Source organism: Agelaius phoeniceus, chromosome 6 (assembly GCF_051311805.1).
Source record: "Agelaius phoeniceus isolate bAgePho1 chromosome 6, bAgePho1.hap1, whole genome shotgun sequence".
In the NCBI taxonomy this organism is placed as follows: Eukaryota; Metazoa; Chordata; class Aves; order Passeriformes; family Icteridae; genus Agelaius; species Agelaius phoeniceus.
The window spans coordinates 17288236-17357846 of NC_135270.1; the positions used below are offsets into that span (position 1 = coordinate 17288236).

Genomic DNA, 69611 nt, shown 5'->3' on the forward strand with positions numbered 1-69611 from the left:
CCACTGCAACCATCGCAAAATCCCAGGGAAATCACCTCGCTCAAGGATCCTTGGAATGGTTCCATTTCTAAAGTAAATCCTAGCTCCAGCTACACTTCTGTCAATGTGAAATACATTTTTTCTCCTAACCTGCTTATATACAGACACTTTTATATATATATATATAAAATGCAGCATCAGGGAAAGTGTCTTGAGCTGGCAAGGAGTTACCAACAGACCAGCCTCAGAGCCTTGTTCAGCAGCATATCAGCTGCCACCTCAGTATTTATAGCCACCCTGCTCTTTGAGCTTGTTTATTTTCCTTCCCAAAGGTGGTGGTGGCAGGAGGCAAAGCTCTGATATTCAGGCTCAGGTGTCCCTGAGGCTGACCTTTCCTTCAAAGAGCAGAAGCTGCAGACACATTTCAAGGAACAAAGTCATTTGGAAACTCTAGACTCTTGTGTCCATTACCACCCAGTGCAGAGCTGCAAACAAGGGCTGAGCAGAGATCTGTTAATTAGTATGCATAAATATACATTAGGATCGATGCAAAAATGAGCCTCTAAAAATGAGTAATTATTTTATACCTGGAAAGAGAATCAGATGAAGTCCAGCCCCCGTCTTGAGGCAGAACAAGTGCTACATAAAGACATAACACTCAAAACAGACCTGAGTTTTCCATCATTTAAGTGTCCCCCAAGTTTAAATAATGCTGTTTTATAGCATTACAGTAGTCATGGACCACCTTTTTCAATCCCATCTTGCATGCATTCACGTAGAATTCATCTGTTAGACCCTGTTGGGGAAAAAAGCAGCCCCTGAAGCCTGCCACAGAAAGACAAGCAGCACATTTCAGTAGCACTGGAGCCTCCACAGATTTATTTCAGAGCCAATGCTGCCAAAATGATGTTCTTCTTCTGCATAATCTAGACAAGATGGGTAAAGAAGAAATTGTAGTGAAGCAACACCTCAAGGTATGCCACCAGTTCAGAGCACTGAGAGCCCACACAGGGGTTCCCAGTCCCTCTTTTTGGGCACTGCCAACCTGTCAAGGGGATGGTAATTTGGGGAAGCATGGCAGGACAGGGGATGCAGGCAGCACAGGGATACAGGGACCAGGAAAGCATCACTCTTCTCCACCAGGCTTTGAGGGTACGACTAATCCTGCAGGACTCACTCAGTGTGACAGTTTGTCCTTGTTATGCTCAAAATGCAGCAGTCTCAGGACAAGACAGAGCTAAGGTCTCACAGCAAAAGCCTCTGAGATGCCAGTGCTGCAGAAACCACATTGCTGTGAAAAATGAACAGAGGAAAGATAGGAAGCAGCCAGCTACTGACTAGCCCCAGACCAGTGACTGCTGCAGAGTGCCACCAGCCTGGCTCTCCTTCACTCACAAAATCAGCCACAGCTCCCTACAGGTTCCTGCTGAGGGAACAGATGAGCCTCCATGCCCTCATCCCCTCCTAGCACTGCCCAAAATGCACATCCAGCATTTCTGGGCTGCAGCATCCTTTTTCTTCATTTTGGGGAGGTAGGGGAAGCTTTCAGCATTCTGGTAAGCCCACCGCCAGTCCCACCACCCTGTACACACCATGTTAATTTGGGAGGAGAAACAGCACATCATCAAGTTAATTTAGCTGTGGAAACATTCCCCTGGCAGATTTAAGCACCTCATAAAGAGCTGCACAGATTTACTCTGAGCCAGTTCCCTCCCTGGTTCCTGACCACCACTAGAGAGCTCTGGTCTCCCATAACCTGCTCACTTTTCTGCTGTCACCACAACCTGAATTACAGCAGTTGTTTATTGAAACCACATCTAGGTCCCTGCGGGCTTTAAGTGGAGAAAATACACTCTGCAAATTAACCCTCCTTAGAGAAGGAATCTCACACAAACAGCCTTTGGGGCCTGCTCTGCCCTCTCCAAACTGGCAGGGCACAGGAATAGTAACTGGAGAAGTTTTCAGCCATCATTTCCACCAGCCAGCTACAGAACGTGTTGAGAAATCAGTGCAACCAGTTTGCACACATGCAAACCAGTGTTATTTTCACTCTAGCCAGAACACATCTCTGTGCACCTCACTGCCACTGCTCCAGCCCCACTTGAAAATCCCAGCACAGCAGAGGAAGGGGTGAAGGGAGGAAAATGGGGCCATCCTGCTCAGTGCTTTGAGGACTCCTTGAATTCCTACCTCCTGGAACTGAGGCAGAGGATGGGGAGAACAAGGGTACCAATCAGCAGAAAGATAAGAGCAAGAAGTTATATTTGGAATTCTCCTTCTTCACCTACACTTTTCTAAAGTGTTAGGATAGCAGAAACTCTTCATTGTCTCTACACCATAAAAGTGTTATTACTTGGAAGGTCACCCCCATAAAAAGGTTTTTCCATAAAAAGGGAGATGGTTCCAAATAGAGCCATCAGCCCATTAGTGTGCTGGGTTCCAGTACAGAACAGCTATACTGACCTTATCAAAGCTGGATGAGCAGGATACAGAGGAATTTAATTTTTTTTATAGCTGATATCACCAGTGATTTTGGTTGAAGCCTGTGATGTTGCTCAGGTCTGTTACCTGGGGAGCTCAGCTCTGTGCTTCTCCTGCTGCTCACGCTCCCCAGGGAGTCTCTGCAGGCTGCTCCATTGCTCACCCAAGCATTACTCCTTCCCCTTTTAGAGGGGAATTACAATTACTCCCAAGGAAAAGTACAGCAGAATAACATGGATGTAAATGGGGCAGGCACACAGAAAACCCCTTTCCTGCATATGTCAAGCTCCTTTTCTTCTTGCCACTCAGAGATTGAGCCTTTTTCTCCTCCACCTCACATTCAAGCAGAGAGTTTCAAGGAAAACAGCTTTGCTGCAGACTTCTACATGAACAAAATTCTCAGAGCTGCCATCATTACAACATCATCTTCAAATTTTATTAAATGCTTACAAAAAACAAAAAGAAAATCCAGGGGGCAAAAAGTTTTAAGCAGAAAGCACAATGATGCAGGAAGAAAAACAAGGTGCCCTCCCTCCTTCAGGAGGGTAGAAACAAGTTGCAAAATTGTGTTGCCATGGGAAGAAGGTAGGAATGAGACTAAAGAGGGGATGGGGGACATGTTAACACCATGAAGTTTGAAGACATAGGAGAGTTCAGAAACAACCCCCAGGCCCAAGGGCAGAAATGCCACTCTTGAGGGACTGAGCTTCCTCAAGTTCACAGCAAGCCTTGGTCTCCCCAGACAGTTCACTAGGATGCCATTTCACCAAGCCAGCCTCCAGCAGTAGCCATTTTCCAGATATCCTGCTCAGCTTCAGGAACACAGCTTGCAAGGTATCAAGGTGCCACCACATCTGACTTTTAGAAGTGTTTCTGTCACTGGCACTGCAGCCCACAGGTCAGAGAATAAGCAAATCCCTGTCCCAGAGAAGGAAGGTAACACCAGGGGCCAGCACTCCTCACCTGGGAAAGGAGATCTCCAATCCATCATAGGCAGGAGAGGAAGGCAGCAGCTATTTGAAACAAAGCTGCTATTGCCCTGCTGAGACAGAAAAGCAGCAGGAACATTTTGGCATGGGTACATAACTGTGATTAAAGAATGATCTGGGAACTAAAAGAAACCAAGACTAAATTGAATGCAATTTGATGTACACAGAGCAGCGACAGAAGTCCCTCCAAGCAGATGACATAGGGGGATGGAGGATGCATCATAAACAGGGCAAGACTTTACCCACAGCTGGCACCAACAGTGACAAGTGGTCCTTGCACTCTCATCACACTCTCCCTGCAGCCTTTTTACACTCAGGACCTGCCCACTGCCCTCATTTCAAACATCAATTCTTCACCAGATATCTGTTGAGCTCCTTTCTCTGCCACCAACCATCCACCAAGGGCCACAAAAAGAGAAATTCCTAATCACATAACAAAAGCCTTGCCTGCTCAGCTGGGCAGCAGATCCCTCTCTTCCAACACTTAAGGTGAGGGAACAGAGCCTCTCATCTCCATAGCAGAAACAGATTAAAAAAAAAAAAAGGAAAAAGAGGAAAACAAAAGCCAAAGAGTCACATAGAAAGTTAAAACAGGGATGAGTTTTGTCAGCTGATCTAGTTCCTTTCATCCATCTGGAGGCAGTCTGGGGTACTGCTCAAACCCCAAGGGGAGTCAGGCTGTACCAAAGCAGACTGACAGCAGTCAGGAGAAGAGAATCATCCTTCAATTATCTTCTGTGGAGCAGAGGAAATAGTGGCACGGAGGGTTGCATTGAGTCAGGATCAAGCTCAGCTGCAAGACAAGAAAACACAATGTTATGGAGAGCATTTGGCCTCTCATGAGCAACACCCTGGGCTACACAGAAACTGTATCTGCTCTAGCAATTACAGCTGGGTTTCTCCCACCCATTTTCACAAAGCCCTGTGAATCAGCCCACCCCTAAGGCTTTGGCACAAGTGAACTGTGCTGGAAATGTCCATGCCCATGGCAGAGGAGATGCTGAGGGCTGCATGCCCCACAGAGTCATGGCTGCACTCCCACCCCAAAAAGGAGATCTGCAGGCCTCCTCCCAAGCCCAAGCAAGCCACTAAAGCAGAGAGTGTCCCCACAGCCCTGCCTGGGACCATCTGCAGCAGTGCTGGGTTCCTGCAGCTCTCCATCTGCTCCATGCATGACAGCTGGTGCAGCCAAGGGGCTCCAGCACACAAATGACTTTTCCATCACTTGATAAATGACTCCTGCATGCTGACACTCTCCCCACTATTCCTGATTTGGGACTGATGGCAAATGGAGCCAAGTCAGGAGAACAGTTGGGGCCCAAGAGTGGATGAGCATCCATCCACCCATGGGAGCTCAACCAGCAGCAGACAAATTTAACCCTTTGAAAGCCTCTTGACTTCTAGATTCACTTCCTTCTAGCTTATCACAAACCCACACAAGTTTCTCAGGCAGTGCTCCCCCTATTGTCCCCAGGCTTTCAGCTCCAGCCTTTGCACTGGCAATAAAGCAAATTTGTCTGCCCCTTTATTTTTGCTTCATTAGGCGGCAGGGGGAAGACAAATCTTCCTTGTGGAGAATTTCTCCTGAGCACACAAAGCCCTGAAGGAGACTCAAAACAAAGCCAGGCATGACAGGGAAGACAAATAAATTAACAGCTGATTTCCTTTTGCTGTCTCTCAGCATCTCACTGCTCTATTAGTCAAGCACACGGATTCCAGTACAGTCACATGCCATGGAAGTCACCACCCATAAGGACTCCAAGACCCACAGCACAGCAGGTTTCAAGTCAGATGGGATGCTGAGATAGCAGCAAGAGCAATTTTGAAAGTACAGACTATTTGTAAGAGACAACAAATCTTGAGGTTATACAGCATGAAGCAGCCTCTGACTTTGGGAGCAGAGGGATTTTCCTGGTGTGTGCACACTAAACTCTGAGAGCCCCCATGCCCTCCTCAGTTGCATCTGGCAGTTTACAGCAAATCCCAGGCAAGATCCCTCTCTGACTCATGTGGGGAGCTGCATTTTTCTGGAGTGCAGCAGTCCATAGGACAAGGAAAACACTCAGAGAGCTGATCAGTAGCTGGGAAGTTCACTGCCCTGCCTCTTTAGTATTCCCTGCACAAGCCTGAAACAGGTCAACCTTATAAATCTGGTTTACCAGTGCTGCTGGACCATAGCTCATCTTGTAGTACAGGCTGTCCATGGGACCACATTAAACAGGAGCAGATGAAGTCATTCCACAATAAATCCTACCATGAAGTACAGGTACTGCTCACCCTTCAGCAGATTTTAAAAAGGCACAAAAACCCACAAGCAATTACCAATTCCTACACAAACAGAGCCAAAGCAGTGTCACACAAAAGTACCTACATGTCCTTCCAACTGAGACATTTTGGCTTTCTGACCCAGAAAGAATCTAAAATACCCATGAGGCTGGGGAGGAAATCAGGTATATGACAAAGGAATGGGCTCTCAGCCTTTTTTTGGAACAGTGCAGACTTGTCTCTAAGAGTAGCCCCTGGAACAAAGCAAATCCTAATGACAGCCTTGTGCCTAAGGAATGAAGCTGGTAAGACACTGGGAATGTCCAACAGTTGTCAGCCCCAGCTGACACAAATCCCCTCCAAGCCCCCTCACAGAAAACAGCAGGTCTCTCATGCCTACATGAGAGACTTGCTAAAGCAAGTCATAGAATGATAGAATAGCTTGAATGGGACCTTTGGTTGAAAGAGACCTTTAAAGGTCATCTAATCCAACACCCATGCAATAAACAGGGACATGTGCAACTAAATCAGGCTGCCCAGACCCCCATCCAGCCAGACCTGGAATGTTTCCAGGGATAGGGCATGCACCACCTCTCTGAGAAACCTGTTCCAGTGTTTCACCACCCTCATCATAAAAAAAAAGATCCAAACACAAACTTCTTCCTTACATCCAGTGTGAATCTACCCTCTTAGTTTAAAAGCTTTACCCTTTGTCCTATTGCAACATGCCCTACTAAAATGCCTGTGCCCCATCTCTCTTATGAGCCACCTTTACATATTTAAAGGCCACAATAAAATCTCCCCAGAGCCTTCTCTTCTCCAGGATGAGCAACCCTAATCTCTCAAGCCTGTCCTCATAGAAGTGTTCCATCCCTCTGATCATTTCTGTGCTCCTCCTCAGGAGTTGCTGCAACAGATCCCTGTCTCTCTGGTACTGAATGCACAGGCTAGACACTGCCTGTACCCTGCCCACCACAGCCTCTGCTCTGGAGGCCAGCTCATCCACCACACTGAGGGCTTGACCTTGAAGCTTTTGAGCTCAACATGCCACCTCTTCAGTGCTTTTATTTGCTGCTGCCTTTATTAATAATTAAAAAAAAAAATTAACAAAAAAAAATCATCCTTCTCCCCCCATGCCCAACCAGTTTTAGCAGACACACCACCTCCTTGCTGGGTATGGATCACCTTCCCAGCCCAGGGCTGACAGCAGCACTGCAAGCCCAAAGGCAGCCCTGGGCACTCAAGCACAAATAGCTGTTCTGCACTTCCCAGAGTTCTATTCAGGATAGCTTTCCCGCACAGTAGGTATCACATTACACACCCACACTAACCAGAGCAGGCTGGGAGCCACCGGGAGCAGAACACTGCACACAAAATAAACAGCCCCCCGGGCAAGCCTCACATCACCCTGCCCTCCTCTTCCTTGTTTCAGGATGCTCAGTTACATCCAGCACCAGGGATTAAGGGGCTCAGTGATTTATGCCTCATTTCATAGCAAAACTCAGCAACTTTGTGCTGAGCAAGAGCCAGGATCGAGTCAGATTTCCTTCCTGGGGCTGCCAAAGAGTCATTGCAGGTCAGAGGCTGTTTGGTGCTCCCCAGTTTGCTCAGGAACAAAAGAGGGAACTGAGATGAGTTTTATCTTTGTATCCCCAACACAAACCCTTGACTCCACTGTGCCCACCTGACCAGTGGTCACTGAGCTCCACTGACCAGCACTCCCCAAAAAGGAGGCAGTGATGAGTTAGCAATAAAGAGCAGGAAAAGCAGCCATGCATCCCTGCAGGAGCAGCCCAGCATTGGCCAAAGGGCTGCAATTACCATTGGAGATCAGACCTGACAGAGAGTACAAGCCATTTCTGCTTCATTCAAGAATGAGTGATAAAGGCAAAATGGGGCAAAGCCTCCCAAGGGAAAGAGAAAACTTGGTTTTATCTTGGAGGAAAATGTTGTCCCTGTGCTTCATGCAGTGAGAGAACACCAGGCAGAATCAGTGCTGTGACAAAGCACTTCCTCACTGATAAACAGAGCTCCTGAGAAGCCCTGTATTTCACAGGGGTGCCTTCATGCCAGCTGAAATGAATCAAGGCCAGCGCTGACTTTGATTCAAATGACACATGTAGTTTATGGCTGTTCTGTTGTATGTAACATTGTATCAGAGTATTAATAACCAAAATTTGGAAAGCCATGAAACACTCCTGCTTTTTGCCTCTGGAGAGGTTTCAAAGCTTCAAAATTTCAAACCCACTTTGTTTCCCTTGACATTTCCTTCCAAATCCCATTAGGACTTGCCAAGACACGAACATCTGGGGTCCCCAGGAGCTCTCACTGTGCTAATGCCAGCAGCAGAAGGGCTCTAGGTTTGGCAATACAGCTTCCCCCCAGGACATCTCTTGCCCTGCCACACCCACCCTCAAGACTGGCTGAGGTTACCTCAGGAGAGCAACAATACAAACACTGATGCTCTTCTCCCACAATACTGACTCCATACTCATAGCTTTTAAAGAGAGGAAGAGGAGGACTCGTACATAAATATTTCAGAATCCAGCCCAAGGCTAAGCCCACACCAACTGTAAACTTGGTCTTTTCTTGCAGGAAATGACAATGCTGATAACAGTATCATCTGCCACCCAGCCTGTTTCCAAACACCACCCCCTTTCCCCCCCTCCCACCCTACCCAAGCCCGGGAAGGACAACCTGAGGCTGCAGCGGCTGCTGAAGAAGGCAGCCAGGAAGAACGCCATCCTCACCTCGGAGCAGGGCAAGTCCTTCCGCTCCAGCCTGTCGCCCGTGAACGAAGCCAGCCCCGACCAGGAGTGTGCAGAGAGTGCTGCCCCAGCAGCAGAGGCCCCTGAGGCCCCAGCAGCCCCCCTGCCCACGCAGCTCTCCATCAGGCCCGTGGGCCACCGCGCCCCCTCCCCGTTCCGGAAGGGGAAGCCCTTCACGCTGAAGGTCACGGAGCAGCGGCGCATCGCCGAGCATGTCAAGCTCACGGCCTCCTCAGCCATGCCCCTGCTACAGAGGCCAGAAGCTCCTGAGACGCCACAGCAGCCTGAGGGCATGGGCTCCCACCTTCCCCCTCCACCTGACCCTTCAGTATCTGTTTTCCCCAAGCCTCCTCCCAGTACACCCAGCAAAGAAAGGGCACCAGAGGTTACCTATGTCACCAAGGTGAACACTTATTTCCACAGTGTCAAGCCACCCAGGGCTAAGACTCCCACACCAACCCTGACCCAAGGTACTGTCAGCCAGGAAGACAAACGGCCTACTTCCCCAGCACCTCAAACAAGCAGCTCTGAACCACCTCCTGAGCAGACACCCACCTCACTTAAAGACAACAAGGCAGCTCCCCCCTTGCCAAAACCTCCCCTCGTTCCTGCTGCAGAGACAGAGCCTCCTGATCAGGCTCCCAAGCCTGTTCCTACTGAGAAGCCCAGCACCTCTGATGCCCACACCAATAAGCCTACAACCCATGGAAGTGACACTGAATGCAAGGCAGCTCCTGAATTACCAGAGCAAGACAGAGACATCCCAGAACCATCAACATCCAGCGCTCCTTGGAGGCATGCACACCCAGCAACAGCAACTCCAGCACAAACTGATGGTACCGGGTCCACCCCCACAGACACCAAGGCAGAACATGTCACTGAACCCCCAATGACTCCCAGTTTACCCAACACCAGCTGTCCCCCCAGGGCTGAGCCAGCACCATCATCAGGAGAAGCACCAAGACCTCCTGGAACCAGTGCCAGTGGCTGGCATCGCCTCAAGAAGCACTTGTTAGTGCAGCCAGAAGCAACCAACTTCCCAGAGTCCAAGCCAGAGAAGCTGGGACAGGAGGAAGGGAATAAAGTGGACGCTGCTCAAGCAGTCATCAAGCAAGACTGCATGGTGGTTAAATCGAAAGCCATGAGAATGTGGGATGCCATTTTATACCAGGTGGCACTTGGCAAGGAGAGGAAGCAGCAAGCAGAAGAGAAGAAGCCTCAGAAGGAAGAAAGCGTCTTTCTTCCCCGCCGCCTACCCATCCTCCTGCACAAGCCACGCTTTGACGCCCGGAAGCTGAAGGAGCTGGCGGCCAAGCCCATGACAAAGATCAGCACCATGTTTGAGGTGGGCCGCTTCCGGCCCAAAGGGGCCGAGGAGCACACCAAGAGCTTCAACAGAACGGCATCGGGATGGTCTGTGCACTGACACCAGGCTGCTCCACACCTCTGGGAGTGCACCAGCCTCTGACCAAGCCCAGTGGAGCCAAGTGTAAGGAAAAAAGAAATTAAATAAAACCCCTCCAAGCCAGCAGCACCATGCTGCAGGTTTAAGGGTTACTCTCCATCCATTTGAAAGCTCAAATGTAACTACCACATCCACAGGTAACAGGAAAACAAACATGTTTGTTTTAAGAAGAGTCAACAACAATCACTGGAGGCAGTAACAGAGTAAAGGCACACAGTGAAGAGGACAAGCTGCCTATAGAAAAAAAGACCAGTTTAGAGTAGGATAATGGAATCTGAATTTTTTTGTTGCATTTATCTAAGAGATTGATCCTAGGAACAACAGCAGTTGCATCTGAAATGAAGGAATCTGGGTTGCTCCATGTCTCTAGGGAGTGTCTTAGAAACCAAACTCAAAGAGGATACATATAGCCTCTAACTCCTCCACTGAAAGCATACCCCATGCCCATTCGCTGAGAACAAAATGGAAACTCATCCTTTCATCCAAGGCACAGACAAGAGACAAAGTTATCCTGCTCTCACCAAGCAGCTCATCTGCCTATCAAAATGGGCATCATCTGACAGCCTCCTAGGCTAGTCCACTAAATAACGATGCACAGAAGAATAATTTTGTTTCAATAATCAAGTTCTGTTATGTATTTTACCATGTTTTCTCCACAATAGTTGTTTGTTACAGTGGAAACATTAACCATCAAGACCCTGCTTTAGCATGTGGGTATCCAATTCTGTACATAACAAGGTGCTGGTTTCTGAGGGGTTCTGCTAAGCACATGTAGTCTCATTTTCAGGGTGAACATCATGACAGTTGCACACCTGCTTGTCCCTGATGTCCTGAAAAAAGGGCATTTAAAGGAAAATTCCCCAGCTCTGCCCACCCACAAGGACAACTGGGTTTTCCAGCATTGCCCTTTGAAGCTCCACTGCCAGCAGGCTTGTGAGCATGAAAGCTGGGAGATTGGTTATTTCTGTTTCACAAGGGACTTGGTCATGTGCTGGGGTGTTCCTACACAGCTAATATAGGATTGCTATGTTTAGTCCAAGTAGAATATAAAGAGCTGTGTACAGAGTTTCCTTTTACATGTGCAGAGGGTATGGAACTGACCAACAGTTGCTCAGGCCAAGCAGCAAACAGACTTAGAAACAAAGAGTCCCTTTTGCCTTTTTTGAAGTCTTCCTATTTTGCAGTGATGCTGTGAGAGCAGTTCATTTAGCAAATCTTCAGTTTTCACTTTACCAGTCTTATGTCTATTCTGTAACCCATTCCCTACTCAAAGGGCAAAAAGCAAGTAGGAAGAATAACCCAATTATCTAAGGTGGGGATTTCTTCAAACCCCCAGTTTTCAAAGAAAAAGGTAACAAGAGGTTGGAAATGTGCAGTAATCACATGTGAATCCTAGGCAAGCCTCTGCAGGATAATTTAACATTGCTGCAAGAGAAGGCTACAGAAAACACCCATGCAGCAGCACAACCATAAAAATTTAAAGAGTGCAGCATAAAACACATAAAGCAGATGAAGGCAGCCTTACCAGAGAGTGATAAATGGCACCTCACTGCAGCACAGCCAGATGGATGCCTCTGCACAAAGGTCTGGATGCACAAGAGCCACAGTACTGGCATGAAGCAGAGCAGCCAACATCAATTACATTTGGGAGACTAACTGAAGGTGGTTTAAGAAGCACTTGTGCTTTAAAACAGCTTTTGTCCTGCACCAAGGACAACCACCCAGAACAATCCAGCAACTCACCCAAGGCTTAGGTTTTGCATCTGCTGGGCTTCCAGTCAGGCTGCATTCACACCCCAGCCCCACTGCACATGGATGAAGGATGGGGAAATGCCACTGGGGAGAGAATTCCCACAAGCAGGAGAGAGGAAGGTAGGTTTGGGTGCATGGTTCAGCCCTTTTACCCCATAAAGGGCAGAGGCACACAGCAAGTATGGCAAGTCCTGCAGAGACAGACCCTGGCACGAGAGCAGCACAGACAGGAGGACATATCCCTGGAGGCAACACACTTTATCAATGGCTGCTCACTGGAAGTCATTGTGGTGTGATCCAGCCTGAGCTGCTGTGCTGAGGAAGAGGAATGCTACTGGGCACAGAATTTGCCTATTTCTCAATGCCAAATGGCATCAGGCAGTTGCTAAATGCCCAAACTGATACCTACCAAAAAAAATCCTTGTTCCATAGCCTGCAGTGAGGTCCTGCAGCCCAGGAAGAGAGGGAAGGAGAAAAGCCACACCTGTGTTTAAGCAACTAGAAAGCTGCTAAGGTGGTGTAAAGCAAGTGACAGGGGTGAGCCAGAAGGGTTTGGGAGCAAGAAGGTCATGTCAGTGATCCAGTAGGAGGGAAAAAGGATGAACATAGTTCAAGGGGGTGCAGAGCAGCTGGGAAGCAGCTCCCCAGGGAGCTCAGAGCATACAAAACAGATAGCTAAGAACCAAAGTACAGAAACAAGCCAAGCTCCTTCAGCTATCACAGCCATTTTGCTATTCACAGTAGAAAAAACCCCAATACTTCCATATGAACAAACCCAGAGAGCAACAGTGTAGTGCCATGGCTGTTTGGAGTGCTGGGTGGATCCTGGGGGACATCCTGTGACAGTGCTTGCCTTTCAAGAAAGGCTGCTGGACAAAGACCTGAGCCAAAGGCACTTTCATTTGAGCTGCTCAGAGAAACCCATGTAGGGCAAACAAAACCTGCTGACAACCTAGCAAAACCTGTTTGCTGCAGAGAACTGAAGCTCAGGAGGTTCCACCTGCTGCACTGAAACAGACTTCAGGAGAAGGAGGAGACCTATAATAAGTTTCTCAAAGTCACAGGCAGAGAAGCAAGTTGAGGATGGAAGTTCTGTGGACTAAAAACAGAGCTTCAGGCAGTCTTGGGCTTGTACTGCTGCCCATCTCAAAGTAGCATTCAAAAGGGCATATCCTCTAAATGGGCACTACAAAAGGAAAAATAAAAACAAGCCTAAACAAACAAAACAACATGCAACACTCAGAAGCCAGCTCCTTAAGGGTGGGAGGGAGGGGAAAGAAGGAACACAAACCCCAGAAGAATTCAGAAACAAAAGGTGTTTTGTAGCAGGCAGAGCTATTTTAACCTTGGCAATGAAATAAAGCTTCTTTTTTATAGTAGGAAAAAAGAGAATGAGCTTGTTTTCACCCTCAGCTTCCTCTCCACTCATCGTGCCAGATGCTGCCCCGTTGGATCCAACCACTTATCACCTCCCTCTACACCATTCCTCCTTATTGCCACAGCCCTCCACTATCACCCACTCAAGATAACACCAGGATATCTATGAGCCTAAACACAATAGGAACATGAGATCCAAAGGCCATTTCAAGAGAGCAGAGAGACAGCAACTCAGCTCTGCCCTACCCTCGCTGCACACCAGAGAACAGTCCTTTCTGCTCTGTTGTTCTACCCCGTACAGCAGATGTTCACATCCTTCCTGCTACAGCCTTATTATAGACTGGTTCCAAGAGGTTACTGAAGTCATTAAAAGTTTTCTCCCTGATTAATTCAGTAAGTCTGGGAATTAAACTCCAGAAACATTTCAATTTCAGAAGTGCACCAGCCCCCGTGCTCAGCCAGAATGATCTCCAGCTATCTCTCTCTACTCCTTGCAACTTAAGAGAGCATAAGGAAAGACAGCAGATAGAGACCATTCCTTTGAACTAGCAAAGGCAAACACATCTTCACCCACACAGCAGTAGCTAAGGGACCTGCCCTGCAGATTAAACTAACAGAGGTATCCAGCAGCATCAGAAAGGCAGAGACCAAAACAAACCCCTGCTGTGTACCCACTCTGTTCCAGCCCAGTCAGGCCCAGAAGCCAGGCTCCAGCTGTTCCCACAGAGCACCTTCCAGCTCACCCGAAGTGCTGCTGGCAGAAACAAGCCCAGCATGCTGCCAGAACAGCCCAGGAGGCTGTTACACAGAGCAGAGCCATATCCCACCTACCTGGTTAATGAGTTCTCCAGACATGCTATTGCTCTGCAGCATCGTCTATCAACACCTTCTTGTACTGGCCGTGGCCTGTGGCAACAAATTTGTACTTCTTGCCAGAAGGAATGGACTGAACAGGAGAGAAAGGGAGAGCCAAAGTCAGCATTTTTCTCTGTTAAATAGGCAGTCAAAAATCAAGTAACTGAAGCCAGAGGAGCACAGGATACAGTTGCCTTTAATCCCAGAGGGCTCGGAGACAGCCCATTCTGCACTGCCTTCCTGCCCCCTTCACACAAACTCTCTGCACAGATCCATCACCACCTTCTGTAAGCATGAGGCAACACAAGAACAGGATATGCAATAGGAAAGCAAATGCAATGCAGGCATTGTGAGGGAGGGCTCATCTAAGAGCCCAGACCCCCAAGCCAGGGTTGTTTTATCCATTGACAAGAGACTGTGGGATTTACCAGGTACTGGCAACTTCAGCACAGGAACTGACAAGATACTTTGATCTTTCTCTCCCAGCCTAGACAGTTTGAGCAGTAGCTACTTGCTGCATTTTAGAAGACATTTCCACAAACATTCCCACAAACCCCCAGATCCATCTGCAAGCGATACTGCATTAGGTTCAGTTCCACTTAGTTTTGCACGTTTTGTTTACTCTCAGTGCCAAAAAGCATAACAAGAGCAAAATTGCTCAAATTTTCAGTTCCATTTGAGCCTAGAAGGCTGTGACTCCCAGCTCAGGGGCTGAGAACAACATGCTATTCAAAAGACCTTTCAGAATTACTGGATATAAAAGTATTTTTGCCCCCATTTTCACTAGAGCTGAACCAATAGCAATTCACTGCTAGGAAGAGCTCTTAAGCATGCAATTGCATTGACAGATACAGGTAGCCCTTGTCCCTACAGAACATCATCTTCTCAGTAATGCCAGCCCAGCCACCAGCTCTGCTCTTCTTCAGCAGAGCAAGTGCTCTCACACTCACAGACACCAACTCACCTTGATACTGCTCTCAGGTTTGGGATTCCCCTTCTGTTCCCAAAGGCTTCTTTTACTCACGATGTCTCCAGCCACAATATCCTGAGAAAAATGATGCTTTCATTACCCTTCGCTGTTAATGCTGCTGAACATGTCTTTGTTCACATCCATTTCCAACCCACACATCTGACCTCCTTTTTTTATTTATAATATCACATCTGACCTAAAACAGCTGCTGCTAAAACCCATGACTGTGAAAATGTCTTGCTGTTCCCAGTGTACCCTATGTTTTCCTATCACTTTTCCACAAGAGTCTGAATTAGCTCCAAGATGTTTATTTTCTTAAGTTTGTTAACTATTTAGGACATGTAAACATCAAGGCTTCTCTACCAAAAGGAATTCTGCTCTCATAAACAGACTTGCCACCACCATATTACAGAACCAGCCTCACCCACAACAGCCAGAAAGTGAAATCACTGAGAGCAATATGTAATGCTCTCTGCATTTTCCAAGTTTACAAGATTTATCACCTTGGTACTAGATGCAAGGTCGTGCTTGACAGCTGGAGCTCAGCCCCAGCCCCGGTAGGAGACACATGCATTCTCCCCAGCAGCTGATTTTATTCCCATTTCAAATCAGAGCTTCAACCAGCAACACAGAGGTTTCCCTGCATGGACCACCAAGGAACAACTGGGGACCCTGTCAGAAAAATGGAACCTCCAAGGTGCAAAGCCTTAGAACACAATGGGTGACCTCTAACATTGATGCCTTTGGAGTCTGGGAGCCCCACAAACAAGATGCACCAACAGGATACACAAGGACAGTGCACCTTGTGCCCAGGGACCAGTCCCTGCCCCTGGCACAAGCAAGGCAAGTCCTCCAAGGGCTGTACCTTACAACCTGAGGGCTTCACAGCAGATTGGGCTGTGACCTCCCCAGTCTCCCAGAGGCTTTTTGTGCTGGCTACCATCATGCTCGTGGTGGGAAGGTCCAGAGAGGGCTGCCGCACAGGTTTTGGAGCCTTTGAGGAGGTCTGGAAAATAAATGGAGAGAGTTTTGCCATCAGAGTGTGCCTCTTGATTATTTTTATCCTTGCAGATAAGGGGGTGTAAAAGGAGACTTGTAGAGTCCTACTAGTTCCTGTCAGATACTCCCACTCTTTAAGCAGAGAACACAAAAAAACGAGCATGGGACAGCTTGCCAAAGAAACCTACTTGATGCTGCGGAGGGACACACAGACAGGAGCAAGGAGTGCTCCCACCTAAGGGAACTCCCACAATTCAGTTGTCATCTCACAGATGGCAAGGCTGAGAGGCACGGTGGGGGAGCAGCACCAGCAAAGAGGGCTCTGGGAGCGTGGGGGCAGAGACAACACAGCAACCCACCTCAATAGCCTGTGTGTACTGCTCCAGCCTGTCATCAATCTTGGACACAGGGAGAGGAGGCTGACTCTTCTTTATGCTGTTGCTGCAGAACAGAGAGGAGGATTAAGGTGTTCCCCCAGTGCCTCAGGCAGAAGGGAGGACTTGGTGAGGCACAGGCAGCCTGTCACTGCTGCCCTTCCCCACAGCAGGGCCTGCTGACCATCTCCCTCTGCAGCAAGTGACCTGCCTTGCCCTGAGGCCAGCCCAGCATTACCTTTTCTGTATCGAGCGGTTCAGCGACTCAGTTCTGTCCGTGAGCTAAAGGGGACAAAGAAGACAAAGATACAACTTTTGTCCAGGGTCCTCAGATGGATGCAGGTCACCTTTGCTGACCATTTCTTGGCCCTCATCTCTCACCCATATTTTGGTTAGAAATGACTCACTCAACCCCCCATGTTCCCCTACAGCTCAGAGAGACAGTGAGCATTCCCTTTCTTCCTTCTTTCCAAGCAGGGGAAGAAAATCCCAAGCAATTGCAGGGGCAAACCAACCATGTGTAAAATGAATGACAGCTGGAACACCAACCAAGACCATTTTTTCTACTCCCTCTGGTGAAGGAGAAGGTCTCTCTCAGACCTTTGGTTTCCTAGCTAGACACAAAAAGGGAAATGGCAAGTACAGAAAGACAAGGGGAAAAACTAGAGACCACATCTGCAGAAGGGAAGCCAAGCATGGGAGCAGCACAGGCATGGGTTAGGTCAACTTGTCCACACCAGAGAAGCACATAGACAGGGCAGATCAGCACATGGAGACACCTGTGAGGCAGCTCTTCATGTCAAGCCATCAGGAAAAAGTTTTGCACCAGAGTCTCCTGTGCAATAACTCTTTGGCCAAGACAGGAAGGCAAGCAAACACTTCACAACCACTGCAGGGAAGGAAAGCTGAAATGTTGCTAAACCTTGTGACTCTTTCATGCCCCAGAAAACAAGCAGACAGAGAGAAAAATCACCTTGCAGCCAAAAGGGGGGCTTTCTTAACACCAGCTCCCACAGAGTCAAGGAGCAGCAACCAAGTAAAAAGGAGCCTTCTCCCCTGTAAAACTGCTGCCTGTGCCACAGGAATCACCTACCAAGTTAGCAGATAAAAAACAACACTAAATGATCCTTTAAGATGCTTTCAGGACGCCAGTGCTAAATTTCAGCTAAACAGAAGACAGGACTGTGTCACACAGAGGACACATTTACCAGCTGTGCCCAGGAGCACAAGGCCATTAGAGAACAACCAAACAGTGCAGCCCTGGCTAATAGAGATGACCTGGGGAGAGCCACTCTGCAGGGTCCCCCACAGCAGCACGACAGAAGGCAGCTCTGTCTGCAGGGCAGGCTGTCTGTCTGCCTGCTGCCAGCTCACTCTTTTGCTCGCTGCTGCAGGAGCTGCTGCTTCCCTCTGAGCCACAACTCCAGAGACTTCACCTTGCTCACTGATGGGCAGGCTGGTACCTGACAGGGCACAGCACCAGCCTGAAAGGGGAATCTGGTACATCTTGGCCTCAGCTTCCCAAACACAAGCACATGTCAAAAGGAAAAAGCCTTGCCCACCCTGCCAGGGAGATGGGGCACTGCTGCAAACCATGAAGAGGCACTTCTGAAAGGTTATGAACAAGCACCAGGTTAAACACAGAGGGGCCTAGAAAGAGCTCTAATTGGCAATGTACCTCAGTATGACAGTCTAGGGAGGAACAAACTTTCACTGTGCTATTTGGAGACCACCTGCCCCCACCCCTGGCCTTTCCTTGCAGTGAGAATTGTGCATTTCCCTGGTCCCAAGCAGTTTCTGAAGGTCAGAAGAAACCACAGCTGCTTATTCAGCCAGCCTCAAAGCTCAGGGCTCACTAGCAGCCTGTGACAAAACAGGACTGGTACAAGACTTCCCCCTTGCCTCCATTGCCCCTATTTCAGCCCTCAGCACTCCAAACACCCCAGCAGCCTACACCCACCACCAGCCAGCCCCAGGTGTGCACCCAGCCTCCAGCAGCCACATCTGGCAGGGACACACAACACTGACTGCAGGTGCTTTTGCCTTTCCACGACAAGCAGGGCTTCTGCTGAGCTTCCTGTGCCAAAACACCTTCTTGGTGGTCAGTGTGCTTAATACTCAGTGTTCACAGAGCCCTGCTTGCTGGGGTGTAAAGATCAGCCTTCCTTTGGAAAGATTCCAAGCACAGATTTTTCCTGAGCAGTTTCACATCCAGCTCAGTGTGCAGGTGAGCTCTGACATCACCACTACAAAACAGAGACTGCATTTCTAAACCTTTCCCTGGGCTAATCCCAGCAGTTAAGCTGAGGTCGAGAAGCTATGTGTGTTTTGGGGCTGTAAAGACAGAAGGTTCACCACATAAAAGTTGCTGAAAGCATTTTCCACATTTTCCCACCAGTCCCACTTCAGGAATATGCTTTGGCTACCCCCACCACTTTTCAAACCTGGCATTAGCACCCAGGCTGCATCCACACCTACTCTGTCTCCTCTCTTTTAATTTGACTATAAAATGGTTTCTCCACTAAGAGCAAGAATCCGATGGCTGTAGATGATGAAACCTCCCTCTTGCCATCTATTTACTGATGCAAAAGAAAGTACTCATACAGTCTTTCCCACTCAGGAAATACTGAGTAAGCCACAAATAGAACAAAACTAAACTAAAAAAAAAAAAAAAAAAACCAAAAGCAAAGCTAGTTCTAATACCAGATTAACAGGCTGCACAGACTCCTCACCATCTCCCCCACTGCTACAATCAAAAAGGTTGGGGCTTACAAGGGCAGAAAAAAAACATTCAGTACAGAAACACTTATCTGTATCTATTGTATTCAAAAGCACACACAGAACTGAGGATTTGCAGTAAATGCAACACAAGTCATAAGAGGCAATTTGGGTGGTGTTAATAATGGGAGTTTCACAAGAGCACCAATGCAAACAGATGTGATTGGGACGGACACAATGCTTCAGAGATCAGAAATCCCCATCTGTTTAAACAACTTAAGTCATACATTTTGTTCTAATTAAGAGAGAAATGCCACTGTTTCAGTTATTGGGGCTTTTTCCCTTTGGAAGGGAAATTTCATTACAATTAAGTTCTTGTGAATTTTGTTAAAGACTACACAAGTTGAAAGCACAGCTATCTCAGTATCACGATATTCCCTGGAGCTCTCAATGAGCTTTAGACTTTTAGAGTGACTGCTACAGCCTCCAACAGCTCAAGCAGGCAAAGGAGGAGGAGAGGAGGTTGACAGCCATGAAAGATGAGGCAAATTGCTCAGATGGTTTGTCTCAACTGGTAGCAGGATGGATAACAGGATTCACACCCCACATTGCTGTAAACCCTGGATAATCCTTCCTCATCGTTGGTTGGGTCCTTGTTGTGACAGTTGTCACCCATCCAGAGGGGCCCCAGGAACACAAACCTTTGTGGAGCACACTACAGTGTGGTCAGAGCACAGCTCCTCCTCCTCCAGGCTGGCAACGCTTGGGGCCTTCTGGCGTTTCTCTGGTGCTTCTTCTTTCTCTCCATCGTTTCGCCTTCTCTTCTTTTCCTGAGTGCAAAAAAAGAAGCAGCCAGGAAGTGAGTTGGTCAAACTGCTTTTCATGCAACAACAGTGATTTTCCCGTCTCCCAGGCTTCCTGCTTGACACTAAATAAACACAAAAGCACAAAAACTTTGAGTTAACATTATCTAATTTGGAAACATTCAGGAAGACGCTCATATGTCATTTGGAAGGGAGGGCAGAAATCAGGAATTTTGAAGGTTCAAGATTCCTAAATGGTATGAAAAGGGGTCCTTGCATCAGTTATAAAGACCTCTTACCACACCTGAGAGAGGAAAACATTAATTCCTCATTTAGAGGCCAAAAGGACAGAGAGAAGCTGCCTTTATTCTAAAGGGATGGAAAGGCTAACACACAGCTCAAATGCAAAAATCTTACTAGCCCCAGAACATCAAAGTCCATTTATGACAAATTATATTTGAAGCTCAGCCCCCTGACTTGCACACCACTTGAATTCCAGCTTTGTCTCTCTCTCCCCCTCCCCTTAACCAGGAATTATCAGAACAAAAACACCTCAGCTGGGAGCAATGCAAGGCTAAGAGATCTATCAAGACAAAGTAGACCAAAGGTGTGATAAAGGCTGGGGAGAGAAAAACAAGCAGTATAATTTAGATTTGAGTTCTCCTGTAAAGCTACTCACTGCCCACAGAAGAAATAACACTTTCCTCCTCAGTATGACAGGGACATGGCAAAGCCACCACAAACTCTGAGAGCAAGCACACCCCCCTCACAAAAGGGCAGAGGCTGCCTGCAGTGACCACAAGAAGGCACAGCACACAGGCAAAAGTGGCACCAGCCCCTGGTTAGGCCATGAAAACACATCTAATGTCTGCATGGGCTCAGCTTCCAGCAGCAATGGTGAGCCAGAACATGGGAGAGCAGCCCCCAGCATCAGCTCTCCAGAAAGAAGGTCATCTCCTCCCGATCCCACCTCTCGCTCAGCTTGTTCCTCTTCCACCTGCTCTTGGACCTCTTCTTCCTCCTGGCACAGCCCCTCTTCCTCTCTGATAACCATATTCTCCTCTGGGCTTTCCTGATCCAGCTGGAGCTGCTCCAGTTTGCCTTCAGCTTCCCTCACACCACTCTCCTCTTCTTGGTAGGACTGCCTTGGAGACCTACAGATGGGGAGAGATCAAGGAATAAAAGCACAGTTATGAGTCTACAGACACCATGAGGTACCTCACACCTCTGGAAATCCAATTTTATCACTTCCCCAAGCCTACAGCATGCTGGGTATTCCACAGCAGGGCTCACAGCCAGTTCCAGGCACCCAGATGTAACAGCAGTCACACTTCACTCCCCCAACTTTAAGTGTCCAAGACTCAGCCCAGCTAAGAGCTGTGGCAGAGCTGCAGGGATCTGCACGTTACCAGCATCATGATGGCCAAAACCCAGAGGAAAGCAGAGAAGAGCCCTCTGTTCAAACCCCTGCCAGAGAGGCCTCTGCTACCATCACATGATGCTGGCCCAATTCCCTGCCTGGCTACAGCTAAAATTCCAGGTGCACCAGCACATCCTGCACTCAAACACAAATCTGGTGCTGCCCTCATGGCTCCCAGCATTAATTCCAAGCGGGGCACGCACTGTCACCGTCATATTTTCTGGAAAAATCCCCTTGCCCAGGATTTCTCTCCTGGGAAGATGAGAAGCCCCAGAGAAGAAGGAAAACAATTATCTGATTTGCTTCTCCTGTGTTTTGCTGCTTTGGAATGTGTTTGGACGCTTTTTACCAACAGGTGGCTGTTTCATTGGTTTCATGTGATTTGTTTTGACTCAATGACCAATCACAGCCAAGCTGTGTCAGGGCTCCAGAAAGATTAACAAGTTTCCATCATTTTTTTAGCTTTCTGTAAGTATTCTTTCTCTATTCTTTGTATAGTTTTTGTATAGAACTCTTTAATATAATAAGTATCATAAAATAATAAATTGGCCTCCTAAGAACATGGAGTCAGATGCATCATTCCTCTCCTCATCTGGGGAACCCCACCAATATAAGAGGGCACCAAACACCGCCCTGAACTCATCTTTCACATTAGCAGAGTCTCTTGCTGCAGGAGAGCCCAACCAACAACACAAGCTGGAGCTGAACTCCAGGGCAAGGCTGCAGAGCCACTCCCCTGGAATCATTCCATGGGCAAGGCACAGCTTGACCAGCAATGCTGTGCTGACACTGGGTCCCAAGCCTCAGTTTTGCCCACTGGAAAAAATGGCACCCCTGTTCACAACACTCATCTCATATCCCAGCAAAACAAAGGAGTTCCAAAGCAGATGAGGTCACCCCCTGGCTTAGGGGCTTAAAAGCCACAATGGGTTTGGTACAAGAGAATTGCTGCAGGTCTGCAAGAGGAGACCCAGGAGCATGTTTATGCAATCAGCTTTGCAAGAGCAGAGCAGCCCATGCCTTTGGGCACAGAGGCACTGGGAGTACAGAGCCCCAGAACTCTCACTGGCTCACAGCCACACACCAAGCAGTTGTTGCCATCTTCCTTTCCCCAGCCAAAAGAGCTTTCTCCTCCCACCCAGTTCTTAGAAAATCACCTGGCTTGAGAGAGCAGGGCTAGAGAGCTGGCTAGCAGGCAGCTGCCAAAGGGCAAGGCTGACTCACTGCCCCTCCCTCAACAGGCAGCACCAAAACACAAAAACAAGTTCCAACAAGACCTTTCCACCCAGCTCTCTGCTGCTAGGAAGGCAGCTCACAGGTCAGCCCCATCCAGTCCTCCACACTGACTACATGGGGAAAAAGATGATGCATATGCTGGCTCACTTGACTTGTTTCTCATCATCCTCTCACCAAGAGCAAACAGGCTCTGAAGGCCCAGGAAGCTTGCAGCTCCCCACCAGGATGGCAGCAGTGTCTTCAGCTCAAGTGCAAGCTCATATTAAAAATTAAGGCCAGCAAACACAGTGCAGCCTATAGGATGCCTTTCACAGCACAGCAATGCTGCATGGGAGACAGCTAGGCTGGCACAGCTTCACCCCCTTGCACACCACTGACAGCATGGATCTCCCACCTCAAAGAGGAGAGCCAGGACCAAAAAGAAAACAGGCCTTAGCACCAAGGCCCTCAGGGGATGCAGGACCTGGTTTAGTGCCATCCAACAGACAGCAGCTATCTCCAGCCACCACTTAAAACCCAGGATTTGCTCCATCTCCAGTTAAGCAGGAGAGAAAGGAGTTGGGAAAGCCTGAACACAGCACTGCTTGTCCCAGCACAGGCAGAGACACAACCTACCTGTGCTCCCACCACACTCCAGGCTGTGCCTTGGATGAAGCAGAAAGCTGCTGCAAGGACCTTACAGGGCACAGCTCCTGCTGGCAGGACAAGCCCAGCCTTTGCAAAAAGCCCACAGAGCCTGAGCTCCTTCAGCTGCCTCTCCCTACCAGCCTTCACCTACAGCTCCTGCTTTTAAAGTACCACCTCTCACTGATGGGCTTCACCTGCCGTGAACACCACCTCCTCTGCCCAGCTACAGGATAAACACATAAAACCACAACAAGAAACACATGGGGAGGATAATGTTAATTCCAACTAATTCCCTTTTGAAGGCCAAGGAGGGAAAAGCAGTAGCCTTTCTTTCCAGAAAAGCTCTTTGCAAGGGGGGGTTGGAAAAAGAGGCAGCAAACCAAAAAGCAGATGATTTCTAATTGCTCCCACAGATGTTATAATTAAGTTGTGCTGGGCCTTGGAGGTGCTTGAGAAGTGCTTGTGGGGTCAGGGCTGCAAAGGTACAGTTTGCAACGGGGTTTAGCCACAACATTTGGAGAAAAGTAACAAAACTCCGAGCTCATTTTTATTTATTCAGCAGTAAATATTAATCTTAAGCATTTTTTCAGTCACAGAATAGTTTGGGTTGGAAAGGACCTTTAAAGGTCATCTACTCCAATCCCTCTGAAATAAGCAGGAACCTTTTCAATCAGATCAGGTTTCTCAGAGCCCAGTCCAACCTGACTTGAATGTTTCCAGGGAAGGGGCATCTACCACCTCTTTGTGCAAAGAATTCTTCAGGGCAAAGAAGAGGCTATGTCAAAAATTCCCTACAAAATCAAGCTGCCAAGAGAGCTGAGTCACAGAGTTCATGTGCAGGTAGGCAGTATCCAAGGGAAGTGGTTAAGGCAGGAGTTTGGTCTAGCTCTGCAAGGGAGGAGTGATGGGAGGGCTCCCAGGGCTCTTTGCTGCCTGTTTTTCCCTGCTCAAAGAGGAGTCAGGCACAAGGTGGGCTGGGGCCATAACACCCACTATGCTGACATGAGCCAGGAAGCAGCAATAACTTAGAACAGCTTTTTAGGCTGGCCTGGATTATGTTAGAGACCATTTCAGCCCCTGCAGCAGCTCAGGTGGCTTAAATCTGCTGTTGTCGCTCCTCCAAACCCAGGAGTCCTGGCAGGCTGCCACTGCTTGGAGCACAAAGCTCAATCCAAACATCCCCAAAGCCTGGGGCCATCCCTGGGCCATTCCCCCCTGCCAGCCCAAAGGCAGGCAGAGAGCATCTGTCCCACTGCTGTGGGGCCTGCTCTGTCCTGCTGATGCTGCACACTCTGGCCTCATTCTTACACGTGCTGGACCTGACCTGGGGTTGGTCACCCCTCCTCAGGGACAGTCCTTTAGCTGGGGACAGGGGAACCCTTCCCCTTGGAGCATCTGTGTCCAACCCACCTCTGCTTGCGCTGCTCCAGCTTCTGGGACCAGTCACTGAACCCCTCGTCTTCCTCCAGCTCCGAAGTCCCAGATGGCTTAAAGTCATAGCTGAAACACAGCAAGAAGGAAAATGAGCATGAGAGGCATGCAAAAAGGCCTAAAGCTGGCCTGGAAGAGCCACAGCCTGACACAGTCCTTCTCCTTTCAGTTATTCCATTCATTCTTCTCTGGGTGAGCTGCACTGTTGAAGATAGCCACAGCAAAATCATCCCAGCGTGTGTGGCCCTGGCCACAAATGTGTGCTCAGGCTGACAGAAAAGCTCCCAGGGAGCAAGGGAGACTGGCTGAATGCTGTCAGAAAACTGGCTGCTTCCCAGTGTCCCTCTGCAAACCCAGCCCCAGGAGAAGCACAAAGCCAGCACAGCCCCATCACCACTTCAGCTGATGTCCATCCCTCTGGCTCCCAAAAACACTCCTGTCTTTCTCCTGCAAACCCTCTGTTCTCCTATTTCTGGCTTTCTTTAGTGGGGTAAGGGAGAGCAGGAGGTTCACTCTGTCCCTCTGGAGCAAGGAAATGCAAAGGTGGGTTTGAACTAAGGGGAGTGACATGGATAGGACAAGTCCCAGCGTGGGAAGAGCTACAGGAAGGAGGGGGCAGGATTTACACAAGAGAGAATGAAGCTTTTCAGAAGATTAATAGCCAGGGCTGACCCTGGCTGCATGAGCAAGCCCAGGTGGCTGTCAGCAGCTGTAAACAAAACCAGGGAATGGCCAGAGGAGAAGAAACATCCTTGTGGTTGAGCCTGGCCCAGCAAGCTTTGGCATCATGGAGCAGGGAGCAAACCCCTTCATTTGAAGAGCTCTTGTCACTGTCCTCTTAAGCACTCAGTTGAATTTGGGCAATGGCAATGGTGCTGTGCCCATGCCAAAAGAACTGGAGCCTGCAGGCTGGGTTACTGCACACTGCTGTGGGCCTGAGGCTGCTCACAGCACCAACCAGCAAACAGAGACCAGAGATCTCATCTGCTGTTTTAAAGACCTTTTCAAATTATTTCCTAGCCCCCACGTGAAGGGGGGGTTTGGAAAAGCTAATGACTATTATTACTTTCCAGACCTTCTGTTTGCTTTTAGAGCAGACTGCAGCAGCTTTGTCTGCAGAATATCACCGTGTGTATTTCCACAAAAGATTATGAAGGTGTCTTGAAATGCTTTTATATTAAAAAAAAAAAGTCCTGAATAATTTTGGAAGTATCTTGGGAAGAAAAAGATCTTTTAATGGAAAAAAAAGGTTTTCATAAATAACTTTTGCTTTTTTTCCCAGTAAAATGGAGATGTTGCTTCTCTGTGATTATAACTCCAAATCCTGCCACCACTTTTCCATTGTGTTCAATAGATTTAGAAATAAGTTGAACACATAAATAGTGGTAAGACTGAGGGCTTGAGACAAGAATTTGGTAATTCAGAGTGCAGACTAGTTTTTGTGCTAGCCCCAGCGCTGCACAGCATCTGGACTGCTGAACCATGGACGTGGGGAGGCTGCAGCAGGATGTGCCGTGGGATGGTGGGGATGTCATCCTATCCCTTCTCCAGGTGTTTCCTCTTTGACAGCAGAGAGCTTAGCATCTCCATAAATGCCTCCTGAGCTATTTCCATCTAGGACTTTCCCCATTAAAGCACAAAGTTAATTTTAATCCTTGGAGCTGTGAACGGCACCAGCTCAGGTGCTGCTTCATGCTTCCCACTGCCAGGGCAGCATCCTCTGAGGGAGGAATGGGAAGCTTAGCCAGGATAGGTGATTGCTTGCACTGTGATCTGCCTGGGATTGTGCATCACCTCCTCAGGCACATCTGTCTTTGCACGTATCAGGAAACTCCATTACTTTCGGTGTAGGATGACTCCCAAGTTGAAATTTAACCAAGCACTGAAATCACTGGCAGTGGGGACTCCCTACCAGAGCCCAGCCTGCCCCAAGCTGTTCCAGTGTAAACTCTCAGGGCAGTAAAACCTCCAGCCTCCAGCCAAGAAAACAATCAAAGCAGGACTCGTGGGGTTTTCTGCCCTAAGAAGAAAGCACACTATTCGCTAGTGTGCGCTAAATCCAGCCCAAACCTGAGAGCACTTCCCCATCTTCCCCAAACACCAGGGACACACACTTGGTGCTGCAGGAGGGGTTTGCTGCAGGGACAAGGTGTGTTGCTGAAGGATTTATCCACGGGTATTTCTTACTGGTTTTGCTGTGCCAGAGCAGCACTCTCCGAGCAGGGGCCGGTGCCGTTCAGGCCCTCCTCCGCCTGGGACCGCAGCTGCTTCTCCCGCTCCCGCCGCCGCCGCTCTCTCGCCGCCTCCTCCTCATCTTCCACGCTCCACTGTGCTGTCAGCCTGCCAAGCCAGAGGGAAAACCCATCTTTAATGCCATCAGGCAGTCCTGTGAAACCTGGTAACAATCCTCTGAGGTGCCTGGGGTCCCCCCAGCAAGCAGGAGCCTTCTGCAGAGGAGCCCTCCCACCACGAGCCGTGATCCTCCAAGTGGCATCCTCACCTCCATCAGCACAGCGCCGCCGTGGGACTGACTGATGGCAAGGACAAGGTGGGACACGGGAACTGGGAGAGACACAGGATCTCTAGAAGGAAGATGTGGTACATATCCTCCTCCCACCTGCCTGAGGGCTGAAGCCCACTGGAAAGCACCATTCCCTGCAAAAACAGCTTTGCACCCCTACTTTGGAAGGGTTTCTAAGTAATCCTGCAATGCTGCAAGGTGTCTGAAGGGTTTGTAAAGGGTCTTGCAGTGCTGCAAGATATCCAACACCTTCATCCCAAACTTTGGCCCACAGAAGGCAAGATCTGTACCCTGGGGATGAGCTTCCTTAGGCAGTTGAGCTGCTCCTGCCCGACCAGGAGCCACAGGAAACAGTGGTGGATGGCAGCCCCTATGTCCTGCCCTGCTCTGCCCTGCCTGGCTTCCTGCCAACCCTGTGGAAAGAAAAACCTGCCCTGGCTTCTCCCAGACATCTCAACTGCTGCACAATAATGCCTCTGTCAACAGAACAGCCTCCTGCATCCCCAAGGAAGTGATAAGGCGGATGCCACATTCCTTCCCTGGTGATAACGCCAGTCCAGGCGCTCCCCACGTGGGATCGGCTCCTGCTCCACTGGCAGCACCAGCTGAGATTCAGGCAGAAAGGGACAGGCCATGGGGCAGCCACCACTCACCCAAAGGGCCTGTGATGGCAGCTGGAGCTGGGCAGGTCTGACTGTGGTACACAGGGCTGATGCTGGGACAGATGCCTCCTCACCCCACTCATGTCTGGCTCAGCCAGGTCCAAAGCAGACACAAAAGCTGTTTCCCCTGGCATTTTCAAGCCTGTTTACAGAAATGTCTTCAGGAAGGCACACACATGGGAGCTGGGAAGTCGATCTCCCACCAGCAGCAGGACCCAGACCAACCTGCACTTCCCCACCTCAGGCACACCCTGAGGACCACAGTCCTCTGAGGATGAACCTGCTCAATGGGAGATACAGTGCAACATTATTCAGACTGGAACAAAGAACCTGTGGAAGGCAAAATGAGGGAAAAATCCAAACAGAAATGCCTTAGTTGAGACGTGTTTCAGCCCAGTTTGAGTGAATGAGGGACAGGTTTCAGCTGGCCCCAGGAGTGCCACTCTGCAGCCTGCCCAGCTTTGCCCTCAGTCTGGACTCTGAAGCACATAAGAGAGCCTCACTTCACCGTGGGTCTCACCAAAAAGCTGTTTTCTTTTAAAGTTCAGGGCAGATATCTCCCTATCTTAGCAATGGAGGGGGTGGAAAAAGCCCACTGGGATTAATTGATGAAAAACATAGCCTTTCTAATTACACTGTGAGCCTTGTTAGCCTTTCCAGGGAAGACTCACTCAGAGCCTATTTTACTCTGCAGTGTGAGCAGGACTGTTGAGCTTAGCCCCAGCAGCATCCCTTTGCACAGTGGTCCCACCACCACCCTGTCAGGAAGCTGGGGATGACTCCAAATCACTGCCCTCCCAAACTCCCACCTGCCCCGAGGCAGCAAAGCCAGGTTGTGAGCCCAGTGAAGAAAGGTTGCCCATGCCTGCTGTGCCCACGGAGGAGCAGGGAACAAAGCAGACCCCAGGACTAGCCCAAGAGAATGCTCCACTGCAGTGTAGTTACTGCCTGCCTTATTTTGGGTGGGGTCTTTCTGCAAGCACCAAATTCAGCTCTTTCCCTTTATACCCCGTCATCACCCCTTGCCACCTTGGTCTCCATGAGGAACAAAGCAGACCCAGACCCGAGCCTGAGCTCCCCTCCTCCCTTCCCTACTCATCCCACACTCCTATTTATTATTTTTCCTCAGGTTCCCATAGAAACCCTTGTCTGTGGACCTGGCAGGAAGCCACCATGTTGTTGTTGGGTTTTTTTTTAATATATAAATGAAGTCATTCATTAAACTCTGCCATGATCTCCCTCCCTTGTGCGACAGCTCCAGATAGTCTCCAATTTGGAAAGGCTCTTAACCCCCTCTGTCCCGTACCGCCCCAGTTACGAGAAGCAAAGTCCACGTTCATGCCAGAAAAAGTTAGATTTTGATTAAAATCTTTCACTCCTTCCTCCAGTTCCTTGGGAAGCTGCTTCAGAGGCGGTGCTCCACCAACACCCCCAGCTTGGCCGGGGTGCTCTGGAGGGGGGGGATCCCTTCTGAACCACATGAGCTTTCCACAGTGTGAGAGCAACACTGGTTGGCAGCCCTCTCCCTTTCCCAGTTGGATGTGACTAACTCTCTCCCCATGACCTCACCGGCTCGCTATTCTGTCCCTGCATCCTTTCCTCTGAGCAGGCTGAGGACAGAGCCGGGGGCGACCGTTCTGGGGAGAAGGATTTTTCTGCAAAAGCAGAGAAATAACTTTCCCAGCTCCCCTTGCCACAGAGCAATCCAGCTTTGCCACAGAGCAATCTCAGCTTCCAGGCTGCCCGCTGCTGTGCTGGGATGTGCCTCAGACACTCTGAGCATCCTGGGGAGGCTGTGATGCTGGGAACACCATCCCTCTGCTCAGCAAAAAGGGCTGAAGATAAAGCCCCCACAGATTCAAAGATACCAGCACACTCCAGCAAACACCTAAACTGAATTTATTTTCAGATTCTGAGCTCTCTGTCATGCTCAAATAGGCTGGTAGGGGAGGGAGGTTTAATAAGTGATGTGTTGGGGTTCAGTAATCACACTGACAAGCAGAGGAAAAAGGATGATTACTTTTGGACTGACCGAGCAGCACAAATATTTGTCTTTAGTGAAAAACAAACAAAACAAAATGAAGCAAAAAAAACCACAAGCGAATGAGAAACTAAGCCTTGCCAAAGTCCTTGTGTTTGGGTCAGCTACAGGGGTTTGTTGGACCCCAGACAAAATGTGCCATTTCAGTTTGGACAAGCACAAGTGTGAGCAGGGGGTCAGCTGTTAAATTGCCTTTTGAAGCAAAAAGGTGGAAAGATTTAATTTCCAAATGGTTCCATTTACTAAAACGGGGCCATGGTCTCCCATTTGCTCTAATTGTTCACAACCACATTCAGTAACTCAGCGTGCTCAGCCCACAGTGGTATTTCACAACTGTCTTTCCCAATCCTAGAAATAATTACCCAGTGCTTCAGGATCAGGCTGATCCCACGGATCTTCACCTCCAGCCAGCACTGCCCCAGGTTGGTCCCAGGCTGGAGAGGTTTGGGGAAGAAGCAGATTCATAGCTGCCAGTGAGACCAAGGGTTCTCAACTTCATTTCACCCATCACAGGATGGGGAAATGGAAAGCAAGACTTGAAGCTTGAGGAGCTGCAAGATGAGCTACAGCATGCTACACTCCTGAATCCAGCCATCTGCCTTTATAAAATCCCTCCACAGAGGGATTTTCATGCAATGTGAAAGGAAATTCACCCCCTTATACAGACTTTAGTGTGACTGGAGAAGGGAAGAGAAAAGGTAGAGAGACCTCAGAGGCCCCAGCAGCCCAGAGCTGTGGCAAGATTTCCTCCAGCAAGAGCTCATCACAGGGCTGGGTCATTTTTCTTACATGGCCCCTACATCTCTGCCAACAGCTTTTGGATGTCTTGGTTGAGCCAAACACTCTTTGTGGCATGGTCTTCTCTCTTCTGAGGACATTCTGTAGGTGTGAGGATGAGCTGAAAGCACCTTGGTTCAGCTGTGCCCACAGAGACCCTGCCTGCCAAGCATTTGGGATGCTTAGATTTCTGCTCTGACCCTGCTGCCTGTTTCAGATCCAGCTCCTGACCTCACCTCCCTGCAGACACCCAGCCAAGGGAGGGGCTTTATTTCTGTTTGCACCACAGAACACCTCTTCCTGCAGCACAGCAGCACAGGCACCCACACTCTGGATGCCCTGCTCCACATGGCCACAAAGGCCCACTCCAGACAAGCCAGCATGGCTGGGAAGGTCACGTTTCCTTTGGGCAATTCCTCACCAGCACTTGAGGAGATTTTAATATTCAGGCAAGGGGAATTTCTGGCAGCAGATGAGCAGTGTTTAAGGGAAACTCTGCAGACTCGAGGAGTCTTTCGCATGGTTGACGGCTCAAAGGAAGCTTGGCTGGCCCAAACCCAACCTTCAGCACTAAAGCTAATTCCAGAAAGGAAAATCAAATGCCTCCCAGAGGCTTTGGGCTTTTGCAGACTTGTGCCAGAAAAACTCAGGAACCCTCTACCATCACACTGCAACAACAGTAGACATTCCTGTTTCCTGAGCTCACCGGGGTACCAGGCCAGGAGTGTGTTAGCTTTGGTTGCCACCTCTCCTGGGGAGGTTGCCCCCACAAAGCCAGGGCACAAGAAGGAATAGGTTTTGGGAACAGGATGTAGGAGGAGCCAGGTACAATCAGAAGATACATCACCCCATCACCTGTGAAAAACCCAGTGTCCAGCACAGCTGGAAATATCCCCTGGGAGCCACGGGGCTGCATGAATTAGAGGAGAACTGGGAAGGGCAGCCATCCCATCTCCCCTCTGTTGAGCTTTGGGAAAGGGACATGCCAGAACCAATGCAAGGGACCTTCCCCTTCCATGCAATCCACTGCAGCCTGCATTGCCCTGTCACAGTGCCAGATAACACATCAGTGCAGAATATGGCCTAGGACCATCAACAAGTTCATCTGCTGCCGAGCAGATCTGCCAGGCTTTATTTCATATTGCATTTATCACACATTTTATAAAGGGCCCTGACTGCTGGCAGGAGATGTGCAGCTCACCCTGTCACACAAAAGGGAAGAGGACACCCTCCAAAGGCTACAACTCCCTCACCCACTTGACCTTCTGCCAACAAATTAATCACTTATTAGAGGCATATAATGGCTCTGTGTGACTGAGTCAAGTATGCTGAAATACACAGATAAAGCCTCCACTCATGTCATTCAGGACCACTGGTGTCAGGCCACCACAGAAGTCGTGGGTTTCCATGCCTTAGGAGTAACGTGGCTGGACAGCAAAGATTACAGCTGGGTCATCATCCCACTGAATAATGAACAGGGGGAGGATAGCAGTACAATACAGGGAGACTGAGAAAAGAAATAAAATCAAGGATGATTATGTCACATCCTGAAGTTTATTTCAGCCTCGCCTCGGGAGAGTTATTCTAGCTCTGAAACAGCAGCGTGTCAGTCAAAGGCAGCCAGAGATACTCCACAAGCCTCTCCCTCCCATACATTCATGTAATTCCTCAGCTGCATTGCTCCGTTCAGAGCCCAGGCTACAGAGTTTGAACAAGAAGGGGGGCAGGGGGAGAGGAAAAAATGCATCTATGTGCTTCACCCTCAGCCTTGTTCTCATACCACGCTTCCCCACCCCACACGTAGCTGTGCAGTCTTGGCCATGTCTCCCCATTTCTCCTATAAATCACAGGTCACCTCCAGGATGTGAACAGCAGGATAGAGCTGCTTCACACCCAGGAGGGGCCACAGAGCCCATCTCCACCTCCTGCTAGAACTCTGGGGCTGTGGAGAGGCAGCACGTATGGGGTGATAAGGACACACCAAGGCATCTGGAACAGAACATGATACATCCCAAACTTTCATCAAGCAGAAATAGAAGGAAAACCACATTTAGCATCACAGAGACCTATCTCCCTTTTTAAAATAAAAGCAACTCTTCTTTTTTTAAACAGATCTTGGATTTCCTCTGCACAAGCACATCCCTTTTTTGCCCTGAGAAGGATGTGCAGATGTACAGCCACGCATGCATGTGCCACATATAAAACTCTGCCTAGTTTAGCCTTCATTAAATCCCCTGCAAAGATTGACCTGTCACTGTGTCATGACAGGCAGGGAAAGCCCCAGGATGGTAATTTACTGCTTCCACAAGCAAAACAAGACACACTTGAGAAAGCTGGTGGCAAATGGCAGGAGCAAACCCGGAGGAGGGATGAAAGCAGGGCTGGTCCTTCATCATGAGCTTCATCTGTCCCCTCTTGCCGCTCCCAGGACTGTGGCTCCAACAAGGTGCATGGAATGCTCCATGCTTCCAGACACCATAGGTGATGCACAACCCCTCACAGAGGCACCAGGCAACCAGGGGGAACAACTGTTTCTTTTTATTATTGTTGATTTTAATCACGGCAGACAGAACCCAAACGAATCACCTCCAAGATGATGAATTGCACCCCCAGGACCGTGGTCCTTAGCACACAGATAGGCTGGTGCAGTCATGTATCAGCATCACCGGCCAGGAATTTGGCAGGGGGAGGAAAGGGCTGGAGCCTGAGCGCTCCCAGCACTCCACTGCATTCAGTAGGTGTGAGAAATCAGTGCTGGGTACGACCTCGAACCACGGCCCTTTCTCATGGCCTCTCCATCTCAGCCCAAAGGTTCAAGGAATTTGAGGGTTTTTTCTACAGGGCAGGAAGTCTGGCCTCTGTTTTTGCAAGGGAGAAGCATGTCAGAGGAGAAAATAGACTTGCCAAAGAGATGCAGACTGCCTTACCCAGCTTTTGTATTTTATTTTTCTCCTCCTTAAGAGGGAAGCAGGACTCCACAGCCTCCCTGCCTTGGCTACAGTCAGCCAGCATCCTTCTTGACACACTCCTGCTGGAAAACAAGTCTGAGCCTAGAAAGGTGAGCAATTGCCTTATCCCTGCTGCTTCAAGCCGGGATTAAGAGCAGGATTTGTATCAGCATGGTGTTTTTATAGCACAGCTGGCTCGGCCCTCCCTTGGCAGCCCCAGGGCGAGGCGGTGTCTGTCCCCAGCAGCAGGAGGGAGTTTGCTGTCTGAGCACAGGCCGTGAGAACGCTGATGCTCCATGCCCTGGGACAGCTGAGATCCCCTCCTTTATGGCCATCACTGAGGAGCTGTGCTGCAGCAGGAACCAGGGCAGCAGCAAGCCCTCGCTCCCTGCTGCGCCAGGGCAGAGCATCTTCACGAGGAAAAAGAGTCTGCCCCAACATGCTGATCCCAAAATCCTGTGTTTGAGGGCATGGCACCCCAGCTTCTTGCTGAGGCTCTTGGCAACCTCAGTTGCCCTTTGCCCACCATAGAGCTGAGGGATGGTGCTGATGCTATTTGATGCTCCATCAAAAGAGTTAGAATTGGAGCGAGAAGGAGAAATCAAAAAAATCTGGAAGCTGAAAATTAGTTTTTAGACACCATCCCAGCTGGTGTCTCAGGCCTCAGCTTCTCCAACTAGTGCCCTTTCTAGCTGAGCCACACTCAGATACACATGGTGGTCCCTCTCCACACCATCAGAGGATGCCAGTGACCTGTGGTTGCAGCCCTGATGGGCTCAAAGGTTCACTAGAGCTTCCCAAAATTTCCATGGGCTCAAAGTTCAGGCCCTGAACATCCAATTGCTTGAGAGCAGGTAAAAATCTGGGTCAGGCCAGGCTAAAGGCAAACAAAACCCACGCACTGGTTTCTGGGAAAGGTCAGTGGTAGGTGGAGTTCTGACAAAACAAACCCCAGGGCTGGAAAAAAATCTGGGAATGGGTCCACAGAGTACTCAGAGGGGACGGATGAGCCGCTTCAACTGGAGAGAAAGGATGAGCTGTTATCCTTGGGGTGAAAGCTGAGGGTGGGCACCCACAAGGCACCCAGGGAGGGACCTACCCACCGTGCACTGGCTTAGCCCTTACACTCACCCTGCCCCACAGCTCAGCTGGGCTGCAAATCCCCAGGCTCCTCCTGGGCTGCAGAATATGGTGGCATCACCCTGCAAGCAGCTGGCACCACAGAAGGCACCCTGGGATGTGGAAATGCCATCAGTCCAGCCCAAAGGGGTCTCCTGGATGCTCCTCCCTGCCAGCAGCCTGTGCTCACGTCTCCCTTTCCATCTGCCCTCCATTTGTGGGGTTCACTGTTCTGTCCTGGCCATGCCAACGGGGCACAGAGGGATAAAGAAATGAGTGCCACTAATAAAAACATCAAAATAGAGAAGATTCAAGAAGGGAAGCACACAGGCTCCTCATGACACACTGAGGCAGCATTGCAAAGCATGAATCACACCAATGAAGGCCCTGTGTCCCCTGGTGTCCCCATGCAGGTATCCCTCCCTCCTCTTCCCACACAATTGCTCAGCTACTGGCTCGTTCCTACACAGTTCAGTTTCCCCATCTTCCCCTAAAGAGCTGCCCCACTTCTCCACAGCAAGAAATCCTTGCTCCCTACACCTCTCCAGGTGCCAGGGAGTTGAAGCAAAGTGGTGCTGCAGTAGCCCCTGGAGGCGGTAGCTATCTCCCAGGCAACAAACTGTGCCCAGACCATGTCCTGGCATCAACCACACACACCCCCACCCCACAAAAAAATGTTCTTCCCCTTCAAAGAGCCATCCAGCCCTCCCAAGTGCTTCCAGCTCCTTGTTCCCAGCTCAGCACTCAGGAGGTCAAGACAAAAATACTGGAGAAGCATCTTCCCTGCTGAGACACATCCTGGCAATCTTTGGGAAACATCGAATGCAGGCAGAAAGGAAAGTGTCCTGCAGAGCTGGGCAGAGCCCCCATATCCTGATCAAACTAAATATTACACTCATGACATGCACCAAAATTCACGTTCAGGGAATTTTAAAGCTACCATAGTGCTGAGGAACTCTGAGAATCACCAAGAGTATTGCTTGGAAATGCAATAACTTCTTGTAGGGAGAAAGAAGGGGCCCCGCAGCACCTCATGGGTGCCAGGACATGAGTGCTGAAGGTGGCAGTCATCTCATCACATACAGCAGGCCAAAACACAGCACTGTGCAAGATTCATTTCAGATCTCACATTCTGGCTTCCCATGTTAATGACTCCACAGAAGATAACAAAGCAAAAATCTCATCCTACAGAGTAAATAATTAGCTCTATGCCGTGATCAAATTTTCTGACTTGTTTTCTTCCCCTGAGCTTTTTCATCCTCAATATTCAGCCCCCTTTTCCCACAGGAGTACTTGTACATCAAGCTCCATGGCATTGCAAAGACATACAATTAGAGACACTGGTTTATTTGTTGCTCTGGAGCAGCCATGCTCTGGAGCCCCTGTTCTGGACCAGGTCCCCATTGTGCTGGGAAGGAAAGGGGTCTTGTAGCACGTAAGAACACTGTCCTTTTTCCCCAAGAACAAATCACAGCTCGCTTCCTAATGGTACCCCAGATTCAGCAGTGATAAGCCAGCTGGGTAGCAGCACTGCTGCTCTTGGCTCTTTTATCTGACAAGCCAGATAAAAGAGCCAAGAGCAGCAGGGCTCTCAGCTCACATCCATATGCCCACACACTGCACCCCAGTGGGTGCAGCACATCCCAGGGAGGCACCCAGAGCCCAGCCATGGGGACACCACTGCAGCAAGCCACCCAGCCCAGTGGGAGCAGTGTCAACCACAAGGCCCAATAGTCCAGTTCCAAGGAGCAGCACAGCTGCTTCACAGAGAGGCTGATTTGTAGGTTAATTAAACAGCCATATTCTTTTGTGAAACTCTTCAGGCTCGATAAATAGAGGGAGAGTAAAATTCCAGCAGGAGAAGATAATGAAGTGAATGAATCGACATGACAGGTGCTGGATCCCTATCTTATTTATAGGAATTCATTAGAAGGATAAGGAGAAAGAGATCGTGATAACAAGATAAAGTGGCTCATGTTTGGAGAGGACTTTAAAAAAATACAAAGCCTTGTGGGTGTGTGAGGGATCATCACTGGAAGCGTGCTACAAAGGGAGAAATATTTCCCCAGTGATATCCTGATAGAGAAACTATGCTGCACAAGGGGAGTGCCTGGGCACATGGGCCAAAGCAGGGAAGGTAGATAGCCCTGCAATTGCCCATTCTTCTCATACCTTTCCCAGGTAATTACTCAGCCACTCATGCTCTGCAGTTGCAAGGCCTCACCCTGGGCTCTTTTCAGCCTCCAACTTTTCAGATGTCAATGGAACATCCCTGCCTGCACCTTTTCAAAACCAGTGAGGAAGAAGGAGGGCTAATTTTTCCAGCCCACCTCCTGGCTGGGCAGAGGTGAAAGATGTTTCCTTGAGTACTGGCTCCGTGCTTCAGCCTCCAGGCGTCTCCAACGTGTCCTAGTGATCCCAAGCACACCAAACCACGCCAGAGCACCACATGCACTAAGCCTGTGAGCAGTCAGTGGAAAAGCCATTTAATGCAAATCTGACTCCTGGGACTGATATTGGGGTGATGCTTCACCCATGGGCCCCTCTGTCTGAAATGCTGGGGTTTTGTATCAAGCACAAGGCAGGATGCTTAAAGCATTGGGACTCAGCTCTTCAACCCCAAATGCACAAGACTTACACTGGTCTCAGCTCAGGAACCCTTAACCCAGCTGTTGGGCAGCTGGCAAGCAGCTCCTGCAGCTGAGCAATGCTCAGAGGAGGTAATTCCCTGGTTATCCCTGCTGTTGCCCTGCAGCAGGAGCAGCCAGGTAAATCCTGCCACCACACTGACCTCCCCAGGGCTCGTGGTTATGGCTCTGAGCTGCTGTTTTCACTGTGTGCTCCAGGTCTCCAAAGCACTCGGACACACCAGAAGAGCCCAGGACCTGCACAGTGTAGCCACCCTGTTGCAGTCACCTTGAGACAGAAAAAAGCAGAGCACAGCAATCTTGACAGCAACATATCTTCAAGACAGGAGCCTCGAGCCATTCACTGAAGGAGCTCCTTCCTTCCTGCAGCCAAGCTGGCAGGACTTGCAGAGCCAGCCCCACAGCTGATCTCAGGAACTCCAGGAGAAAAATACAGCTGCAAAATTGGCTATGGTGTGCATGGAGCAGACCCTGCCTGTCCACTGCTGAATCCTGTGAAAATAAGCGAGGCTTTTTGTGTGCAAACCATGGAAATCCCTCACACCCCGCTCCACTCCTCATCTGTAAGCAGGACTGGAAAACACAGCCACAAAGCTAAACCTCAATCAATTAAGTGTAATAACCCTACTCAGGAAACATGTCACCTTGTAAAAAAGTCCCTGTGAGTCTCTGGGACACCAAAAGTCCCTTATCCAAAGCAGGAGGAACTTGGAAATGTCACTCAGGACAGGAAAACACCCCTGGTTTCGGCTGTGCTGGGGACAGTCCTTTGGACACCCCTTTTCTCTGCTTGAAGCACATGTGCTTCCCCTTGCTCCCCCCCATCTGTCACCCTGCAAAATAAATTGCTACCCAGCTGTAAGCAGGCAACTCCCACCCCAGTTCATTTCCCTGGCCCTCCTCAGTACCAGCTGGCCCCAAATCTGAGCTCATCCCTGCCTTCTGCACACCCCAGAGGTTTCCCGACCCCTCACAAGCTGCTGGCAAAGCCCTGCTCTGAAGCAGGGATGTGTAACTCAGATCCCATCCCCCTGGGCTGAGACCAGGGAATGGGTCCAACAGGCCAAACAAAAGATGAACCGAGAGGAGTCAGCTTCTCCTGCCCGTTTTCCACCCCAGGGGCCTGTGCAACCAGTGGGAGCTTTCCTGCCAACTTCCCTGGGTCCAGAAGGGCAGGAAGCGGCAAGGACTGGATGGACTGTAGGTGCCCATTTACCTTCCAAGGCAAGAAACTTATTGAGAGATGAGGTTTAGAGGCTGCATTACCAACCGAGGAGATCCCAACCTGACTGGAAAATGCCTGGTGAAATAAACCCCACCGTGACATCCTCCACCTCTCAGCTGGAGACCAGCACTCACAGCGAGCACAAGGGGGCCAAGAGGCACCCGAGATGCAGAATGTGAGTCCAGCACTGCCTGATCCCACCTCTCACCCATCCATCTACTCAACTAAACATGAAAAGGGGAGAAGTGCAGCCCAGTCAGGGCCATCAGCGTGGCACACCACCATCGCCCAGAGATGGGTCCCGGAGACTCATGGAGGGAGGCAGCGATTCCAGCCCCCGGGAAAGAAGAGCACAGTGACCACATGGCAGGGAATCTCAAAGCCAGCAGACAATGTAGCCGTCCTCCCGGGCTCAGCGCCGGCTGACAAACGGGAAAAGCCCAAGTGAGCCATCCACCTCCCTGCCCTGGCAATTATACTCTGAGAGAAAGGTTCAAAGCACTATTGTGATCAATTAAATCGAAAAAAGAGCGGTGTCAGCTCGCAGCCCTGGGAGGATCCAGCCCTGTACTGATCTCTGAATTAAAAACGAGCATCACAGCGTGCACGCCGTACAGTTCCTGCGGGAAAAAAAGGAAAACCCTTTTTCTAGGCAGAAGCGTTCAGCACTCGGGAGACACAAAAAGCCACGTACTGAGACATGCCTCGCAGGGAGAGGGGAAGCCAGCGGCTCAGGTGAGTGTCACAGTACAGTTGTGCTCAGTTATTTCAGTTGGGAGCTCCTGGAAAAGCCATCAGTAAGTTCAAATCTGCTTTTCTCATACAGCTCTAGGGAAGGAGAGGGAGGGTTATCTATTATCCTTCCTTCCAATGCATGGGATCTGCTGTAAAATCAGGCGAAGGAGGAAATCCCGCCGGTTTAAAGGCACCCGAAGATGGTCGGTCTGGAACACGCTCCCTTTCCCCGCGGCGTCCCCCACCGCGCCCCTGGGCTCGGGCACATCCCGCCGGAGCCGGAGCGGGTCCCCGGGCAGGTGGGCGCTCACCTGATGAGGTTCTGCAGGCCCTGCTTGCTGGAGTTGCGCCTGAGGATCGCGCTGGCCATGGTGGCGGCGGGCAGGGTCCCGCTGCCGCCCCCTCCCCAGCGCCGCGCCGCAGGAGCCGCCCGGCACTGCGCGCTCCGCGGCCCCCTCGCCGCCTTCAGGAAGTTCTGCAGCTGGTTTCCTTTTGTTTCTGCTCGCCCCCCCTGCTCCACACCCCCGGCTTGTCTCCTCCACCTCTACCTCCTCCTCCTCCTCCCCCTCTGCCTCGTGGAAGTGTCACGGGAGAACCTCCGGGGCCGCAGCACAAAGCCCGGCGCTCCCCGCTCCCCTGCCAGGGGGATTCTCTCCTGCCTTTAACTCTGCTCTCCCTCCTTCATCTTCTCCAGCCCCCTCCTCTCCCCCGCCCTTTTTTCTTTTTTTTTTTTCCCCTTCTGTTTTTTCGCACCATCACCACTGTTTTTCTGATTACACAAAGCACCTAGGGAGCAGACATCCAGGTTGGCAACTTGCACTCGACGGGCTGTAAATCACTCCTACTCCATTCACAGCAGAAGTCTTGCGTGAAGGTCTCACCTCCAAACAGTCCCTGCACGTCCGAAGGTGAGCCAAGAGTCAGATTAACACGAAAGGGGCTTAGCACTGGGAAATGCCACACCAGAGGAGAATGTTCTCCTGGGATGGAGATAGCAGCAAGATTTTGGGGAAAGCCACAGAGCTGCAGCCTCAGGCAGGCAAGCAGCCTACACCCTGCTTCTGCTCTCAAACATTGCCCCTCACCGAGTCAGCGTGCCTCAGCTTTCCCAGCCATCACATTGGGAAAAAGGCAAAAAAATTGGCTAAATCTGGCTTGCCTCCGTGAAACACTGGTATTTCAGGAGATAAAAGAAGTGCAAGATTGTTTGATGAAGGACTAAGATTGTCACCTGCTAAAACAAATTGCCCATCTGCCACACATTCAGATGGTTGTTCTTCATGCTGCCTCCTCATGGGAGGAGTCTTGGGAGGAAAAAACAGAAAGTCTTTCTCCCTGAACTGCATCTCCTGGTCCATGTGTGCTTTTTGGGTGAAAAGAGAACCACTAGTATGCCAAACCAACAGATGCCTGGACTTGTACCTAGCAAGTTCCAGCTCTGCCTTATACTTGCACATTATGGTGCTTATGGCATGGCCTGCCCATGTTCCCCAAGGAAAGTGGGAATATTCCTCTGGCTGTCTGCAAAATGGGAGCAGTTATGATGGAACCTCTCTGCTGAGACCCCCACCTTCCTTCTGCTTTCCGTCCCTCTCATCTCATTTACACGTTTCCTTTCAATTTCTCCTGCAGAAATGTTTCTTGATGCTTGGTAAGCTGAAATGGGGAAGTTGCCCATGAAATACACCGAGAAATCTCAATAAAAAAAAGGAAGTACCTACCCTCCCTTCCACTGTCTCTTAATTTCAAAACAGCTTGTTTTTTTTTTCCCCTGCAGGTATTTAGTAAGCATCACCTAAGTGATTATGAACAACAAAATCCACAAAGCTCAGACATTGATGCTGGCCTCACTCTGTGGGCTGCTCAGATGGTATCACACTGCATATTTTTCTTTATAAATTCAGTGAGACAATGTAAGAGATCCACCACCAAAGATCTCATGCTAAAAAAAAAGCTTGTCCCAGCCCTGCAAGTGCTTGCAGGAGTAATTAGGTTTAAGCACGTGAGCATTCCTATTGACTTCACCACAATTGGCCAGAGTTGAAATGAAGTGTACACCTACAGGGTTTTCATTTTGGAGAGAATCAGCCCAAACCTGCCACTGACTCCCATGGTCCGAGCCAGGCAAGGAGGAACTTCAGGGAGCCCTGGCAGGCAGAGGTGTAGCTCAGCAGCCATGGGCCAGCAGCAACTGGGGGTTGAATGAAATCACTGCAAGCATTCTTCATTCAGGCAGAGATGCCAGACAATGCTCAGGGAGCCCAGGAGGGGTGAGGAGGAATGCAGCCACTGTCACCAGGAGAAGGCAGGAGCCTCCTGGAGGTAACAGCACACTGCTACCTATGGGAGGTGAAAGTCTCTGTGGAAATGGGCAGAGGAGAAGCTGTTAATTCCCCCAGCAAGAGAGCCTTGGCTCCACACTGGGCTTGACTCCCAGAGGATGCCAGCATGAGTTCCTTGTCTTGAAAGCACTTGGCAGACTTCCACCCCAGTTCCAGGACTGGCTGCCTCTCAGAGATGGGGCTTTCAATGAACAGGGCTGACAGAAACCATGCTTGGATGATGAAATGCAGGACTGGGGAGAGGTCACGACATAAGCTCTTACTGGTCTAAGGTGCTAAGATAATTTGGAAACACCAGAAGTGAGGCAGTGAGGAAGGGGGTCCTTAACTGCAACAGGCAGCAGGCTGAGCTCTGTGTTGCTCCCAGGGAGAGAAATTCCTGGTACTGAACTCTGCCTGGAAAAATATTTCAAGGTGGCTGGGCCACTTGACCTCTGGAGAAGGTTTCCTGCCCTTCTCCTGGCTTTCATCTTTGAGAAAGATATTAAATATGACAAGAAAGTTTTCATCCTTCCTCCAGCATCAGCGGGGTCCTGCAGGACCACAGGGAGAGCAGGGCAGGACCCACAGCTTGCAAGAAGGGGAATGGACAGAGTCACTATGCCCATCTCTGCGGGGTAGGGAGCATTTAAACCCACTACTCAAAAGCACAAAGGACATGCCCACAGGGAAAGAGCAGTGCAGGAGAGATGCCACACCACTGCCTTGGAGTGCAGAGGCACCTTGGGCCCCCTCTCCTCTCCTGCCCCTCACTGCCACGTGCATCACTGTGAGTCACACCATGTGTCCAGCAGCAGTAAGGTCAGCATCAGTCCCACAGCTGCTTGGATCCTTTCACAGAAACAACCCCCCTGCTCCCACCAGGAAGTGGGTAGGAGTACAGTGGACACAGGAAGAAAAAAAGAAAAAAAAAAGAATTAATTCATCTGTTCTTTTTTGGCACAGTTTAAGCTGGGAGAACCACCATAAATCTCTGCAGCAAAACACCAGCCCAGTAGAGGAACTGGAGCAGCCAGGAGCACATTGTGTGGCACTGGAGTTCCCCAAAGCTCTTCCCAGCAGCAGGGAAGGCAGAGAAGGTGAAATGCTGTGAGAGAGAGTGGGTCTGCCTCCATCCCTGTGGGAAGGAGGGCTGGAGTCCCAGAGAGATAGGGCTGCACCAGTTCCCGTTAATTACACAATCCTTCTGCTATGTAGCACTAGTTGCAAAATCAGTTGAAGGCTCACACATGGTCAAGGGAAAGAAAAAAAAAGAAACAAAAATACCCTATTCCTGCTAAATACAGCTCAAGCATTTCTCTCCAATACTGCTGGGATGTCAGCCACTGCCAGCACCAAAGCACAGTCACTGCAAGGGCCAGTCCTTCACAAGGACTCCATCTGCCAGCATGGTTCCCAGAGGTGCATGCCTGCATGGCAGTGGTGGGATCCCACCCCAGAAGATGTTCTCACAGGGACAGCCTCACATCTTCAGCGAGGACTAAGAGCCCTATCTCAGACCCTGTGCCTCCACCAGCAGCCCCTAGGACAATGGAATAGCTGGGGGGTGGTCTCTGGTTTTCCTTTTAAATGATGCATCTTTTCCTCTGCCATCCCTCACCTTTCCCCGTGTCCTGACATCCCAGCAGCCTCTCCTCACCAGGCACATGCATCCACCACTTGGAAACCAGCCTGGCAGGCATCAGCATTTGCCCAGCTCCTCCCCAGGAGCCCCAGGTCAGGGGAAAGGGCACCCCACTGGTACCTCAGCTGCACAGATGGTGTGGTTTACATGTTGGCCTGCAGGGTAGGCTTTGCCCACCTCACTTTCACCCAACTCCCACTCAACTCAGTCCACCTTACTCTGCCAGCACTCACTTTCAGGCAGCCAAATACAGAGACCAAGACAGGCAAACAAGAGATAATCCTGAGGAGACAGCAGGACCAGCAGCCAAAAGCAGCACATTGTCTCCTTCCCCCCAGAGCAGCTCTTTACAAGCACCACAGAGTGCTGCCAGGAGGGCAGGGCGCCCCACCTCTGCAATTAGCTCAGGGTGCAGGGCAAGGAGTCCAGTCCCAGTGGTGCTCCCCTGCAAACCTTCCTCTGTCCTGGCATGAGTCAGGAGAGGATATTCCCAAGGCAATGCACGGCCCCATGGGGGTTCAGAGAGGGGGTGCTGTAGGCAAGAGCCAGCTCTGTTGGCTCAGAGTTGTTGCCAGGCTGATGTGCTCAGAGGAGCACCATGAGAAACATGTATAATTGTGGGTCTAAACAGCCAACAAACACTGTGTCATACTAAGTCTGAAATATTTGGCATGGGATCAGTGATGATTTTCTTCCTCTGATATCCAAAGAGGCAGAAATGAGAGGGAATCAGAAACTGGATCTAGAAGGAGCATTCTTCTTCCTCTACCCCACTGCCACCTCTGACCCTCACACAGAATGGAAAATGGGCACTCCCTGGGGAACCTAAGGGGTGCATCCATAAACCTAAGATCACTAGGTTCCATCATGGAGTTTGCTTCATTTATCAGTGAGAGGGGAAGATGCAAGTTCACAAGCCTTGTAAGAGAAGATGCTTTTGCCCCAGGGGTGATACACACAAGGACAATTGATTTAAAAAACAGGGGAAGGAGAGAAGCATTACCAGGGCAGCCCAGCACAGTTACAGGACATCTGGGCTCCTGTTGCACCAAGGGCTGGGCAAACAGCACGAGACCACCTGAGGCACTGCAGTGAGCCACCATCCAGGTTTCCCAGAGCAGGGCCAAGGCCAAGAGACTGAGCCAAGCCCTGGAGGAGTGCAGCTGGTCCAGCATATCGAGCCAGAGCCATTACTGGTACTGTGCACTGCTATCTATATAATATGTTAAATCAACAAAGCCATTGGGAAAGAGACAGGAAGACAAAACAATGGCTGCAGATAAGACACTCCCATCCCACACAGGAGGGTCATTACAGGACAAGAGGAGAACTGCTGGCCCCGAGGAGGCAGGCTCCATCTCTTAGGGATGCTTGTCTACCACAAGGCCAAGAAGCAGGACAAAGGACTCCAGCCAGGATGGATAAGATACAGGCAGCTGCTGCCAAGAGGTTGTCTTCCCCCAGCAGACACTGTAGGAAAAATCTTCAAAAGGCCTTTTTATAGCATCACATTGCTTTGTCACGAGTCTCTGCTCACCAAGGTTTGGAAAGCTGCTGAATGAATTTGAATTTTGAATGTCTCTTTAAAATAAATGGAGTGGTCTTTGCTTTCATTAGGTGGATTAGATGCACACTGGGCAGCTGAAGACACCTTCAGACACCTCCCAGGCTGGCTATAAGAGGTGCACTACCAGTAACAGAGGCACCACCTTCCTTCAGCAGGTGGCACCTGTGTGACACGTTTGAGCAGCGCCCAAAGCCGTGCAGCAGGGTTTGTGGATGGGCCTGTCGGTGAGTTCCACTGCAAGAGTGCAGCCCTGTGTCCAGCCATGCTGCTCAGCTGACCACACAGCTTTCAAGGAGTAAAATACAGCTTCTGCCCAATATAAACTTATTAGCTCATCTGCAGCTGGCTCCAGGCTCTGATGCAGCACTGTGCTGTGCAGCACAAGCAGTTTTAGCAACCATTAATCTCCGCTTTACGCTGCTGGGCTGTCACTCCAGCTGGGGTCAGGGGACACTAAATGGGTAAGAAGGAACTCCCAAGCACCATCAGACAGTTCCTGCATCCCTCACTTCAAGTTGCTCCTTGTCCCAGGGAAAGGCATCTAAGATCAGCTTGCCCATATCCATCCATGCTTCCCTCGCTAAGCTGGGCAAAAGACAGGAGCTGTTTGGAAAGGGCTCCCAAAAGCATCATCATGTATTCAGAGAGCTTGAGGACACATGGCTCCATGAAAAGGGGAATAGCCATTAATGCTCCAAAGTGAGGCCCCAAGAAAAGCTGAGAGGAGCCTTTCTGCACAAAGGGCAGCTAATGCTGTATGCAGGAAGATGGCAACTGGAGTGCAGAAGCAGCAGGAGACAAATGCCACCCCCAGGAAGAGGTGCCACCAGAGCAGGGGTGCACAGCCTGTGCATCACAGTAGTCTGCCCTTCAAGACAGCTCAGCTTGGGCACAATGCTGCCAGCTCCTGGTATGGGAAGCTATGTGACAACTGCAAGGAGGCACTTATTTCAAAAGGAAATTATTATTGTCATCAATTTTACTGGGAGAGAACTCTGCCCCTCCTAAATAGCTGGCAGCCGTGATTGTTTGAGGTCTGTCAATAATTCAGAATTTGTCAATGCTAATGGCTCCAAAGCAAGCTTGCACTGGAAAGGAAACTGCTTCTGCAGCAGAAAAACACAAGCATGCACAAGCACAGAAGAAGAGATCATATTTTCCAAGCTATCTGGCAAGGACTAGATAAAAGGCACTGCACAAACTGTCTAGTCAGCTGCAGCAAGCAACAGATACCTAGAGCTGGGAGAGAGGCTTCCTTGGTAATGCCGAATGAATCCCTAACAAAAAAAAAAAAAAAAAAAAAAAAAAAAAAAAAAAAAAAAAAAAAAAAAAAAAAAAAAAAAAATCTGTTTTCAAAATGAGCACTTAAGCAAAAGAACCAAAGAGCTCCAGCTGATGCAAACTGGCAGAGCTTTCTCTATGGCAGGCACAGGGATGGTGCTGGCATACACTGGCAAAAGCATTTGGGCCTACATGTCTGCTCAATAGCAGGAGAAATCCAAATGAACTGAGCTCCAGCTAATCTGAGTCTTGCACTTCTCAGACCAATTGCTTGTAGATTGCCCCAAGTTTTCAGACTGGATGGAAGTCACCAATTAAGCCAACAGAAGTCCACTGACTGCCATTCCCATTCATTAATAAATCCAGCTGGGTTTGCTCCTGCATCTTCCTCTTGATCCATGTATTTCTTGGACAGTTACCAGATGCACCAGGCTGCTGGGCACCATCACTGCTCATGTGAGACAGGCTGAACCCAAGTAGCTCCTGGGTTTGACACTCCCACGTGGGACTGAATATGGAGCTCTGCTGCCAGCCCCAGCAGCCCATCCCAGGAGGGACTTGCTTAAAGTAGCAAAGAGCAGAAGATGTTTTGTCCTGCCTTGCTGCCAGTTCTCCTGCAGGGGATGGGGGCTGCAGGAGTGGAGCCCCCAGAAAGGCACTGGAGACCTGCCCGTGAGAAAGACAACTCTGAGTGCCAAAACCTGGGATTAAGACACTTCAAAGGCTGCCTCACACATCTGGTGTGTGTTAGGATGGATGCACTGGCAAGGAAAACATCCATGGGCTCCAAGTGGGGCTGGTTAACCCACTCATGACTGAGCCTCTGTGGAACATGGGGACAGGCTGAGGACTGCGAGACACCTGGCCAGGAGAGCTGGACTCAAGTCTCACTAGTGGCCTGTGCTTCCTAGCTGATTCTGGGAATCAGGGAGTGATTCAGGTGCCTGAACACAGCTGTCAAGTGTGGGATGCCTTGGGTTACCTAAGAGAGCTGCCAAGATGTCACACAGGTCCGGTAGGAAACCACCTCTTCTGGGTACCAAACCCACAGTGGGCAAGTTCTGCATCAGGGCAACCCTTCCCCTTCCTGAGCATCTCAAGCTCAGCTGTCTGGCCTTGCAGCAGAGATGACCTGTCCTCTATCCCTGAGGCAGTAGCCACAGAACACCCACCATGGTGACACCCTGACCTTGGCTGGGCACCATGGGTGCTCCTCTAGCACTGATAATACCAAATTCATGTCATGCAGGACAGCTGCTTTCCAGAGTGTGCAGCACCTCCTAGGACATGTTTTTTGCCCCATACCAGATGGCCATGATCCAGAGCACGACCTGGGTAAAGAGGCCTGAGCCCCTATCACACACCCCTGTGTCTTCCTTTCATTGATGTACATCCCCAAGGCTTCTCCTCACGAAAGGCTTTGGAACAGAACCACACCATGAAGATCCATTCCCCGTGCATTTGGCCTCAAAGGATGCCAAAGCACCCCCTCAGTAATCCCAAAGACAGCCTGATCAGGAGTTGATTGGACTCATAAAGAGAAGAGGAACTGCAGCTACAGGAGGTCCAGGCTGCTGTGCAGGCTGGGGGAGCAGAGCCCTCCCTCAGCTGTTCCAGGTGAGCAGGCACCGTCCCTCCCAGGCAGGTGTGCAAAGTGCCCAGGAGAGCAGCAGGGGGAGGATGCAGTGAGAGCCCCAAATCCTTGTGGTGTTCCCTCTGAGCCCCTGAGCACCACTGCAGGTTTGCAGTCACTCACAGCCAGATTACACTCTCAGGAGCCTGGTGGTAATGCCAATGCCTCCTGGAGCCTGAGCAACAACCTTGTTTGGGTCAGGATTCTCACCCCCCTCAAAGAAAAAGCTGTTCCCAACAAAAACATGACACTGAGGAGGTCTTGGAGCACCTCCTGGCCAGGTGGTCTGTCCAGATGTGAGTCAGTGTCCTGACAGAGGCAGCAGCCAGGCTGGATGAGTGCCTAGCTGGGATCAAGCCCAGCTCTGAAGAGAGCACCAGGGCAGCAAGGAGTCAGCTCAGCCCCCAGGCAGACCCCACAGCTGGGCATGTGGGTCACAGGGTGACAGATGCAAAGGGGGATGCAGGCAGAGCATCAGTCAGGGCTGGATTAGCAAGGTCAGTGAAGGTCAGAGCAGAGGGGCCCAGGATCCCCAGGACACACCAAGGTTAAGCACTTCCCTGCTGCACAGCCAGCCCTTCCAGTTATCACAGGGTTTTCAGATTTGGGGAAAAGCCCTAAACCCTCTGAAGTAAGTTCACCTTACAAAATCCAGGGGCAAGGGATTCCCACCAGCTTCAGAGCCAGACTTCACACCAAGAGTGTTTAAAAAGCCAGCCTTTCAGCCAGCAGAGAGTGTTCTGTGGTTTAAAAAGAAAAGTGCAATTCAAATGAAGGCTGCTGGGCAATCCCCTGCTTTAACACACACTCCTCCAAACCCATAGCTTTACATAGCAAAATAAGCCTGGAGGCAAGGCGAGGCAAGCCAGGCTTAATTTATTTTTTTTCCTCAAGGAGAAAAGGACAGTGAAGGCACCTGATACCTCCTATAATTAGAGACAGTTCTTTATCCCTAATGCCACTACCAGACCACCTATATCCAATTTGGAAACCAGAAGTATAACCCAGCTTCATTAAATAATCCATCTGGTCCTCCCCTGTTAATTTCCCTACTATTTTTCCACTTTAATGAGCCCAGCTGGGTCAAACTGTGACCAGGTCCTCCTCAGCAGGGATCAGCCATCCCTCCATTCCACCCCCAAGGAATCTGGTGCATCGAGGAGTCCAAAAACTCTCCAAGTATCAGTTTTCCCAAACAACTTCCTTCCAACCATGGGTATACTTAGCAACAGCAGTCATTTCAGCAAAGACTGAGACTCCTCCAAGGATCTGGAGAATTCAAGACAGCTGGGGATGGACGTGGCAAAGAAAAGCCTGGGGCTTGCTGGCACAGCAGAGCCTCTCCCCAGGCAGTGACCATACATGGGCTGCCTGCCCTGCAGCTCACAGGGAGGGAAGCCCCAGGAGGACAGAGACTGGGCAATTTGGGAAAAGCCAAAGCCAATCTGCCTCCCAGGTGCAGATATCCTGCAGAGCACAGCCCAGGGGACGTGCCCAGCCATGGGTGTAGGAAGTGAAGGCAGGAGTCACCTGAAGCCTCCAGAGCTCTACAGAGAGCTCTAAGTAGCAGACCCTGTGCATGCTGGGCTCCCAACCTCTCCCCATCAAGGCAGGACAACCCAAGCAGCCACCTCTCCAGAGCTCCCCCCAGCTTCTCACTTGTTGGGGAAGGCTCACGCCAGAGCAGTTTCCCATACAGCAATTCCAGTTCATGGAAGAGAGCATAACAGTGGTCTGGTTTAAGCAGAGTTACACCAGCATCAGCAGGACTTTACCACTATGTCCCAATTTGTATGAGGAAACTGTGTAGGTAGGCTGTGTTCAAATTAATATTTCTGGGCCATTTTCTAATGCATGCTCCTATATACACTGGGCATAGTTAAATAGACAATGACCATTGTCTACAGAAACACAGCACCAATATTTTTCTCCTGACATCTCCCACTGTGCATTATACCCAGGAGCCTTGGGATTTACTTTCCTGGCAGCTCCATCACAAGATTGGTTGCTCTGACATCCATCATGCTTTAGGCTGTCCTTAGAGCTTTGTCCTGCCTCCATCCATCCATGGGTCAGCTTGAAAAGAGCTTTTTCATCAAGGAGAGGAGATCAGGGAGATAAGCTAGCCACAGGGTGAGAAAAGGTAGACCCAAACAGCAAATAAACACTTCCTTCCTCCATTTTGGGCGTGGAAATCACCAGAGTCTAGCAAGCGTTTAAACAGTACAAGGAAAAGCAAGAGAAGTTTAGAGGTGCAGATGAAACTATTATACAAATTGTAAGGGAAAGTAATTCTTCACATTTTTGAAACAAAGAGGAACTCGTTTCTGCTCACTATTTTTGCCCTCAATTTTCATATTTCATTAAGATTCTAAAATACAGCTCGAGAGGAAAGGATGTGCCACCCTGCTGTCAGCGTTCACACTCTTTTTAAACAAGGCTGTAAGGGTCTGCGTGCCACAGAACAGACTCCTCCAAACAGCCTTTTATTTAGCTGAAACTCCAGCAGGAAACAGAAAAGGGAACAAGCTGACCCAGCCCCACCAGCAGACCCCAGTGATGGCCCTGCATGCACCAAAGTAGCTGCACTCACTGCAGCAAGAGGGGAGCAGGAAGGTTTGCTTGCCTTGGGCCACACACAGCAGCTGCTCCTTGCTGCTGCAAGGTGAGCTGAGCCTGCAGCACAGGCACAGCCAGGAGCAGTGCTGGGAATCACATCGATCCTGGTGCTGAGGAAACCCCTGTGCTCCCCCAGCCGCCAAGGCTTCCCCTTTGTTTCAGCAGCCAGTCATGTACAGAGCTTTCCAGCACCTTTTGAAGCTTCCAGTCAAATCTTCAGCCCAGGCTAATTGCTGTCAGGTGTCAGCCGAAGCACTTACTGCAGCCACTGATGACAGGAGATGACACACCTTTCTCCTCTCATTGTCACTCAAGGGGGTTTTTTTCCCATCAACATTAGCTGTGCCAGCTCTCAGAAGCCTTGGGGAGAAATGCTAATGTGAGCTTTGAAGCTGGAGGTGAAAAATCAGGCAACCTCCTAAGCTCCCTGGATGCTCAGCCTGAATCCAGTCCAAATCTGAGCACTTCTGGGTGATGCACTTTGGCCAAGCTTATCTATCTGCAGATGTGGTCTTCTTTTAGCCCTCATGGAAAGCTGTCTGTATTCAAGTGAAGAGACCCCATATTTTACAGTCTCTGCTGATAAAGCAATAAAGCAGAGCAGAGGCACAGGGAGATATATAATTTTACAGCAGCCAGCCTGAAACATTGCCAGGTTAATTCTGCTGGAGACATAGGGGATGCAGCAAGAAATCAGATGTGCCCAGCAAGGAGAGAAGGCAGCTGATCACATTAGAGAGGTCTTAGATATGGGGCTGATTTCAGCAGCAGAGCAGCTCCAGGTCATCAGACCTCTCTCTTGAGCTTTCCTGCTTCTGGAGCTGGGGTTCCATCAACCCCTTCCCAAGGGCTTTGAAGTTCAAAGGGGATGAGACCTTTAGGAAATCTAAGTCTCATCCTAGCTGGAGAAGCTTGCCAAAAGCCTGATGGAACATCTGACCTATTCCAGCCTCGTGGGTCATCATTGTTCTGGCTGCACATCCTCCTTTCCCTCCGTGCCCCCCCAGCTCCCCAGCTTCCCAGCATCCTGGGACTGGAAGGCAGCTGTGGTGTCCCCAAGCCTCACCTCTCGTTCTCCTCAGGGGATTCATCTCCCACTTGGGTCACTCCTTCTGCACCCTCCTGGCACCCCTCCGAGTCTGACATCTTCTCCCCTGGTTGGCACAGCAGCCCCACAGACAGCTCCAGCACCAGGGTGCTGCCACTGTTTCGCTTTTCCTGTGCTCAGCAGAAGTGAGCTGTGCCGGAAACTTCATGGGCTGAGGGTTTGGGGGGATGGGAGAGGGCAGAAGGAAGGTGAATTTGGAGCTTTGTTTTGTTCTCTTTTAAAAACCACTGAGACTGATTCAAGATTTTACTTGTCGGCAGCTAAAAATTTTGGAAATCCTGAGCTAACCCAAAAGAAAAGTGGGCAGAATGGACATCCTCACCATGGCAGGGAAAGGAGTGACCCACTGTCCCCCCCAGCTCCCCATGCCACTCTGGTGACAGCCATCATCTCTAAACCACAGCACCCTACCCTGTACCAGTCCCAGGGTGCTGCTGCAGGTGCTGCCAAGGTTCTCCTGACTTTGCACCTCTCAAATCCCACCGGGGCCAAAGGGTCTGCTTCTGCCCTGCACATGCCACCCCTCTCCCCCCTTCTCAGCTCCTCCCCACAGCTTCCTGCTGATCATCATGGGCTGAAGTTCTGCAACACCTCCTGGGGTGTCTCTTTGTCTCTTCACCACTGGGGAAGGGCATGAGCATCTGCAGCTTTGGACAGGGACCAACAGTGAGAGGTCCCCCACGTCCTCAGCACAGCCCCTGCCAAAGCCTCCCCATCCCCACCAGGACTGCCACAGTGAGGCAGTCCCTGCTGGCACCATGGCATGAATCAGGGTCTGGCCACCCAGGCAGGCAACACCCACCTCTCCCACCAAAGCTTTATTTACATCACTGCTGCCATGATGCAGCTCTTCGCATAACTAGAGAGAAATGGCACCCAGTCAGTGCCCCTGAGCCAAGCAGGGCAGTGGGGACAGCAGGGAGAGGAGGACAGCTGTGGAGACACAGGTGCTTAGGACTCGCCAGCCTCAAACATCTTCTTTCTACCCTCCATGCCAGACTTCTCCTCAATGTTCTTCCTCCAGTCACCGACATCACGCAGATCCTTCTCCTGGGGGAGGGATGGTTGCATAGGTGTGAATGGTGCCATGGTAAGAACCCACCCAGCCCCACACCAGCCCACCCATGGAAACCCCCATGTCAGCTAGAGGAGCCCAGTTCCACCCATGCTACACATCTTTTTAAACTGCACCCTCCTGTTTCAACATCATGGGTGCCAAGAGAGGGAAACACTGAGCAGGAAGAAGAACCTTATGGAGAAAGAGTCGTTCTCAACCCTGTCTTACAGCGAGGTGTGAGCCCTGAAGGGTGGGGGCAACTCCTGTTAGGGAAAAAAGGGAAAGGGAAGGATACCTTCTCAGTGTCCTCCTTCTTCACTTGTTTCAGGTTGGCTCGGAGGTCCATGCAGACCTTGTGCTTGGAGCCCAGCAGGGCGCGCAGCATGGCGTCAGCCGACATGCGCACCCTGCGCAGCGGCGGCCGCTTGAACTTGCCACGCAGGTCAAAGAGTTTCTGGCTCAAGTCTTCCAGCTGGGGGGGATGAAATATGGGGGGGTAGAGAGAGAGAGAGAGAGAGAGAGAGGGATATGGGTTTAATGAGATGGACCCGAGCAGTGCAGGGAGGCATGAGGAACAGGCTGCAGACTCCCCAGAAGGATGGCTCCAGAGGAAACTCACCTCCTTTGTAGTCTTCTGTAGCTTCACCTCTGTGTCATACCTCTCCTCATCCACTGACTCTATCTTGGCATGAAGCTTTTTGCACAGCTCCTGGGAAGAAAGCAAAGAGGGATGTTGACTGCTAGGACCCTCCACACATGATTCCTCTCTCCTGACCACTCTGGCTCTGAAAGCCCTCAGTCCAGAAGGCTAGATGGGATTGAGGTGAAGAGGGGCTTGTCAGCCAGCTCCTAATCTCCATGCTACTGGCTGCACACAAATGCTGCCTCAACAAATAATTTAAAATACATCTTTCCTGCCAGCCAGACCCCTTTTGTTTGCAGAGAGACGCCACCTGCATCTCAAGCCAGCTGCATGTTCATCTGGCTCCAGGGTAACACAGGGTGAGGAGAGGATCAAGATGGGAAGGCCAGTCTAGATCCACCAGGCTGACTGATGGAGTCAAATATTTTCTGCTCCAGCACTGAAAGGGTTAAAGAAGCCTGTACCTGAAGTTCCTGCATGGATCCTGGGAGCGAGAGAGGAGGGCAATGTTCTGCCAGGTAGTTTTGCTTCTCCACTTCTTTAGCAGCTGCTTCCTTTTCTATTTCAGTGACAGCAAGCTGGAGCATAGCACTCTGGAAGGCAGCAGGAGAAGCGTCAGTGCAGGGTGGAAGCAAAGAAGGAGGGTAGGGGGTCATCAGGGGAGTGGGAGTCCTGATGGAGAGGGGAGTTCCCCTAAATCCCACTATTTTCAAGCAAGGGATAAGGTAGAGACCCAGTAAGGAGCGGGGTGGGAGGCCCCTACACTGTACATCATGGCCTCTTCTAGCAGGGAGAGTGCTGAGAGCTGCTGGCTTGGGATGGGAGGTGGGAAGGCTGGGACACACATCCCAGAGCCAAGGCAGTGCCACCCACGTACCTTCAGGTGCTGCCGGCGGGCAGTGGCTGCCCTCCTCTTTTTCTGCAAGTGGAAGAAAAGACAAAAGAATGTTATCAGGTGCCCATTCCCCTTTCCATTGCCCTTCCCCATGCAATGGCACAGTCCACCTGCAGCCCTGCCAGGGAGATGGCTCCATCTCGACACACAGTTTGTCCCCAAACCAGCAGCACTCAAGGAAGAGGCTTCCTGCTGAATCCAGCTTTGCCAACCTCAGGTAGCTAAAACCCACAAAGTCCCAGAGAAAGAGATAACAAGGGTGATGAACTTGGAAATATATGTATAAAATATGGTGTCCAACTTGGCTTCTTGGGACTTTTAGCCTTTTCTCTAATTTCCTCTTCACTCAGATGTGTTTTACTTTGTGCTCAAGCTAATGACCCCATGTCCCTGGGCACTCAGGAGCTGTGGGATGTCTTTCTGAGCAGTCCAGGGCATGTGTCCTTCTGACACTCTGGTGACAAGGACAGCCAGGCAGGTGAAAACATGAAGGCTCAGTAATTTCTTGGAGCTGGAAAGACCAAGAGATGCTGAAGCAGAGGTTCATCACAGCTGGAGGGCAGACCTGACCACAGGCTGCCCTTCTGTCCTTGCCATGCTGGACCAGCAGCCACAGGACTCCAATTTATAAAAAAACCCACAACTTCTGCATTTCAGCTGTTTCCTGAGCATTTCACCCAGAAGACAGACATGGCTGAGTTGGGCTGGCCCAGGGGAAACACATCTGATATGCTGAGGGGCGGGGAGTAGAAAGCAGCACTTGGGTGTGGTTCTGTGCTGCAGGGAGGAGGAAGTGGATAAGGATGTGCAGAGTGAAATGTAACAAAACCTGACATGTCTCACATATGTTAATGGTGCCAAGGCCCTCCTGACAGGGCTGGAGGGCTCTGCAGAAAAAAGGCACCCAGCTCAGAGATGCAGCACACTATTAACCATCAGATAATCAGATCCCTTGAGGACTGTCAGTCCAGGGTTTATTCTCCATCTGAAAACTGGTACCTTAGCAAAGAGTGTCCTCCCAGCCTCTTCTGGGAGGTCTGGGTTTGATGGGGAGTAAAAGAACATGGTGGATATCAGCACCATTTTGTGGCATTTCTGTGTCCCTGACATCCTCTTTTCTCTCAGTGAGAACAAGCTGGAGATTGTGGTGTGGTGTTGCAGACATATGGGGAGATGCCAAGCAGAAATGAAGGATGGAGCAATTTGCTAAGAGGAAATGTGGAGTGACAAAGCCACAAACAATCCTCCCACACCTTCCCCTGCATTTCTCCAGACACCCCCAGCCCCACCTGGCTTTGCCAGAAGCCAGGGAAAACTTGCTAAGAATGAAACTTCCACCCTGCTCAAACTCTCCAGGCTCCAAGTCTCCTTGAACTGCCTTTGAGAAGGGATTTGTCAGTGCTCAGTGGGTAGAAAATGAAGGGCTAGATGTGGGGAAGGAGGAGAGGATGCCAGGCCAAGGGCGGGATGGTGGATGGATGATGCAGGAGAGGCGGCTCTGGACCACTGCCTTTCCAGCACCATCTCGTGGCCGGATGGGGAAGCAGGAATGGAGGGAAAAAAGCATCCAACTCCAAGCCAGGGGACAAAAAAAAGTCTTTCAAAAGGGATTTTTCTTCTCCTTCAGGTGTTTATCAGGAGGAGTCAGCAAGAAAATAACCATGAGCCATTCTTCCCACACACACGCTCAGCAGCTGATTTTCCTGGGGAGGAACGGTGAAGCCAGGACTGCTGCCATAAGCATTGCTAAAGGAAAAACCCCAGCAAAACACACTTACCTCTTCACTGTTCAGGAAAAGCAGATGGACAAGGAAAGGAAGGAAGAGAAAGGGGAAAGAGGAAAAAAAGACAGTTAGTTAGCATCCTAACTGGAAACAAGCAGAAGAATCTTAACAAGCATAAAAGTTGGTGATTGAACAAAAGTTTTGAAATGCCAATAGTGTATTAGAGACAGAAAAATGGGAACTTACTCAGACATCTTGGTTTAGGTGGTTCTGAGCCTGAAATGAAAACCAAGAGAAAAAGTTTACAATTATTCATGCTTGTGGTCACTTTTTTGTGAGTTTTAAACCCACTTGTTTTTTTTTTTTTTGTGGGTGTAAAAACAAAGCAAGACTCCTCTAGAAAATAAAAAGAGGAACAGTTTTGTTCTTATTTCCCAACTTCACCAATTTTTCATCATATAGGGAACTAGGCTGCAGTTTGTTGATGAGAGGCAAACATCTCCTCATAGCAACACAAACCACAGCATCAAGGGACTTCTGGAAAAGACTAAATGGGGTTGAGCCAGAAAAAGAGTGATTTGTGACAGTGATTCCTGCAGGTATGTTTCTTATCTGACCCCCCCACAAAACCATTTTATTCAATGGGGGAAGAAAAGGCAAAGACTATTTTCAGTTTGCTGCTTTACTTTGCCATTCAACCTTAATTCACTTCATAAACAAGAAATATCACAAAGCCTGCAAAGGGTTGGAAATGACCCCAGGTGACAAGGAAGGACTTCAGAGGATGCTGCTGCCAGTGTGTGCACTCATCCTCTGGGACAGGAGAGCCTGTTGCAGCAACCTCAGCACAGCTGGAAGTTGTGTTAGGTTGATACAAGCACAAAAAATTCCCTAGGCAATCCCTTGCATTTGCTTTACGTGGAAATTTTACACATACAACACAGCGTATTAGGGAAGAAATGGAAGAGCCCCTTTGCTTTGCTGTAAATGATTTCCACATAAATAGAATGTTAGTCTTCTATCAGAGCAATATTTACTTGCATCTCCTGCAAGGCTGTCCTTTGCAGAGCAGACAAGGCCCCCAAACGCAGCCTGGGAGGCTCAGTCAGGAGGGGAAGTGTTAATGGGGGCTCATGCCCGAGGCAGGAGGCACAGCTTGCAGGGCCAAGGAAACTTTATCCTGGAAAATGTGCGGGCCCATCACATTACTTCAGAGAGGAGGGGGGGGAAAGTGCTTCTAAAAATGGCCAGGGAGCTGCAGAAGGAGCTGCAGCTGTCTCCTGGGACGGCCGCTGTTCCGCGGTGCCAGCCCCGTGACTCGGGAGGCGGCGGCGATGCGGAGCGGCCACCGCAGGTGGCGGGGCTGCAGCTGGGACGGCCCAGGAACGCGGGCTGTGCTCGCTGACACCCATCCCTGCCTGCCCCGCACACACAGGAACGCGGGCTGTGCTCGCTGACACCCATCCCTGCCCCGCACACCCAGGAACGCGGGCTGTGCTCGCTGACACCCATCCCTGCCTGCCCCGCACACCCAGGAACGCGGGCTGTGCTCGCTGACACCCATCCCTGCTCCGCACACACAGCAACGCGGGCTGTGCTCGCTGACACCCATCCCTGCCCCGCACACCCAGGAACGCGGGCTGTGCTCGCTGACACCCATCCCTGCCTGCCCCGCACACACAGGAACGCGGGCTGTGCTCGCTGACACCCATCCCTGCCCCGCACACACAGGAGCGCGGGCTGTGCTCGCTGACACCCATCCCTGCCTGCCCCGCACACACAGGAACACGGTCTATGTTCACTGACACCCATCCCTGTCCCGCACACACAGGAACACGGTCTATGTTCACTGACACCCATCCCTGTCCCGCACACGCTCCCGCTCCGGCCGCAGCGGCGCCGGGGAGCCAGGGGACAGCGCCAGGCTGCAGCTCGCTGCCCACGATGTGGGCTTTGAATCACCTGCTCTGCAAGGGGGACATCATAAATTTGGATGTGGGTGCCTGTCCGAGGGTGTTTTTGGGCAGGAAGGCACTGCAAGGGCCGGGTAGGGAGCTGGAGGAAGGGGTGTGAGTAGCGAGCATAGCCGAGTCACAGCAGGCAAGGATCCTGAATCCTATGGCCCCGCGGAGGTCAGCACTAGGCACCACTTGCCCTCGCCAATCAAGCTGAGAAAACCGGCCAAGGCAGGGGAAAGCATGAAATTGGAAAGAGAAAAGCTGGAAGAGAGAGAGCAAGCCTTTCCAATGCACAGACCCTCTCCAATAAGCAAAGGATGGAGAAAGTGTTATTCGCACTCCTGTTTCTCCCACAGGCCACCCCCACCTAGTATTTATCTCCTTAATACTCTGGTAAGTAAATCTGCTCCCCCATCACTCCCTAAGAGCAAGCTGGGTCGTAAGGAGATACACAAAAAGACTCACCCAAGTCTGGAGGAAATCAGAGTAGTGCTGGCTGGACGGATGGACAGACGAGCCACAGGCAGCTGGCTGAGTAAGGAGGTATAAAAGGGCTTCTCGGGTGGCTCAGCAGAAAATCCACCTTCTCTTTAAGGGCATGGAGACCTTCTCAGACCAATGATGTGCAAGAGTCCGTTGTGCACCTCCCTTGGCTGGGGCAGGCCAGGCCAGCAGGAGAACAGGAGAGGGCAGCCCCCAGGGAAGGAGGGGTGGGGAGGAGGAGGAAAACATCTTCTACCCGTGGGATCTGGAGGAGCCAGGGAGGTGTTTTTCCTCAGAGGTTCCAAGTAGGGAGCCTTCCTCTCCCTTCTCCTGCCACCAACCAGTCAAAATAGATATGGCTTCAAATCTGTGGGGTGCCCAGGCTCCCTGCATACAGCCATCCATCCGCAAGGCCTTTAATTAAAATTTCCCCTTGGATACACAGAGTGGCTTATCCATGGACAAGGGCATGACTCAATTTGCCTTCAAGGGCTTGGGAGCAACTCTGCCCTTCAGGAAGGAAGACAGGAAAGAGCTTGCACCCCAAATATCCACTGCCAACAGCATAGGCAAGAGCAATCCCTTAATAAGCCATCCAGCACTAGCACACTTTTTAAACCTCAGTTATTTCCCTCACACAGTAAATACCTGTAGCTCTTCCCTGTGTGAAATATTTCAACACAATTCAGGTTTTTTTTAAAAAAAACGAGCTATGGATCTGCTGCAGGCAGCCTCAAGCCTCAAATCCAGCCAGGGGCTGGGCAGAGGCAGCAAAGCATGGGGGAGCAGCCCCATGCTGACAGCAAGAAGGGTAATCCCCTCTGTGGGATGACCCAGACCCATATCTCCATGGATCTGAAGGAGAAGCAGGTGGAAACGTGGCTGGAAATATTCCTCAGCCTTTGTCACAGCATATGTAGAGCGTGTGTGTAGGGGATCCCATGGAGACAGGGACCCAAACAGCTCCTGCTCTCCTCCCCCAGGCCAGGCGCTCCCTCCTCTTCCAGCCGGGGCTTTTTAGGCTGATTCAGACATGGCCCTGACAGTATTTTGCAGGCACCTCCCAGACATTATAGAGATAGTGGCAAATCCCTTGCTGCTGGCTTCCTGTTTCACCATGCTCAGCACCACACAAGTAGTGCTGCAGGTGCTGCTGAAGGACAAGCAAGTCCTTGGTATGGGGCTGGTGTTTCTCAGGGGTTTGCCTGGAAAAACCCCCATCATGGGCAAGGCTAGGTCTGCTTGGACCCACATATCCCTCTTGGGAAATGTCCCTTTGAAATGCTGCAGCTACACATTCTGGCCTCTGTTGGCCCATCAGTCCTCCAGAGAGCTGCTCAGCTCTTGGTGGAAGAATCAAACTGGGGGAGTTCTCCATTCAAAATTCCCCACAGGCAGGGAGTTTCCTTCAGCTCTGTGAGAGGAAGGCAACCTGGGCCTCCTGGGGTCCAGGCATGCAACACAGGAAAAGAGATCTGCTCAGAATTTCAAGGGTGTGGTTATCACCTTGTGACAGGAAAGTGTTGGCCTGATATAGTGGAAGAATGGAGTTCAAAGAAAGAATCCCATGACCAATATACTGGCCAACAGGAGTGTTTGTAGGATACAGGAGGGGTGGATGGTGAGGTGTGGTAATAGCATGAAGAGAAGGTGGAGTCTGCAAGTCTGCAGAAGGCTTTCCATGGAGCTGCCTTGCACAGGGGTTAAGCTGTAAGGCAGCTCTCCCAGAAAAAGAAAGAAGCAGCAGACTTATATGCTATGAGGAAGAAACCCAGTGAGGAGAAGGAAGAACAGAAAAACAAAGTTTGAAGTCATGGTTAACGTTAGGAAAGACAGAAGTTTCCAAAGGAATTATTTAAGTGTTTGAGTGATGAAAGAACAAGTTTCTTGCAAAAAAACTCAATGAAGGCATAAGGGAGCTCCAGGCACATCCTTCAAAGAGGTGTTTGCCTCTGAATATTAGGTATTAGTGAGGTAATTAGGCAGGGGCCAGGAATGGATGCACTGTTCATACTTGGGTACTTTCCTATGGAGCATCTGACCTTGTTCCTTTCCCTCATTTCCCCCCACCTGAGCTAGAGGAATGCACCATGGGTGTGGGCCACCATTCCCAGAGCACTTCCACCATCCTGTGAGGTCAGAGAGAAGACCTGTCATACACAGGAGCTTCTGCACAATGTTTTAGAGACTCAGGTGCAGCTTTTTTGGGCCAGGTTCTTCCATGGAATCACCATGTGTTGGAAGGATGAGGCTGATGAATCCATGCAAGCTGTTCCTCGTGACATTCTCCTACACTTTACACCTTGCCTCCTCTTCAGCATCCCACAAGGATCAAGTGGAAAGGCACTATGACACCAGATGATGCTATGCCTTATTTCCAAGACTTACACTGTTAGCAAAACACAAGCATGCTACTCAGCAGCAATGGTGATCACAGTAAATGTTCAGGCAAGATCACTGGGGAAACCTGTATTTGGCTGCCCTTTGCTTTCCCAAAATCCCATCGCACCAAAGCAAAGCACATGGCTCCCATCCTGCCCACTCCCCTGCAGTGTGTCCCTAAAATGTGGCCCCATTTCTCTGCTTCTGCTGACACCAACACCCAGGAACTCTACCATCACTTTCACATCTTTGTGCCAGTGCTGTCCTACATCCCACAGCTGCAGTCACCTCATTTGCCCATGCAATGGGATTAAGGTTTTTGGCTGTTCCTGTACAGGGCAGCTGCCAACCAACACAGCCACCCTGTCTGTTTAGCTCCATGCTGTCTTCCTTGACAGGGAGTGCTTCAGGCACATGATGTTGATGCCCTTAGGCTCCAAACCCACCAGCAGGTCCTGATGACACTCTTCATGTTCAGCAGATACATCACAAATTCATAAGCTGACAGCTGCTTCATGCTGTGTTTGACCATCAGCTACACAATGATGCACACAGGACCCTGGGAGAAGCCATCCCAGCAGTGGATGAAGACACAATTCCCTTTTTCCAGTGAGACTTTGATGTCCCACAACCAGGGCTGCCCCATTCCATGACAGTGCCCATGCAGCAGAGCCCAGATGTCAGCCCTGAGGTGTGAGCAGAACCCTCTCTGTGGCAGAGGTAGGGGATGACACGCAGGTTACCATCGCTGGGCAGTCAACTCATGTCAGGGAAGCTGTCACTGCAGAAGCTGTCACTGCTGAAGCTGTCAGTGCTGTTCAGGCACAGCCCTGCCCATTGTTGATGTGCCCCAGGGGGCTGCAGTCAGTTACCTGAGTGATGATGGGTCCTGTGAAGGGGCAACACACAAGTTTCTGAAAAGTGGGTTCCTTGGGATGCGGCTTTTCCTTCTTCCTCCTGAGGGATTTCTTGGAGCTCTCATGTGGTGCAGGGGGCTGAAATTGGGCTCACAACAGCAGCAAAAAGAGGGACCAGTGAAAGGAGAGCTTGGCCTTGAAAGGAGAGGCCTGGAGAAGGCAGGGGAGGAGCAGGGGTGGGACTGGATCTGTGGGCCTGCATTAGGGACCCCATGTTGTGGACTGCCCCTCTGCTCTCAGCCTCTTCCATCTGCCAAAGAGTATTAAAAACAGGACTGGTGAGACCACAAAAACTCATCTCCGCAGCTGCACGAGCAAGGAGACATGCAGACCAATCTTGCTGAAACAGTCATTGCCTCCTGAGGGTGCTAACAAGAGTGACCAGGGTATCTTGCCACGCTGCAGGACTATGAACACCACATCCCCACCCTTCTCTTCATTCACTTCACTTTTGTACTCACCAACTTTGGACAAGTGCCTGTGGAACAGAACAACTCCCTATGGACACACAGAAGTACTCACACATGGCTGCTTTCGATATAAACTTGAATGCCTTGAAGAGAAACAAGGCATTTTAATGATCCCTTCCACTCCAAAGAGACACTCTTTGGTGTGGGCTTCCAGAAGAGTTTGCAGCTCACTGCAAGCTGGAGCCTGGAGGAAGAGTGGCATTTCAAAATGAAAACACAAAAGGGTGAAGAGAGGCTTGAGGGAGAGGGCAAAAACCAGGAAAATCCTCTGGATGAAATCCCTTCTGACCATGGTAGCACACAGGGGCTTCAGTCTCCAGTGATGGAGAGTCTGTGGGCATTGCCAGGGTTAGGATCACCCGGTTCCCAGCACAGCCCTGGGCACAAACCTCACTCCTCTGAGGAGATTTTCTCACTTCTGCCTTGGACTCTTCCACAGTGTGGCCCTTCCTCCATGACCCCAGGCTGAGTTGGCAGTCCCCTGGAAAGTGAACACCTCTGACAGGCACTGGTCCGTGCCCAGGCCTTCAGCATTTAATGTGTGCAGGAGGTGATCCCGCTGGAATTTCCACCCAGCTTGCCCCTGGATAGTATTACCCAAGTGACCCAACACCTGATCACAATCCTTCATGTGTATGCACATCCTCAAAGCCTGGTTAAGACCAGGGTATGGCCCAGAACGTGTCTGGAGAACAAGCTGAGACCTCTGTGTGCTCAAAGGAGTATGAAACATGTCTTTGCTCTCAAAAGGTCTTCCAGGCTCTCTGTGCCAAGACAAAGCAGCAGCAAGAACATGGTGTTAGTTTAAAAAAAAAAAGGCCACAGAGCTCAAGAAAAACTGATCAATCACAAAGCTCTTCTCTCCCCAAGGTCAGCAATTGCTCTACAAACCAGTAGCCATGCAAGGAATGATTCTCCAGAATTTATCCATTCCAAGCACACCGGCTTTCTGTAAATGCTGCGTGACCCCAGACACCTCATTTTACAAAAATAACAGCTGTCAGCTGCAAAGACCCTTGGCAGCCTCACCTACCTGCACACATTGAGAAAGCCTTGGAGAAGACAGCTGCAAGGAGATGGGGCTCTGGAAGCTCTTCTGGAGGTGCTTCTCATTCAGGTTTGGCAGTGGAGGGGGTGAGCTCAGAGTAGGAGAGAGCTGCACCAGGGAAACTCAACACCCAGCACCAATGAGCATCTCCCAAGAACATCCCCAAAGCCAATTAATTCACAGAGTATCTGGGACATGAATGTTCTTTTACAAAGGCAGACCTGAGTTTAGCACATGTGCAAAAGTTGGGGATGGTGTGGGATGAGTGCATCCAAAGCAGAGAAACCTCAGCAGAGGCTTTTGCAGGAATGTACACATCCTTTGTCACATCCAGAGTGAACACCAAAGCCAAGTGTTTTAACTGGACTGTCTTAATTCCAGTTTGCTGATTCAGGCTTCTATGCTTAAGCTGCTCTGACTTGCATGTAAAAGTTAAGAGGAAAATGCTCTCTATCCAGGGCAAAACCAGATGCCAACTGGGCTGGTTTCCACATGAGACAGGCACCTCTTTCATGGGCACTGGGCTATTCACTGGCTCTTCCAAGGGGGCAGTGCTTCTTTTAGTAAGTCAGCAATGACTGATTCACAACTCAAAGCGCCAGTTTCCCACAAAGAGCTTTTCAGGCTCAGACAAGGACATCTGCAATGCCCATGTTCACGAGCAGGGTGATGAAACACTCGTTTACAAACCCACCATCTTCCCAGATGCTGCTCACAGAACGTAAAATACGATATGGGTTGGGTTGTTTACAGGTCAAGGCCTCTTTTCAGCTTAGTTAAACTCCTCTTCCTAACTGAAGGGAAGTGTGCTTGTTTCTGCAATTGAGTGGCAATAAGTGCCTGCAGGGGTTTCATCACCTCTCTGTGAAGTCAACAAAGCTAGTTGAGAAATTCCCATCTTGTTGACATGCAACAAGCCATCACTGATGGGTACCCATTCACCCGTTTGGAACACCAAACTTCTTCAGGGAGCACTTTTTGCCCAGCAGCATGAAAGCTATGAAATCCTCATGCTGCTTCTCCTTTGGTTCCATGCTACCTAGACCTCAAATCTGGAGAAATGAGAAGTCTGTTTTTTCCAGGTCTGCCCACAAAGCTCAAATTGGAACTTTGGGAAGCACCTCTGTGCACCCATTATTGTTCCTGTTTCTCAGACTGGATTGTCTGGGACTTCTACCTCTCCCTTCCTGCCCATGCAGGGCAAGGTGCATTGAGATGTAAAGTGGTCCAAACAATATTTCTGTATCCAGAAGCAAAACAAGCCCAACCTGGGTAGGAACACTCCCAGATACAAGAGCCCCAGTAGCAGTCAGAGCAGGGGAAAGGGCCTGAGAAAAGGGAGGACGAAAAAGGGGGAGAAAAGCCTAGGAGAAAGAGGATAGAGAAAGGGAACTAGGGGTAAGGAACTGGAGCTTTTAAAAAATAAGCCCATGCATGACAAAAGTACACATTTTGCCCATAAAATTGCAAGGCATAAAGATGCTAGCTAAGGAATATTTATAAAGCAGGCATGCTTGCTCCTAGTGAGAGGAGCTTAGATGCTCTCCAGCTCTCAAAAACTCTAAGACTAGCCAGAAAATCTGTGGCTGGAGGACAGCCAGCCCATACCCAGGCCGAACGATGACAGCCCATAATCATTTTTGTCTCACTGCAGACGACTGGTGACAAGCACATATGAGGCTCAGCCTTCTCCTTGTACAGCCCTCCCATTTGATTTCCTTGAGTGCAGGGACAAATAACAAAAAAAATCACTGAATGAGGGAATAATTAACTTTGGGAGGGGCTGCTGGAGGTCAGAAGTCTTGGATCTGGATGTAAATAATTGAGATTATAAATCTTAATAACAAACAACTCAATTTTCAGTGCTTCTTGTATCTTTTAACAGACCTCTCCTTGGCCCAAGCCCAGCTTTTTGCCTTGCCACTAACCTGCAAAGCTGCTAATTAAATGCAGAGAGACAAACTCCCCAACCACCACCTGAGCACCTTGGATGGATTGTATACCTGCTTTTGCCCCTCTTAACCACCAGCTAAGTCCTCTTTGCCCCTGTGGTGCAGGATCAGGCAAGGGCTGGCTCCTGCCTCCTGGAAAAAGCCACTCAGACAGACACCTCCAGCATTGCCACATGGCTACCAAGGGGCTGTGCAGCCATGGGAAGGGGCTTGCACAGCCTTCTCTCCCTCTTGAACACGGGCTCCATCTCCAGAAGAAGAAATCTTGGCTGGTGAGGGTCTAGCGGGGGCCACGGACCAGATGACACAGAGACCCAGCTCAGAGCACGTACTGCCCTGCCCTCTAGATGCAGGCACGGGAATACAGCACAGACAAAAGCTGAGGAGGAGCTGGTTTTCCCCCTCCTTTACTTCTCTTCTTGTCTCATCTTCCACCCTCCGAGTGCAGGACGAGCATTGGTGAGGCAGAAGATGCTCAGACATCTGGCTTTGATCGATGAGGGACAACCACCCCCGCCAAGGCCACAGGGAGGTGAAAAGGAGATGGCTTGCACACGAGACAGGGCTGTCTGCCTTCCTGCAAACAGGCTCCCGAGCAGGCTGTGTTCATTTGGGGTGAAATAAGGCATGAAATGAAGGCCAGATCCACCAGCCCTGCTTCAAACAGCTGCCAGCAGATACTAAGAGGATCCTGCCAGAGGAGGAGAGTGCTCAAAGCCGTGCTGTAAGCACTCAAGGCTTAGTGAGAAGGAGAAATGATGACAGAGGGAAAAAGCAGCCTTGGCGGTGCATTAAAAACTGGAGCTGGGTGGAGAACATCCCCACCTGCTCGCCTCTCCCTCCTGAACAAACAACTCAGTTTGCTGAGATTTACTGCACAAAGGCTCACTCCAGGTTGCCCAGAGCCAGCCCAGCTGGGTGCTCACTCCCACATTCCCTGGCCTTTCCCCTAAAAGCAGCATGGGCTTCCCTCTCCAGCTCTGCTCACCCAGCACTGCGCTGACGATCCAGGCACTGAGCAAGGCCAGAGCTGGAGAGACAAGGGGCAGGCACTGGTGTGGGGAGGAAGTAATGGTTCTCAAGGAGGGGCTGTCTCTGCACCTCCTTCAACTGCATCTGTTTTGGGACTAATATGCACATACATTTAAGCCCAGCTCCATAAATTATGCAGTGAACCTCAAGGCTATGACTTCAAAATAGGGGGACTGGAAAAAGCACACATACACACACACAAAAATAAGAACTGCCTGTTCCAAAAGCCATTTCTGGATGCTGCATGGCCCTAAATCACCACAACAGCATCACCAAAAACCAACCTGGCAATAGATTTGGAATCTCAAACCCAATTCAGAGATGTTCCCTTCTGCACAGCCTGTTCTAGGCTGATTCTAATGTTGAGACTGAAAGCTGAGGCTTTAAAACATCCCTTTACAAGTCTTTCTCAGGTGACTGATTTCCTCCTCCATCTCATTAGCAGCTGCCAGCAGATGCTGTTTCCCCAGCAGAAGCCACACTTCACTTGTTACAGTCATCTCAAAACCACCCTGTCATTTCTCCCCTCCTCATGGCCACAGCAAAGCCTGGAGAATATTCATCAAGAGGCAGACACAGCAGCAGCTTTTTATGGTTAAGCTCAGGTCATTAATCTCTATCGAGACTTTTCATAATCTTCCTCAGCTTCATGTTTGTTTAACTCTTGGATAGTTGCTCTGTGGAGCTCTGGGTAATCACAGATTAAGTGCTTTTTAATATTAATAGCTTTTCATTAATGTGCCAGGCTCTCTCCCCTCCAGAGTCCAGGCAATAGCTATTAGCACTGAGCCTGCAGCTCCCTGTGGTGAAAAGGACTTTTTTCTTTGGGGCCAAAATTCCACAGCATGAGCCCAGATCTTGTGTTCTGCGGGTGCTTTGTAGCAGAAGGATTTTAGAACAGGAGCAATTCCCAGTGCAGGGAGCTTCCTCCTGCAGATGACTCAGAGAAGCTGCTCTGGAGTCACCCCAAACTGCAGCACGCTCAAGGGCATGTAGCAGCACCACTCCAATGCCTTCATCCTTCTAGGAGAGATCTTTGCTTAGGTAGCCCCAGCACCAAGGCCCCACAAAGCAGGGTGGGGCAGGACATGTGGCCACAAAAAACCTCCCAGATTAAACATGAAACCTGCCCAGAAGTGACATGAGGGCTGCAAGCCAGCCTTTCCCAGGGTGGTGTGATCACAGTGTGAAAGCAAGAGCCTCAGCCCCTCCACTCTGGCAGGACCTCCAGGTGCCAGAGGGGCAAACCTTGCTGTGCCACTCCTGTAAGACCATGTGAGGTGAAAGGAGCTGACACTGTGCATCTTCATCCATGTGGTGCACAGGGTTGGCCACTGGTGAGTCCCAGAGCCCGAGTCACATCTTAGTGTGCACAAATCATCATGGGCTGAGAATGGGCTAAGTGTGAAGCCACATTGCTTCTCATTTAATCTCTAGCCAGGACACAGAGCACACATAGCAGAGGCACTAAAAAGCTAGTCCAACATCTCCAACACCTTCCTCACCACCTGTATTCCTTCTCTCAAGACTCTTACATTCTTCAATATCTTGGTCTTGTTTAAAAGCCTTCACAGGAAACATGAACACACTTCTTGCCAAGTTATTCACCGCTAAAGAAACTTCCCACCCATGCCACCAGCATGTTAACCCTCTGCTTTATAAATATCAATGGACTCTGTTTTGCATGAGCCTGAAGCTCTGTGTATTTCCCCCCAGCCCATGAGCAGTTGGGATGAGCTGGCTCGGGCACCCATGACATCCCCTCTAGCACCCTCTGCTCCATGTCCAGCCTTGCCCTGGGATGCTGAGCTGCCCTGTCCCAGGTGTAACACAGAGCAGGAGCTGCACCAGCAGCCAGATCATCTTTTAGCCAGGAGTCCCAGGCCCCTCTTTGCTGATGATGAGATGGGACCAACACGTCCAGGGCTTGCTGAGCAGAACCCCCTCGCTCCTCCACAAACCCACCATCCTGCTCCCTGGGTGGAGGAGGAGACCCCCACTATCTGGAGTGCAGGGGCAGCTTGAGGTGGGACTTCAGTGCCAGGGCTTTGTCCACCACCTCTGGGGGCTGCAGGATGTGCCACTGGGCCAGGGGCCGCCGTGGGTTGGACAGCATGTCAGACCAGTGCCTCAGCTGGTTGCCCGTGGCTCGGCAGCCCAGGAGGAGTTTGCCAATGGGCTCATTCTTGGTCACTTTGTCATGATCCCAGACGGAGATGACCACGTCCACATTCTGGGGGGGGACACAAGAAAGACGGTCAGTGGGAAGAGGTTTGCTGCAGTGGGAACCTTCTCAGCTCTGGGCACTTCAGGGAAACCCACCTGGATCTGACTGAAAGGCACCTCAAAAACAAACACCTCGTTGAAGTAAGGGCTTAAGGTGTTTTTCTTCACACTTGTCCTTTTTTTCTTCCATTTCTTCCTGTTCAGTATGAGATGCACCTTGACAAAAGGATCTGAAGAGAGAGAGGACACACGTGGCACAAGTGGCAGTTTTTGACTGAATAACTCAGCCACAAAACAGCTTTCCTCAGCCATTCCCAAGGAGACCACGGCATCCCAGTTGTCACTCCTCATTGTGAGACAGCCACCTCAGAGCTCGCTTCCTCCTGCCAAGCTCCCTGTACAATTCAGCCATGACATCTCCTCCTGGGAGACACCTCCAGTACTGCCCAAAGCTGGAGTATCTGTGCTGGGAGTCAGCCAAGGCCTGAATATGATGGTCGCAGCAGGAAGCAGGTCTTAACACCAGGAGTTTTCAAGGCTTTGCAGCTCTAGGTGCCACCACTGAGGCCTGGGCAGGAGTAGGAAGGTCTGAGCACAAGCAGCCCCCACTGACCTGACAGTCCATCAGAGTCCATCCGCTTCAGCTGCCTGGCTTCCAGGATGAGCACGGTCAGCTTGCCAGTGCTGGGGACGTAGCGCAGAGAGAAGCAGATCTCACCCAGATGCTCTTCCTGATGGGGAGATGGCAGTAATTAGTACCAGGCAGAGGAGCAAGCTCACCTGAGGCTGGAGCAACCAGGCTGGCCCCAAGTTTCCTGAGTCTCCCCCACTCTCATGCTTGCCCCTATGGGCTTGCTTTTTGGGGTGGTGGCAAGCCAAGCAACAGCACATCCCTCCCAGCAGTTTCCCACGCACCAGGACCAACCTCCACTTTACTGGCCACCACCAGGTCACTCCACTGCTCAATGACATGCTGCAGGTCGACACTGGCCAGGGGCAGCCGGACCTCACCAATGATGTCATGCTTGGAAAAGCGATTGAAGTCATAGATCTGCATCACCAGTGTGGATTCAGACACCTCAGCCTGGGGTACCTGCAGGGGAGGACCCAAAAGCCTGGACTCACTCCTCAGGGGCAGCCCTGCCCCATGAGGGTATTCCTCTCTCACATTTCCCAGTCCTGACTGTGCAAGCATCTCCTAGAATGGAGAGGTTTTTGCCCAGGGAGCAGTGTCTATGCAGCACTCTTGATGGGACCAGAAAAACATCATTGGCTTTGATTTGTACCTGGAAAGTGAAGCTCTCGTTGAAGATGGGGTTCAGGGTTTTTCGATAAACCTTGGTCTCATATCTCTTCTTCCTATCGGAGGTTAGGTAGACAATCACATACGGGTCAGATGTGCCTCCACTGTCCATGGCCTTCAGCTCAACTGCCTGCTTCACACCAACCTTCAGCTGGAGAGGAG

The 69611-nt window shown here is 50.4% G+C and overlaps 3 protein-coding genes across 4 annotated transcripts in view; all 3 read right to left on the reverse strand.

Annotated features, from left to right (window-relative positions):
- Nucleotides 1-2874: 2874 nt before the first annotated feature.
- LSP1 (lymphocyte specific protein 1) lies at nucleotides 2875-51468 on the reverse strand. 2 transcript variants are annotated; one of them, XM_054634607.2, is made up of 11 exons: nucleotides 51318-51468; nucleotides 26697-26849; nucleotides 24489-24578; nucleotides 20766-20949; nucleotides 19694-19822; nucleotides 16513-16556; nucleotides 16260-16341; nucleotides 15767-15907; nucleotides 14896-14976; nucleotides 13908-14022; nucleotides 2875-4242 (listed from the first exon to the last, which is right to left on the reverse strand). In XM_054634607.2, exons 1-10 carry the CDS (start codon nucleotides 51395-51397, stop codon nucleotides 13933-13935), a joined length of 1074 nt encoding a protein of 357 aa, XP_054490582.2. In that variant the 5' UTR covers nucleotides 51398-51468; the 3' UTR covers nucleotides 2875-4242; nucleotides 13908-13932. The 2 variants fall into 2 exon arrangements, with proteins under 2 accessions (XP_054490582.2, XP_077036037.1); XM_077179922.1 differs by lacking the exon at nucleotides 51318-51468 and adding an exon at nucleotides 39497-39728.
- A 748-nt stretch (nucleotides 51469-52216) lies between these two features.
- Nucleotides 52217-53974, reverse strand: TNNI2 (troponin I2, fast skeletal type). The gene is made up of 5 exons (XM_054635343.2): nucleotides 53937-53974; nucleotides 53524-53652; nucleotides 53036-53125; nucleotides 52712-52888; nucleotides 52217-52409 (listed from the first exon to the last, which is right to left on the reverse strand). The coding sequence occupies exons 2-5, from the start codon at nucleotides 53644-53646 to the stop codon at nucleotides 52311-52313; spliced, it is 489 nt and encodes a 162-aa protein (XP_054491318.2). The 5' UTR covers nucleotides 53647-53652; nucleotides 53937-53974; the 3' UTR covers nucleotides 52217-52310.
- A 13945-nt stretch (nucleotides 53975-67919) lies between these two features.
- Nucleotides 67920-69611, reverse strand: part of SYT8 (synaptotagmin 8) — a 2745-nt gene continuing 1053 nt past the window's right edge. The window contains exons 4-8 of the mRNA XM_054635471.2: nucleotides 69433-69600; nucleotides 69072-69239; nucleotides 68760-68877; nucleotides 68243-68376; nucleotides 67920-68153 (exon numbers count right to left, since the gene is read on the reverse strand). Of these exons, the coding sequence (XP_054491446.1) occupies nucleotides 67920-68153; nucleotides 68243-68376; nucleotides 68760-68877; nucleotides 69072-69239; nucleotides 69433-69600 (822 nt within the window). The remainder of the gene's footprint in view (nucleotides 68154-68242; nucleotides 68377-68759; nucleotides 68878-69071; nucleotides 69240-69432; nucleotides 69601-69611) is intronic.

What these genes read in the sequence shown, in the direction of transcription:
- LSP1 (XM_054634607.2), bottom strand. Translation starts at nt 51,397, where the DNA reads ATGTCAGACTCGGAGGGGTGCCAGGAGGGTGCAGAAGGAGTGACCCAA. An exon ending in TCCCCTGAGGAGAACGAGAG is followed by an intron (nt 26,850 to 51,317) that starts GTGAGGCTTGGG and finishes CTGGCTTGGCAG; the next exon opens with GCTGACAGCACAGTGGAGCG. An exon ending in CTGTAGTGTGCTCCACAAAG is followed by an intron (nt 16,557 to 19,693) that starts GTTTGTGTTCCT and finishes TGTCCCCTTTAG; the next exon opens with CTCACGGACAGAACTGAGTC.
- TNNI2 (XM_054635343.2), bottom strand. Translation starts at nt 53,646, where the DNA reads ATGCTCCAGCTTGCTGTCACTGAAATAGAAAAGGAAGCAGCTGCTAAA. An exon ending in GATCCATGCAGGAACTTCAG is followed by an intron (nt 53,126 to 53,523) that starts GTACAGGCTTCT and finishes CTTTCTTCCCAG; the next exon opens with GAGCTGTGCAAAAAGCTTCA. An exon ending in TACAGAAGACTACAAAGGAG is followed by an intron (nt 52,889 to 53,035) that starts GTGAGTTTCCTC and finishes CATCCCCCCCAG; the next exon opens with CTGGAAGACTTGAGCCAGAA.